The sequence below is a fragment of the Aotus nancymaae genome, unplaced genomic scaffold (genome assembly GCF_030222135.1).
Source record: "Aotus nancymaae isolate 86718 unplaced genomic scaffold, 86718_ANA_hifiasm-v0.15.2.pri h1tg000015l_1, whole genome shotgun sequence".
Lineage (NCBI taxonomy): Eukaryota > Metazoa > Chordata > Mammalia > Primates > Aotidae > Aotus > Aotus nancymaae.
In genome coordinates, this window is record NW_026988427.1 from 11,594,295 (window position 1) to 11,665,645 (window position 71,351).

The 71,351-nt window shown below is 46.4% G+C and overlaps 2 protein-coding genes across 10 annotated transcripts; both read left to right on the forward strand.

Moving 5' to 3' along the window:
- The first annotated feature begins 11,966 nt into the window (after nucleotides 1-11,966).
- Nucleotides 11,967-38,039, forward strand: MGAT1 (alpha-1,3-mannosyl-glycoprotein 2-beta-N-acetylglucosaminyltransferase). 9 transcript variants are annotated; one of them, XM_021676298.2, is made up of 4 exons: nucleotides 11,967-12,034; nucleotides 13,448-13,878; nucleotides 22,489-22,607; nucleotides 29,846-38,039. In XM_021676298.2, the coding sequence occupies exon 4, from the start codon at nucleotides 29,972-29,974 to the stop codon at nucleotides 31,307-31,309; it is 1,338 nt and encodes a 445-aa protein (XP_021531973.2). In that variant the 5' UTR covers nucleotides 11,967-12,034; nucleotides 13,448-13,878; nucleotides 22,489-22,607; nucleotides 29,846-29,971; the 3' UTR covers nucleotides 31,310-38,039. The 9 variants fall into 9 exon arrangements, with proteins under 9 accessions (XP_021531973.2, XP_021531972.2, XP_021531971.2 ...); XM_021676297.2 differs by lacking the exon at nucleotides 11,967-12,034 and adding an exon at nucleotides 12,350-12,436; XM_021676296.2 differs by lacking the exon at nucleotides 11,967-12,034 and adding an exon at nucleotides 12,672-12,789.
- A 24,965-nt stretch (nucleotides 38,040-63,004) lies between these two features.
- On the forward strand, nucleotides 63,005-63,940 carry LOC135275163 (olfactory receptor 2Y1). The gene has a single exon (XM_064376537.1). It carries the CDS (start codon nucleotides 63,005-63,007, stop codon nucleotides 63,938-63,940), a length of 936 nt encoding a protein of 311 aa, XP_064232607.1.
- The last annotated feature ends 7,411 nt before the right edge of the window (nucleotides 63,941-71,351 follow it).

Below are 71,351 nucleotides of genomic sequence, written 5' to 3' on the forward strand. Positions count from 1 at the left end.
GGAAAATGTGGTCTCCATGTTTATGAAGAGGAAACTGAGATGGGATTTGGTGAATACTGTAAGGGTTATTGCCAAGTTTAAAATGAGGAAACCGAGACCAGCACAAGAAGATCCAATGCGAATTTATTCAGCTCCCGGGCGAGGTTCCGCGGTCCGACAGGAGGGGCCAGAGAAGTCGCACGGACTCCTCTCAGACGTGGGGTTTTATAGGGAGTGGAGGCGTCTGATTGGTTGTGGGAGAGCAGGGCGTGGGCGGGGCAAGCTTGCTATTGGCAGGTAGGCAGGGTTTGAATGCTATTGGGTAGATTTACCAGACTCGACTGCTATTGGGTAGCTTTACAAGACTAAAGTGCTATTGGGTAGCTTTACAAGACTTCGTTTGCATTTCGGTGGGGTTCTCCAAGGGCTGGCTAGGTGCCGAGTGCAGAGCCTAGTGCAGAAGTGGGCGTGGAGTCATGACGTGTTTCCAGGCGCGGATGGGGCATGTCCGGGCTCCCTGAGAGGGAGCGGGTGTGGGGGTGTCCGAGCTCCCGGCCTCACATATACTAGCATTATTACCTCAGCCACACTGGGCTTTATAGAAGCCTCACAACGGCTCTGTAAATTAGGTGATCTTATTATTCCCATTTTACAGCTAAGGACATTGAGGTTCCAGGTGTTTATATGCCTTTCAAAGTCAGAGTGTTCCTGTGTATCAGGGTTCGTTTCAGATCTAGGTTTGTCTGCCTTGACAGCCTGTACTGACACCAAATTCTATGGCCAATCATTATTGTCCATTAATAAAGCATGGGAAATCCATTTCATCCACGCGGGAATGGAGATCTCCAGCATTAGCGATCAGTACAACTGGTACAGAATAATAAATATTGAGAGTTAAGTTTCATAAGCTGTTTTCTACAAAAAAGTGCAAGATTAAAATGAAGTCCCTGGACCAATAAAGACTAAAACATTACAGGACACGATGTTTCAGTGAATGGGACAGTAAAGCAGTTTTATTTATAGTTTCTGAATCAAGAGCTAATTGTTACAGGAATCTTTTAAACCTCAAAGTGAAACTGTAAACATGTTTTCTTCCTCTTCCTAAGTAAAGGCATCATATATTCAGCACATGAGAGAAGTTATAAATCTTTCAAAACCATTTGGGGTGGCTCAGATGGACTTATGTCAAGTAATCTCCAAGGATTTCAAAGTCGAAAAACATTCCCTTTAAAGGAAGAAATAAAACAAAACAAATCAAAAATCACATGGCCATTTGGACAGTGCCTCTTGCCCCACATTATCACTTACTGCCCAAGACTCCATGCAACAATGTGCCCGGCATATGCTTTTAGAAAGTGATTACAACCAACTAAAACTGGGAACTCCGAAGTAAATGAAGCATTGCCATCTGTATGCTGGGACTGTAGACCCAATGAAAAGGCAGGGTGGTTCCAGGAGGGTGATTTCCCCTTACCTCCGAGTGTGAAACTAACACCTGGCTGTTATCTCGACGTAGTTTTCACAAAGAATACCCTGCAAGTTTCATTATCCTATCAGCGGTTTCAGGCATTCTGGACTGTGACTACAGTGTAGTCAGCTGGTGTACACACACACACCCACAGAAGTTTTATGAGACTAAATTCAGGCAATACACTCTGATCCCCCAACCTACCCCACCTACCTACAGACTCTTGCCTTTCCATCAAATCCCACTGTCTGCCCCACATAGGCCAAGACCGTTCATCCCCTCGGAATCAGGACCTCTGGGCTTGGTTTGTCCTTTCATTCTTCTTTCCCCCCCCCCCCATCCTCCATCCCTCAGCAGAAAATCAATTATTGTAGGAAATTGCTCACACATCGATGTTATCATGAAGCACTGCACTCTTCCCTGCCTTCCTCCTGTCCAGGCTGTTCCTTTAACCTTTGGCTAAAGGCAAGGATGAATGTCACCTCCCAGACAAGGCTTCTCCGAGTCTTCGGCAGCTAGGCCTTGCAGGGCCTCCTTGCAAATAACTGAGTCTTTCTTCACTGGCTCTCCTTTCTCTCTGCCTCTCTCTCTCTGCCTCTCTCTGTTTCTGCCTCTCTCTCTCTCTGCCTCTCTCTGTTTCTGTCTCTCTCTCTCTCCACCTCTCTCTGTTTCTGCCTCTCTCTCTGCCTCTCTCTGTTTCTGTCTCTCTCTCTCTCTCTCTGCCTCTCTCTCTTTCTCTCTCTCTCTCTCTCTGCCTGGCCACAATTCCTTCTGAGGCCTTATCGCCCTTTGTTAACACTTACTTATCCAGACTCTTCTGCCAGGGTCATCTGGGTCTTTTATAGTTAAAATAATGTCCAATCAAACTGGCATTAAAACGAAACCTAACAAAAAACCCTAATCATTGTTAATGTGTAAATGGTTGCCATGGGTAAATATTTGAAATTTTGTATTTTAAAAAATCTAACCAGTATTGATTAAGTTCTGCTACGTGTGCCTGACACTGTTAGGAGCGCACAAAGTTAACACACAAGTTCTTGCATTCAAGAATCACACTGGAAAGCAAGATTTAGTCACATGAAAGCCATTTAAGGATGACCCAAAGAATAAAATGAGTCTGGAATGATTAATGAAATCAGATAATGACACTGTGTTTTCTCGTCTGTGGAATCACAGAGGATTTGATCAGATTATCCATAAAATTCTCACTTTTATTCCAAATAAATGAGCACTAGATATTTCAAATTTTATTATATTTTTATATATAATATAATTTTATGTTATAATGAAATAATAGAATAATAGAATATAAATTATATATTATATAATAAGATAATATATTAACAGTACTATGTGCCAGACGCCCTTCCTGAACTCTTCCAATTCATAATGCAATGAGGTGGCCATTATAAATCTTCCATGCTGCAGGTGGGGAAACTTAGGCAGAGAGAGGTTAAGAATTTGCCCACGGGCACACAGCATTGTGGTGCAGCTGGCATTTGAACCCACGGCAGATAACCGGTGTGTCGTGGCATCTCTGTGGAGGCCTGAACTCATTCTTACCCATACTCATTTTCAAATTCTACTTCCTTTCTTCTTTAATGGGAAAACAAAGTGTCCTTGTTGGGATGCCTACTTTTCTATTTTCCATTAACCCACAAACTTTGCCCTCTCAGTTCAAACTCGTACAATTTGCAACCGAGTCTCTGACATTTGCTAGGCTGCATCTTGTCTCCAGGGATTTGGTTTACTGGAATCTACAGATTTTATTCAGATTTTAGCCAAAATCCTGCCTTATTCACTGTGTCACTTATCTTTTAAATTTTCTCAAAACATGTTAGGTTAAATCTTCATCTTATAGCTCTGTTTTTCCTGCCCCTTTAAACATTTTGACTGCACAGACTGCCTGGGAGGGTTTCCTCTTAGCGCTTCACTGAAGTCTGAGTTTCCTCCGTGGCTGCCCCTGTCGGCTTCATGCCCGCAGCTGCTGCACGTCCACCCAAGTGCCATCAAGACACTGCTGCGAGACTGGAAAATAGGAAAAGGAGGAAGACCAGGGACAGCTGTGCCACAGTGAATCCCAATGCAGGGCAATGAAAACTCATGCTGACAGTGGTTTTGAGGAGAGTGGCATTTGAGCTGGTAATAAAGTCCAAGGACATCAGGGAGTGAAGGGAGACCTGTGCCCTGGGCTGAGGGAGGGAGATGAGTCTGGGGTCTCTGTGTCCCTCAGGCCAGCCGTCCCTGACCTCTACTCTGGAACAAACTGCCTGTGGTGTTCCATATAGCGCCAAAGCCCAGAAAAAGACAAATCATGATTTTTTTTTTCTCAGAACATTCTCCTCGCCTGGGTTGCAGCCAAGTAGATCTGAGCCATTTCATATATTGCATCCAGTTCCTCACTGAAATTCCAACTGTTTTTCACCCACTGGAGAAGGCGTGGCAGAATGCCAGCGAGTCAGCTTGCCGTGCCCATAGACATGACCTCAAATGGGTTTGATTTATTTAGGCAGGTCGGTCATCTGAAAAGGTCAGCCCTTAGCCGTCCCTAGGAATTAATCGGTGGTGTGACACAATGCAGCTGTGATTGGCACAAGCCAGAGACAACTGGGCGGTGGGAGGTACAATACTAAATTACTAACCCCCAGAAGCCTGTGCCCCCGCCATTTTTTTTTAAAAAAAACCTCGCCTTGAGTGCCACCTGATGAGTGCTTGCCGGGGTGCTGGATGGCCTCAAACCTACGTTCTTGCGTTGTTTCGGAAGGCGTCCTGTGCTGATACTGAGTGGGGGGCCACATACAGGCCACACTTTGTCACAAAATAAGGTAGAAAAAAATGAGTTCTACACCTGGCAAAAGATCAGAGAACTGTGCTTTGAAAGATGAATAGATGTGTTTCCCTTTTTATGATTAATGAAGATTATTACTGACAATTATTTAAAATGTTTCTAATAATTACAATGGTTGTTCTTGTTTAAAACTCATTTCACAAAAGATAAAGAATTATACAGTTCTAATTAAGGTTTGGGAGTAATATTTAAAATTGGTTTTCCCAAAGTACTTTTCACGTGTTCCTGCACAAGGAGATGAGTAAAGAATTGGCTCAGGGTCCGTGATGAGCTGGACCTTGGAATGAGGACCAGAATCCAAGCTCCTGACCCCAGACCCAGCTTAGATGATAAGGAGCATAAATACTCATACTGGAGTTCGGTTGTTCTTGAAGAGCGATTTATGATCCCCAAACCAGGAGTTCCTTTCTCCCCCGGCTGCTTTCAAGACTTTGTGGTGACCCGCCTACTCCCAGAAGGCAATCCTGATTAATTTTACTGCCCTCCACACAGGTCTTTATGTCAGCACTTCTGAACTGACTTCAGTCTTTTGCTTCTTCATTTCTTTTTCTTTTTTTCTTTTCGCTGCCTGGATATAAACTCAATTGTTATTTCTTAAGAATGAATTTCCTTTCTCCAGTGACCTGAAATATCTTGAGGGCAAAAGACACTTGTATTTATGACTGTGCTTCCCAGACCTTTGTGCCCCTCTTCCTACCTCCCTGCCGCCCCTCCCATTCCACACGAGGGGCCCAAGGCAGGAAAACTTCAGGGTTAAGGTTTCAAGCGCCCACTGGTAACGGACACCCCCCCCCGGAGGAGCTGGGCTGAAGAAATACTGACTGACCTGGACAAATGCTCCTAATTTAAATGTAAATTCAGACTTTAAAAATAGACCTGGTGATATGCAGAACTTACAATATGGTTTAAACAGACTGGCTTTCTCTGTGATGATCACTCTTTAGGAGCCCTGAAAATGAGAGGCCAGGTGGGAAATGGGAACTCCTGGCTTCCTCAGGGAGGAGAATGAGGGCTCTCCACCCAGCGCCCCCCGGAAGCTCAATGCCTAGCAGTGCCGGGCGCCTTCTGATTGCGTCTGGGAACCTAAAGCCCTCAGATGTTTGTACGGCTCGTTGCAGTTTTAAAAGGGTTCCCACACATATGGCTTCACCTGATCCTCGTGAGTGCCTTGCCAGGGCTGAAGGACAGGTTTCATTACCCCTGCTTTGTGAAGAGGAAACTGGATCCCTAGAGTCCACGGAAATGAGAGGAGCCAGGATCTGCGCCCACAGATAAATATTCATTGAACTGAGCAAATACAGAAATTGTAAGGTAGACGAGTGTTTGTCCTTAAGAAGCTCATAATCTAGTTGTGGAGAAATGTTCAAAATATTTTTTATTCTTTATTTATTTTTGAGACAGAGTCTTGCTGTCTCCCGCAGGCTGGAGTGCAGTGGCACCATCTCAGCTCACTGCAACCTCCGTCTCCCAGGTTCAAGCAATTCTCCTGCCTCAGTCTTCTGTGGGATCGCAGGCCTGCACCACCACGTTCAGCTATTTTTTGTATTTTTAGTAGAGACAGGGCTTCACCGTGTTGGTCAGGCTGATCTCAAACTCCTGACCTCAGGTGACTGGCCTGCCTTGGCCTCCCAAAGTGCTGGGATTACAGGCATGAGCCACCTCGCCTGGCTCCAAAATAAAAATAATTAAAATAACCATACAATGAAAAAATAAGGCAAAACCAGACATCCTTCATTGTGAAGTGAGGCAAGAAAGTGCTGTGATTTTTGGGGGGACTTAAGTAACTTTCATCCCATGATTGAACTGAACTGAAATTTCTGTGACCTCCACCCCCACCCCATTCCAAGTTCCTGCTGAATATTCTGGGTTTTGCTAGAATTCCTTAGGACACATAAAACATCTTCAGCTCTACATCTTAGCTATGGCGACGTCTGGGCTGGTCCCATTCTCTTCAGTCCTGTATTTGCAGTACAACCAGGGCCAAAACAAAGAATATATATATTTTTTAATTTAAAAAGTCACGGGGTACATGAAAAAGGGGAAAAGGGAAATTTGTATTCAGTGTTCCAGGAAAGTCTACCCTCTCCTTCTAGAAGTGGATCTCAGTGGATCTAATGAATCACACATGAAGAGAGACGTAAAAGAGGGAGTTTCAGGAGAGTACCGACCAGGTCAAAGGAGAGGGTCGGGGAGAAGAGCCATGAAATAATCAGGAAACAAACTTTTGGGGACTTTTGATTGACTAGCTGTGGCAACGCTGTGGAAGTCTTCTGGCCTGCCGTTTCCTGAGAATGGGACTGCTGAGAGAGGAGCTGGGAGGAGAGCTGCCAATTTCGCTTTGGACACCTGAGTCAGCGGTCTCTGTAAGGGGACCTCGTTGTTGGGAGACCCAAGCAGGCAATTGGACATGTGGGCCAGGAGCACAGAGAAGGGGCTTGAGGATTTATATTTGGGTACTGCCATGGTTCCAATGTCCCCTCCAAAACTCCTGTTGAAACTTAATCCTCAAAGCGGCAGCGTGGAAAGCTGGGGTCTTTAAGAGGTGATTGGCTCACGCAGGCGCTATTCCCATTATTGAATGGGTTAATCATGGGAGAACTGGCGGCTTTATGAGAAGAGAAAGCGACTCCTGGGCTAGCGCCCTAGCCCCTTACCGTGTCATGCCCCGAACCCCTCAGGACTCTGCAGAGAGTCCCCAGCAGCAAGAGGGCGCTCACCAAATGCAGCCCCTCAACTTTGGACTTCTCAGCCTTCAGAGCTGTCAGACATAAATTCCCTCTCTTTATAAATTACCCAGTTTCAGATATTCTTTTTAAAAATTGTATTATTATTATTATTTTTGAGATGGAGTCTCACTCTGTTGACCAGGCTGGAATGCAGTGGTGCAATCTCAGCATACTGCAACCTCCACTCCCCGGGTTCAAACAATTCTCCTGCCTCTGTTTCCTGAGTAGCTATTACAGGCGCCTGCCACTGCGCCCAGCTAATTTTTGCATTTTTAGTAGAGACGGGGTTTCACCATCTTGGCCATGCTGGTCTTGAACACCTGACCTCGTGATCCACCCTCCTTGGTGTCCCAAAGTGCTGGGACTACAGGTGTGAGCTACTGCACCTGATACCAGTTTCAGATATTCTGTTATAAGCAACAGAAACAGACTGACGATCTTTGACATGGAGCAGATACTGGAAGTCATGTGACTTCTGTGGACTCATCTTGAAAGAAAGTGTAAAATGAGAAGACACAAGGGCCCAGGAAAGAGCCCTAGGGAGCTCAGCATTTGCCCAGCAGAAGGGAGAAGAGGAAGGAGCCTGTTAGGAATCTGAGGAGGAGCAGCCGGAGGAGGGGGACTCAGGAGAGCATGCTGGTGTGGGAGTCAGGAGAAGTGTGTCAGAAGGGAGCAGCTGACAATGTCAGAAGCTGCCAAGAGGCACAATAAGATTGAGGGAGGAAGTGAGTGTGGCTGTTTCTTTATGGGCCAGAATTTTAAAACACCAGGATAAACGGGCATCTAACAAATAGCAAGTACACAAACTAACTTTTGTACCTACCAGACTTCAGGCTAAAACTAGTACAAGGGATACCTGCCGGGGTAAGGAGAAGCCCGGGAAATTACAAGAGAATGTCCAGTTTCTAAAATGACTTACAAACAATTATCATCCAAACAAATAGTATGAAAAAATATACACCTGAAAAAAGTGTGAAAATGGCCAAGAAAACACTGAAAATCAAGGTTAATGGAGGAAGATTTTACTGCCAGTTATTAAAGTTTACTATCAGCTGTGCTGACTGGAACTGCCAGAATAGTAACAAGCCAGGATGGGAAGCCCTGATACATGACTTTGGTGGGGACTGTAGGTAGCTCCTCTGGCTACCTTCTTTCCAGTTGAACAGGCTGGATATCTAACTCACTTGCAACCAGGTTCAGCTGCTCTGCTGTCCTTGAGTTAGACTTGAAAGGCAGCGAGCAGAGGCCATTTTCCTGCTGCTTCTGATGGAGATGCAAGGCTTCCATAGGAAACAGGGGTCCACCTGTATAAAGAGCCCGACAGCCATATTCTCCAGGCACTCAGTCCCTCTTCGCCACCCCAAACCAAGTGACAGTCCAAGAGACTCTGCCCATGGAGACTCCACCTGCTGGTCCTCCAGGTGGAGTAAATGATAACAAAAATCTCCAGCTTACTCCTAAGTGTTTATTCTGAAGGCAGAGTATGTGCAGCAAGACCAGATTTTTGGCCCAGCCAGCATTGACTACTGCAATGTCAAAAGAGCACATAAACAGACTTAAAAAGCAAATGACAAACTGGGAAAAATGGCTGTAACGTAGGCAGCAAAAGGCTGATATTCTATAAAGAGTTCTTGCAAATGAATAAGACAAAGATGAATCCAAGTGGGCAAAAGATTACGTGTAGGCAATCGGCAAAAGTGATGCATAAAAACAGGTTCAACATTACGAGTAATTAACAGCGTAAAGCTTAAAACAATAACACAAAACCATTGTTCCATTATATTGTCAAAGATGACAACAAATGGTGGGACAGGGAAGGATGTGGAGAAAAGTTGGTGTCAAAGCTGTGCCATCTTTCTGTACATGTTTCATATTAATCAAACGCCTTCAACAATGAGCACACCTTTTGACATCAGTTCCTAGACTTTATTCTGAATAAAATAATGACGTGCACACAGATTTAGCTACAAGTACTTCTGCAAAAGTTAAAAGTTGAAAACAACCCAAATGTACAAAAATAAGAGAGATAATTATGGTACATTTGTATAATGGTATGCCACTTGGTCATTAAAAATGCCATAGAAGGCCAGGTGGGTGGCTGACGCCTGTAATCCCAGCACTTTGGGAGGCCAAGGCAGGAGGATCACCTGAGGTCAGGAGTTTAAGACCAGCCTGACCAACATGGAGAAACCCCGTCTCTACTAAATATACAAAATTAGCCAGGCATTGTGGCACATGCCAGTAATCCCAGCTACTCAGGAGGCTGAGGCAGGAGCATCGGTTGAACCATAGAGGCAGAGGTTGCAGTGAGCCATGATCGTGCAATTGAACTCCAGTCTGGGCAACAAGAGTGAAAACTCCGTCTCAAAAAAAAAAAAAAAAAGCCATATAAGTGTATTTTTTATAGGCTTATTTCTGGCTGCTGGTTTTACAGGTGGTTTTTGTTTTTTTATTTTATTTATGGTTTACTATTTTCCTGTAATTACTGCACATTTTTTATTAAACTGGCAATTATATGGTGAAAAGGAGAGAAAGGCATTAGTAAATTCTGAAGTGACTGAAATTAAGCTGTAACTCATCATTAATAAATAAGCATCACGGCCAACATGGTGAAACTCCATCTCTACTAAAGATACAAAAAATTAGCCGGGTGTGGTGGTGTGTGCCCGTAATCCCAGATACTTGGGAGGCTGAGGCAGGAGAATCGCTTGAACCCAGGAGGCAGAGGTTGCAGTGAGCCAAGATCGTGCCTTTGCACTCCAGCCTGGGTGACAGGGAGAGACTCCGTCTCAAAAAAAAAAAAAAAAACTATATATATAAACAAACAAACAGACATCATTACATACTAACATTTACCTGAAATAAGCTAGATTTCGTTTTTCTACTATGGGAGGAAAGACCTAAAATAAAAATGGACTTGAATTATAGAAAGTAAAGTTACAATTCAGGCATATGTCTTTGAACTGAAATTTGTACCTGTTATGTGTGTATAAAAAATATATCCACTAGTTTAAAACAGTGGCTCCTTTCAGCAGGGTGGGATTAGAGGGGGGCAGGAGGCAATTTTTTGTTCACACAACTCCATTCGACTTGTTATAAGAAGCATGAAAAATCGAAGGTCACTTAAAAAGTAAAAATGGTTATAATTACGAAAATACTTAGAAATATGTAAAGTACCTACGGTATGATCATTAGAAATCCTATGTATCACAGTATACCGTGCTTATAGCTGTGTTCATATATTTCCACGTGAAAGAAGCCTGAACAGAATACTCTACAATGAAAACAGTTGTTCAAGGTAATTCATTCCTTCATTTCTTCCACAAGTGTGTGCTGAGCTGCTACTATAGGCCCGGCAACTGTTGTAGTCACCTGGGACAGAGCAGGCCATCAAAAGTCAAATGTGCCTCCACTCAGGGAACTTAAGTTCTAGTAGCAGGAGACAGACAATACTTGGTAAACACAGCGAGTATTTTAGGAGGTGTGAGTGCGTGCCATGGGAAAAGCGGAGCAGGCCAGAGACTAGCAGTGCTCTGGGTCAGGGGCAGGTTTGAACAGGTTGGTCAGGAAAGGCCTCACTGAGGTGACACGGGAGGAAAGATTTGAAAGAGCTGAACGGTCAGTCCTGGAAACGCCTGGAAGAGGAGTTTTGCAAGTGACAACAGCCCGTGCAGAGGCCAGTGCAGAAACAGAGCTGGCTAAGCAGGCCAGCGGGTCGTCCGGCTCTGCGGCCACTGTAAGGACTTTAGCGTTTTATTTCGGGCATACTAAGAAGCCACTGCGCGGTTTGGAGCAAAGAAACGACAGGATTCCCGTGGCTGCCGTGCGGGAGGGTGGGGAGGACAGGGGGACCGAGGCGCTCAGGGGAGGGACGCAGCGGGCTGCGGGTGTGCTGAGATGATGCCGCCTCGACACAGACTGAAGGCAGTCAGCAGGGTTTCTCATCAGCACGTGTCGACAGCGCGAGAGGGTGAGGCTGGCCCTTCCGCTTCTGGCTTGAGTGAATGGAGCCGCCATTAATGCTGATGGGAAAGACAGGTGGGCGGAGCAGGTTTAGAGATGGGGGAAGAAAAGGGTCTTCTTTTCTTCCTCCTTGGAATCATATATCCCAAGCAATATATAATTAAGCAATATGTATTTTTTCCCTTAAGAAAGTTCCAAATACTATGATACTGTTCCAAATAAAGAAATCATTTCGAGACTCCCGACGCAGCCACCGTTGCATTCCCAGTACTGGAAACGTTCCAGTCGCGTCAGTCCGTGCTCTGGAGAAACCCCAGGACGGAACTCAGGCCAGGAGACCAGGCCTAGATTCCGGTTTTCGAAAAGGGGGCCGAAAACGGAGGCTGCAAATGCATCCCCAGTCCTGGCGGAGAGGGCTGCACGGGAACTTCAAAAACGAGCATCGGGTCCCCTGGAGTCAGCGTGAGGGAAAAGCGCCGGGCAATTTTGCAACTTAAGAGTCCGATGTGTGAAGGAGCCGGAGGCTGCCTGCGAGGAGCCCCGGGCACGGCTGGAAGGGCCGCACCGGCCACGCCGCCCTCCTCCCGGCGGGCCCGGCCGCAGGTACCCGGCCAGCACCTGTCCGAGGGCAGCGCGGGCGCAGCCTGCAAGGTCCTGTCTCGGCAAGAGAGGCAGCGAGAAACAGCGGCAATGAACGAAACAGGATCTTCCTCCACTCCTGCTTCACAGAGCCCCCAGCCGAGGCGCAGGAACACACAGGCCGCGGCGCTTTCTGAAAACCTTCTCGCCAGGACCCGCGACGAGCGGGGGAGCACCGCTCCTTGCGAAAAGCCAGGTCCAGCGCGCCGCTGCTGGGCGACCTTCGGGCGGAGGGAGAGGGCGGGGCTGGCCCGCAGCGGCTCCGCCCCCACCTCAGCGTCCTCGCTCCGCCCCTCCCGCTCAAGCCCCACCCAGCACCCGGAGGGCTGACGCATGCGTGCTTCTTCCCGCGCGGCTCCCTCAGCCGCGCGCTCCCGCAGCCGGCCAGTCTCTTCTGCCCCGCCCCCTCCTGTACGGCCGCTACTCTGCGCCCCGACTTCGTTCTCACAACCTGGTTCTGCCCACACCTGTTCTTCAGCCCTGTGCACGGTGGCTGTAGAACAATCTCAGGCCTGGCCGAGCCACCTCCCTCGCTCCCGTGGTGGCGGCGGTGACGGGCTGGGGACGGGGTGGGGGAGGGGCGGGTAGAAAAATGGGCGGGAGGTGGGAGGTGGCGTTGCTGGCCCACTTCCGGGTGCGGGCGGAAGTGGCTGCGGTGGACAGTGGGAGGGGGAAGGCGTGCGAGGGGAGGGCCGGGCCGCCGGGGGTCGAGGGGGTGGGGCCTGGGCCGGCGCAGGGGCTCGGGCCTGGGTCCTGGATGGTTACCCCGGGCGGGCCGCGGCTCCTAGCCAAGACGGGGCGGGTGGGCACCAGGTAACGACCCAGCGCAGTTAGGGCGAGGGTCGTCCGCAGGGCGCACGGGTGGGGGTCGGAGTCCAGGGAGGGTCGCGGCGTCACCCCCTTCTCCTGTGAGCCCGGAGCTCGGGGTTCCGGGGAGACGGGTGGGAGGAGTTAAATTCTTGGAGGGGGTGGAGGTCATGTGGACGCCACGCCCCTACAGGAAGGCAGCGGGGGAGGGACGGGGGGGGAGAGAGAGACAGAGACGTGTGTGTGTGTGTGTGTGTGTGTGTGTGTGTGTGTGTGTGTGTGTGTGTGTGTGTGTGTGTGTGTGTGTGTGTGTGTGTGTCTGTCTTGGAATAAACTTGTTGGGGAAGGGGGCGACGGGGGTGAGCTTCCGGGCTGAGAAATGGGGACACCGTGGGGGTACTGCAAGCAGGACTTGGGCCTTAAACATTCCGGGAGAGTGTTCTCCAGCCCCGGGAAGGACTTTGACAGTGGTTGGGAATTGTATCTCTGGCACAGTTTTGCAAGCAGACGGGGAGCTGAGGGTTGAAGGAAAAGGAGCAAAGCATGCATGTGGAAGGGGCCAACATCTCGGTCTGGAAAGGATTTATTAACTAGTTTAGTTGAAGCGGGCTGGTGAATTAAAACAGCACCCCAAGAAGCTTGGGAGTTTCCATTATTATGTTGCGCTTTAGACGGGAGGGCAGGAGAAAGGGCGTTATTATTTCTTAGAAGACAGTCCCCGGTAATTTTTCTGTGGTGAGAATGGGTACGACCCATATTTTATCCTGAATCACGTATATGTTTGTACATATATATAATATGTTTATATGTAAACACTTGATGAGGTGACTATTCTGGCGTGTGATACCTGAGTTAAGTAGGTGTTTTGTATAATCTTGTGGAGCGTTTAACGAGGGTTTTTTGATGATAGAGCCTAGTATCGACTCTTAATGTAGGTAGGGAGTGGAAACTAGAAGGTTTTAAGACTCTGGGTATATATTAGATTAGAGAATGTTACAATGTTTAAATGTTCTGCAGGTTAACACAGAAATCTGCCTCCTGGGCCATGCCGCTTCTAAGACCTGTTTCTTCTCATGAGCCCCAGCAGAAGACATATGGGCCAGTTCTCACAGTGGATAACTTCCCCTGCCTGAGCCAGAGATGGGCTAGTATCTGGAATCTGTCTATCACCAGACTCTGAGCTTAATAAGGCAGCTGAATGAAGGGACGTGAAGAGCCCCTGAGAGTGGCACTGAAGTCTGCGGTGGGGGGGGAGGGGCCTGGACACACCCCTTCCCCCCCAGACTCCTCCCCCTCAGGGTCAGCTCAGCCATGGACTTTGGACCTGGATAAGAAGAGAGAAGCTGCACTTTGTTTGGTGGATCTGACTTGGGAATCTCAGTTGTGGAAATGGAGTGCTGGATGGGGGCGTGACGATCTCCAGGGGAGCAGCCGCGACGAGGGGAAAGGTAAGGCTCCTGTCTCATTTCCCACTTAGTGACTCGCTGCGCCTGTGCAGGTGTTGAGAGGGTGAGTTTGCCTGGACTACTGTTCAGTAAATCTTACCCGGATGGGTGCGCTGGAAGCTACACCTCTCCGTTACTCTGTCCGGATGTACGCTTGTTCCCAGCCTCTCCTTACCCAGGCCGGATTGTGAGCTGGCGATTGTGAGGTTAGGCTAAGGAGAACATGAAAATAATTCAGGCTTCTGAAGGGAGGTTGGATTAGTTTACGTTTAAGGGCCCTTCCGACAGGGAGATAATAGGATTCCAAGTCAGTCTGGGTTAAGACTGGAGTGGATTACCTAGGCAGAGGCAGCTGCTCTTGTTTTGGGGAGCTAACCGAATAGGACTGTTGGTAGCGGGGAGCGGGTGGGAATGGTCTAGATAACCTCCTAAGTTGTCTCTCTTCCTCTTTCTAAAACCGGAGCTTAGGCCGTGAAAGCTCAGCAGAAGAGCAGAGTAACAGAACGTAGGTTTGCGAGTCAGGAGTGCTTGGGCTCTAGCTTTGACTTCTTTAGTCAGTGTTCAGCCCTACACAGGCCGATTAAGCTCTGCCATGTTCTCTTCACCTACAAAACGGGGGGAAAACTAACTTTCCATGTTCACAAGTTGTTACAAGGAGCAAATGAAACAGTGAAGGATTTTGAAAAGTATCCAGGGCCGTGCACATAGGAAACAGTAACACTGATACTGCTCGATATGCCTTAAAAGCACGGAAACAACTCCAAGTTAGGAGTTCTGTTTTCTTATTGAAATAGTTTGCTGGCAAGAACCCAAGAAGATGTCCTTAATTAAAAGTCTGCCCCTGAATTTGTTTCGTCCTCTTGTTGTTAAACAATACTTGAGATTGTCAAGTTGTAGAACAGGTGAATGGATCCAAGGAGAACTTGGATTAAAGAACTCTTGCAGATACTACGTTGGCCCTTATGGCTCTACAGTCCAATTTCAGTGTGCCCCTTTGAGGTAGGCTGATTAAAGAGCGGGTGGAGGGAAGTTTAAGCCTTAAGGGCCAAGTGTCTGGCTAGGAGTTGGTACTGCATTGCTTTTTTTTTTTTTCCTGTTTGAGACAGAGTCTTGCTCTGTGGCCCAGGCTGGAGTACAGTGGTGCCATCTCGGATCACTGCGACTTCCGCCTCCCAGGATCAAGCAATTCTCTGCCTCAGCCTCGCCGGTAGCCAGGATTACAGGCGCCTGCCACCATGTCCAGCTGATTTTTTGTATTTTTAGTAGAGATGGGGTTTCACCACTTGGCCAGGCTGGTCTTGAACTCCTGACCTCGTGATCCACCTGCCTCGGCCTCCCAAAATGCTGGGATTACAAACGTGAGCCACTGCACCCAGCTTCTTTTTTTTTTTCTGGAGACAGAGTCTTGCTCTTGTCACCCAGGCTGGAGTACAATGGCTCGATCTTGGCTCACTGCAACCTCTGCCTCCCGGGTTAAAGTGATTCTCCTGCCTCAGCTTCCCAAGTAGCTGGGATTACTGGCACCTGCCACCATGCCCAGCTGATTTTTGTATTTTTAGTAGAGACAGGGTTTTGCCATGTTGGCCAGGCTGGTCTCGAACTCCTGACCTTGTGATCCACCTGCCTTGGCCTCCCAAAATGCTGGGATTATCAGCGTGAGCCGCCGCGCCCGGCCGGTACCGCATTTCTTGGAGTGAGTGCTGGGCTTTTCCTTCCTGTGCCATACCCTAGTCATATCTCCTGCTCTTTAAGATGACTTTTCTCCCAGACTGACATCTCTTCGCCCTCTGTATTTTCGCCGGCTGTATTCCCACTTAAAGCAGCCCTGTTTGTCTTTACCTTCTTACTTCCTGCCTGCCCCTCCTTCAACTCCAGTGTACCTGTAACAAGATGCCTGCTTTTCCCAGTGACAACACATAGCAGAAAGAAGAGGTGGAGCACAGTGTTGGGAATTTGAGAGACAGTAGGATGTGGTGGCCTGGGCAAAGGGCAGGAAGCCTGGCTTCTGGCGTCTCTCTGCCTCTCCCTAGCTCAGTAACACCTGGGCCTCCACACGTTCCTCGAGGATGGGTGACAGTGAGGTCATCCGCAAACTGAAAATCCTGTACTTAGGCCTTGCTTTCCTTGTTACAGTTTTTCCTTCCACACTCCCCGCCCCGCCCCCCATCTTTCTTCTTTGCCACATTGTTTTCCTGACTCCCTGCAGTGGTCTGCGAGGCGGGCAGTGGCCTGGGTGTAGTTGCTGCTGTGGGGCTGTTCTTTCTCCTCTGGTCTGATGCCTGGGGCAGCCCCTGTGAGGCCAGGCTGCTCCTTTTTAAGGTGTGTGGGTCTCAAGGCGGGTGTGCCACCTTCCCCAGCTTCACCCAGCAAATTTCTGGTGCTGGTCTTTGCTTAGGCACAGGGATCACAGTGATCTCTCGGGGATACGTGACGCCAGGGTGTCTCCTTAGCCATCTCTGGGATCCCAAGTACCAGGGAGTTGTGTATTTGCGTAGTGCTATCACATGACCCATCCAGTCTGCTGTGTGAGTTTTCCCTCACCACTTTGTTGTGAGGAGAACAGAGCAGGAATTCTTTTCCCAGTTTGAGGGGAAGCTACGGAAGCCCTGAGTGGGAAGGGGTTGCCTAAGTCTAGAGCGGTAGGCACTGAAATCGTCTCCCGGTGCTGTGCTGTTTCCACAGCATCTGACCTGACAAGGGCCATCTGGGTTCTGCTGCAAACCTCCAGGGAGAGAAGCTCTGTGCCCTGCCAGATAGCCTCAGTGGTAGAACATTTCCTCCTTAGAGTGAGCAAGAATTCCTCTCCCTGACCCTCCCACCCTCCTGCCCTCCACCTGAGCCTTCATGAGACAGTCCTCTCAAGACAACCGTTGGCTTTCTCACAGGGGCACCAGGATGCCAGCACTCAGCAGGTATCAGGCTGCTGAGCCAGGACCAGTGATGGACTTAACCAGACTGTGTGTGTGTATTTTTTTTTTTTTTTTTTTGGCACGAAGTCTCGCTTTGTTGCCCAGGCTGGAGTTCGGTGGCGGGATCTTGGCTCACTGCAACCTCCCCCTCCTGGGTTCAAGTGATTCTTCTGCCTCAGCCTCCTGAGTAGTTGGGATTACAGGCACACACCACCACGCCCAGCTAATTTTTGTATTTTTAGTAGAGACAGGGTTTCACCAGACTGGTCAGACTGGTCTCGAACTCCTGACCTTGTGATCCGCCTGGCTCAGCCTCCCAAAGTGCTGGGATTACGGGCATGAGTCACCGCGTCTGGCCAATGTGTGTATTTTAACTCAATTTATTTATTTCCTTCTTTATTCCAAATGAATTGTAGGTGGCTAACCAAAAATTACATTTCACAGACATTGTTTAGTGATTATTGTGTTAATCTTTCCTCTTTGACCTGGATGAGACGAGTTTCTGGGTCTCTACCGTGGGGTAGGGGAGAGAGGCAAGCAGATACTGGGAGGCGGGAGAAGGGAAGCAAAACACTGGTTAAAAATTTTGCTTTTACTGATGTTTTCAAGCCAACATACGTTTTAACTTCAGGGCATGAATTCTTTCCAAATTGTAAAAAATATCATGGATCTTGGGCGTGGTTTATGGGAGGGCAATTTCCTTTTCTTCTTTTCAGTTCACTTGGTGGTGGTGGAGTGGGCAGGAGAGAGTATTGTTCCTTCTAATTCTGTTTTATCCTGTGACTGGATCCTCCTGTTTTTCCCTTTTGCACATAATCCAATCCCAGGCCCACCCCCAGACTCCTGGCCCCTTGTTTCTATCCTTACCCCAGTCACTGCTCCCCATGCAACCTCTATCAAGAGCTCAGGGCCTCTTTCCCCCAGGTCAGTTTGGCACTCACTTACCCTGGTTTCTTGCTTCTCAGACCAAGTGTTTTCTTTTGCCTCCATCAAGCCCGTCCTGATTCTCTAACCAGGGCCTTTCTTTTTGGGATAGTCTCTTGTAGTCCAGGAATTTCTCCTTTTGGATTTTCCTGTGAGCTTTGGGATTTAAACAGAGGGTGGCAGAGATGGGGTGTGAGTTATGGTGCACAAACGGCCTCCCATCCTGTTCCCCTTCTGGAGAAGTATCAGGGGTTAGAGGTGGGAATCTGACATCTCATGGGCTGGTTGATCTTCGCCCGCCTTTCAGTGCCCTCTTAGTCCGTCTTTTCTCCTGGAAGGTGATGTCGGCTCGCCACGTCTCGGATCTACAAACCAGTGTTGCCCAACTTTTTCACTTTTAGGAAATACCATGTTTTCCTTTATGCCTTGACACCTAGGGTGAGTATGCAGAGCCCCCAGGGCCCCCGGCTCCCTCATTAGGCAAATACAGGGTGGAGGTGACAGACCCTGGCCTCTGACTGGCACATCTGCGTGAGCGCGAGGCTCCTGCCGCAGTGCACTCAATCAGCTAAAGTGGAGGCCACAGGCTTCCCGCACACCGCACGCCACACACCGCCACAGTGGGCCTCAGTGGGCCTGCTCTTCTCCCACTCCTCCTCCAGGTCGGGGCTCTGGCCACTTTTGCGGAGGCTTCATGGCAGTGCCTGAGAGGACACAGAGCCCTCTCAGGGCACTGGCACTGGAGGATGTGTGTGTGGGGTGGGGTGGATGGGGAGGGGTGCACAGGAGGCCTGGTCTAAAACCTGGCCGTGCTCCCCACCAGGTCTTGTGGCTTCCAGCACGTTGACACTTAACCCTGAGCCTCAAACTAGTTAACTGTAAAATGGGGATGATACCGCCCACTCTGCAGAGCTCTGGGGCTTGAAGGAGAAGCTGAGGGAGGGTTTGGCCGGTGGAGGCCCCTCACCGTACCTGGTGACCCCTTAACAGTTTTGGTTTAGGTCTTCGCCTCCACGCAGGGGCCTGTGGGGTGCGCCTGGCCGTTTGTTTCTGTAGAACCCTGCACAATCCGTGGTTTCATGTAGAAACAAGTTAGTGAGCAAAGTCAGTCGGTAACCACAGGCCGCACAGTTCCGGGCTGCTCCGTGCTCTGAAACACGGGGGAGGGGTTGATGTCAGGGGCGTGGGTCCTGATCACATGGCAGCTGCTGTTCTAGGGGAAGTCAGCCACCCAGCAGCCTGTAGTCCTCAGCTACCCACCCTCACCACTGGGGTCCCACGGTGAGAGAGGTGAGTGGGTAACTGAGCTTTCTGCAGAGGGCCGGGCTGGAGGGATCTGGGGGAGGGAGTGGGGCTGGTTCCTGGTGGAATCCAGGCCTCAGACCTGATCGCTGCCGAAACCGGCCCTGTGCACTGGAGCCCCTGGTCTTCTCCGTCTCCTCCCCTCCTGGCCAGACTTTGCTTCTGGCTCAGCCACAGGTATTTGCTACTGAAGAGCTGTTCCTCCCTCCCCTCGGTGGGTCTGGGTCCACCTCCACCTCCTCCTCAGGTCGCGCACCTTCCTGCCCTCTAAAACACCAACCAGGTGCAGACCGATTCTAGGCTTTTCCATGGTGCTACCGCCAAAGCTTGTGACCGAGTCCTTCCCGCCTAGGGCTAGTGGGCCTACCCCGTCCCTGCTGGCAGGTCTCTCTCTGCTTTCTGTACTCAGAACTAACGCTCTCATTCCCCACTTACAAAGGGAAAACAAAAGGGAAGAAGTCGCAGCTGGCCCCGGCCTGCCTTGGCACAGGTGTTTCCCCCGGCCCCGCGTCGGGCCCCCTGGTTCCTGTTCTGCCCCTGCCCCACGCGTCCCAGGGGCCCCCACGCAGGTTCCTCCGCCTCCCATGGGTTGGGGTTGGGGGACCGGCTCCGGCCCTTGGCCTGGGGTTTGGTGAACGCCTTTCGTGGGCTGCGGACCCCCTTAAGGCGCGCCCCCGGGCTGGGGCAGCGGCACTGGGGGGCCGAGGGCGGGTCGGACGTCCACCCTCAGGGGTGCGCCAGGGAGCAGGGAAGCCGCCTCCCGAAGTTGGGGGCTCCGGAAAACTTGGGCCCTCGGAACTCCGGCGTTGACGGACAAGGGGCGGCCCCGGAGGAGGGGGGCGGGCAAACGCGGCCGGTCCCGCCCCTCACTGCGCCCCGCCCCGCTCGCCGGGGAAGGGCCACGTTGCCCGCCCGGCCGTCCGGCCCCGGCGCGCCGCTGGAAGTGCCGGCGAGGCTAACGGCGAGGCCCCAGGGCGGGCCGGTTTCGGGGCGGGGACGTTGGGAGGACGTGGTGAGTCGGGGTCTGCGGGCGGAGGTCCCACCGGGGGCGGCCTCGCGGGCGCAGAGAGGGAGCCGCGGGGACGTCGGTGGCCCGGAAGCCCCGGTGCCCGTGAGTGCCGGCGAGAGCGGACGTGGCGCGGGGGCCGAGCCGGGAGGTTGGAGCTCCGCGTTCTGCTTTCGGGATCCCGGGCGGCCCCGGCTGTGGCAGGGAGGGCGGGCTCCGCGGAGCGGGGAGGACGTTGTGAGACTCGGCCCAGGGCGTTTCCGTGGGTGTGGGGCAGGGCGCGGGTGGGACTGCGGACTGGCCTCTTCCCCTAACCTCACCCCAGCGCCCCTTCCCCGAGTTATAGAGGCCGGTTCTCCTCAGCCGAAAGGAAACGTTGACTCAGTGTTGAAATACATACATAATAAATGGCAAGAAAAGTTTTTCTTCCTACCTGTTTGCTGACGTGTGACGTAGGGAGCCCTGGGACCTGCGGCGCCCGCAGCTGATAAGCTCTGGAGTAGAGGGACCGGCTGGCGGAAGCTTCGCTTCGGTTAACCCTTGCTGCCGCAGTAGGTCTGCTGTGTGTTTTAGACCATCACTGGCTGAGATGTTATCCAGCTTTATTTTCAGTCATTGATAGTATTTTCCAGGCCATGTAGACTTTGCTCTTACATGCTCACATCATCCAGGACCGCCTTCCTTCAGGAATCACGGCGTCCTGATCCTTCCCGATTCTGGGGACCATCGAGCTCACGCATCCCCCTGCTTCTGTGACTTAGTCTCACAGTTACAAGCACTGCAGTATGTCTGACCTCAGTGGCCTGTGTAACAAGGTAAACTCGTTACTGTTTGAGGCATTAGAGAAATTGTCACTATCCCATCCGGGTACTGGGACCTTGCGATGAACCAAATCAACCCTGTCACATTATAGATGAAGGAACTAAGGCACAAGTGAGTCGAGTGACTTGTCCAAAGTTGCCTGGCTGGGTGGCTGGATTGCCTGAATCCCAGGCCTCATGCCTTTTGTGGCACTTGGATTTCCCTTTGGCCCTGTCTTTTCTGGGATAAGTAACCTGCATCTCTTCCCTCCTAGGTCTTGCTCTCTAAACTCTTGAATTATTTAGTGTATCTTCTCTGACTGCCTTTCTGTTCTTCCATCCTCAAATTATGGGCCTGATACATGATACAGGAGTCCAGCCGAGGGCTAAGAATGAACAAGAAAGTAGTTCAGTTAGATTTCCATTATCTGCGACATGTCTATATTTTCTGGATTTTTTAGGTTGCGCTTTTTAGCGTTAAGCAAAGCAGAGAGAGAAGGGAAGATCCGTTACCGCTTCTCCCACTTCTATCTTAATTTTAAAGCTAAATACAACTTTTTTCTTACTGTTCATGACTGGAAGTTGACTATTTGGTGTTCACTTGCTGTTTAAGAAACAGTTTTGCCAGAGAAAGGAAATAGGCTGGAGAATACCATGGAATCAGAGTATCAGAAAGGATCTCATAGCTCCTAGGCAGTCCTTCAAATGATTCAGAAACTGAGTGAGCCCGGTACGGGTAGGTAGGACCTGCCCAGAGCCACCTGGGTTTTGGCTGAAAGTTTTTGTGCTGAAAAGACTCACTCCTCCTCTCCCACCATGGTCCAGATGTCTTCGTACTTGGTAGTGTGGATTGGCTGCGTCACTTCTCTAAAGGAGTTGTGAAAACTCCAAAAAATCAGACCCAGTTTTGAGTCTGTGCCTTGCATGCCAGTCTCATAAATGACATTATTAGGAACTCAGGTCAGGATTAAGGACAGTTCTCTTTAAAAAGGAAGGTGTAGCAGATTGTATCTTCCCCAAAGGTCCTCACCCATAAGTATCCCCCTCCACATGTAGTTCCAGTTTGACACTGTCCACTTCCCACCCAGTGGTGGGGTTTGTGATTCCCTCCCCTTGAATGTGAGTAGGGACTTGTTGTTTCCTTGACCAGTGAGTAAGACAAACCTTATCCGAGGCTGAATCAGGGAAAGGATACAGCTTCACCTGGCTTGGTTGCTTTCTTGGGACACTCACCTTTGGAGTGTAGCCACCACTTCCAGTACATTTCCAGGCCACATAGAGGGGTTCTAGTGAGCATTCCTGCCAATAATGCCAACATCATCCTACAGACACATGAGATAATGTGAGACCCTCTAGGGGAGTCTAGCCCTCAGCTTTCGAGCCTTTCAGCAAGGCCTCAGGCATGGTAAAACAGAGACAGGTCATCCCCTTGCGCCCCACTGTCCAAATTTCTGACCGATAGAAACCGTGACAGGGAGTAAGTGATAACTATTGTTTTAAGCCACTAAATATTGAGGTAATTTATTATGCAGGAGTAGATACCTAATAAGAAAGGGGATGTGAGTGGAGACAGGGCCTCAGTATTTGGACTTGGAGCTGAGCACAGAGGGCAGGGAGGACACTTGCCCTGATTGTCAGGACTATCTAGATTCTGTTTTTCTCACTGTTTCAGGTGCTGATGGCTGCATAATGAATCACCCCAGAACTTAGTGGCTTACAACAACAGACTCATTTTATTAACGTCTCGGCCGTATGGTTCTTGCTTGTGGTCTTTCACGTGGTTGCAGTCAGGTATGGTTGGGGCTGGGATAATCTGGAAGGCCATATCCTATGTCTCGTGGTTGCTGTCAGCTGGGACCTTCACTGCTGTCAGCTGGAATACCTATAGGTGTCTGTCTACGTAGCAGGGTTTTAGGAGTAGGCATCTTCAGCTGGGACCTTAGCTGGTGTCAGCTGGAATACCTATAGGTGTCTGTCCACGTAGCAGGGTTCTAGGAGTAAGCATCTTCAGCTGGGACCTTAGCTGGTGTCAGCTGGAATACCTATAGGTGTCTGTCCATGTAGCAGGGTTCTAGGAGTAAGCATCTTCAGCTGGGACCTTAGCTGGTGTCAGCTGGAATACCTATAGGTGTCCTGTCCATGTAGCAGGGTTCTAGGAGTAAGCATCTTCAGCTGGGACCTTAGCTGGTGTCAGCTGGAATACCTATAGGTGTCTGTCCATGTAGCAGGGTTCTAGGAGTAAGCATCTTCAGCTGGGACCTTAGCTGGTGTCAGCTGGAATACCTATAGGTGTCCTGTCCATGTAGCAGGGTTCTAGGAGTAGGCATCTTCAGCTGGGACCTTAGCTGGTGTCAGATGGAATACCTATAGGTGTCTGTCCATGTAGCAGGGTTCTAGGAGTAAGCATCTTCAGCTGGGACCTTAGCTGGTGTCAGCTGGAATACCTATAGGTGTCCTGTCCATGTAGCAGGGTTCTAGGAGTAAGCATCTTAAGAGGACCAGGTGGAAACTACTGCCTTGTATGAGTTAATCTTAAAAGTCACATAGTGTCACTTCTTCCCAGAACCAAAGGGAGGGAATATAGACCCTCACCTCTGGAGGCAGGAGTGTCTTCGTCACTTGTAAGAAGAGCATATGGAATGGGATATGTGCAGTCGTCTTTGGAAGATAGAACCCTTCACTCTCTTACTGCTGCTTTGGCCATCTTTCTCCCTGATTTAGGTAATAGTGCGAGCAGTCTTCCATCTAGCCACTTGAACCTCATACATGTGCCGAGCACTGTGATGGGCACAGAGGTCATAGAGTCTTTTTCCCTAAGGAGGAAGGTGGGAGTCAGGTAAGTATGGCCACAGATCCTGTTACAGAGTGGAGTATAGCCTGGCTCGATGTTACAAAAGGAGTCACCTGAAGTGGCTTGAAAGGATGTGTGGGTGGCTGGCAGGTGGTGCCATGGGTCTTGTTTGAGGATGAGGGACCAGCTGGAGCAAAGACACAGCAGTGTCCAAGTGTACTTACTGGGGAAAAGCAGCCTGCTGAGGCCAGAGTGCGGGGTTCATGGGGTTAGTGGTTAGAGGTAAGGTTGAAAAAGGATATTTGAGCCAGTCTGTATGAAGGGCTTTGTATGTCATAATAATGAGCTTGAGTTTTATTTCGTGGGCATTGCAGCCTCTGATGGTTTTTAAGGCGAGTTAGTGTCGTGACCAGGTGCGCTCGTCAGGAGGGATGCGCTGTTGCTGTTGGGAAGGTTTGTGAGAGGGAAGCAAGATTAGTGCCAGACCTGCTGGGAACCACATCAAGAGTCAGACTTAAGACAGTGTTTCATACGAAGGAATGAGTTCAGGTTAAAGGGCGGGGGGGCTCCACATGGGATGCAGTGAATGAGTAACTTTGTACTCCCATTTTCATAGTTTTGAAGTTCTTGGGCCTAGATGTGTTTCAGAATTCAGAATTTTTTGGATTTTGAAAAGATGATCTGGCGAGTTTACTCTGTAGTGGAGGATCAGAAGCAGAACAGCATAAGCCACCATGTTTATTTCTGTAGCAAAATGTATGAATAACCACAGCAGGAGAGATAAAGACTATAAATAGCCTCGCATTAGATCAGATCAGATTTTACCAGATGAGGTTGGGTGAGGTTTTACTGCCAATTGAGTTTGGAAGACTTCTGTTTTTTAGTGCTACTTGGATCTGGCAGTTGCAGTTGAGGAGCTGTGGATGTTTTCAGATCCAGGCACATCTGAATATTGAGGGCACTGGCACAGCAGCTTGGCAGTGCTGTGGAGCCGGCCCCTGCTTCGCGTAGCTTGTAGCTGAGGGATCTGATAGAAGTTGAGCACGTGGTTGCGCTTGCTGCCGTTGGCGCAAGGTGGGTGGACCTTGCCTGGTCCCAGACATCAAGGGAGATATCTTGGCAGAGACAAAAATCAGACTGTGCCAGCTGAGAAGATAGGGAAGAGCAGACCTGGCACATGGGCACATGCAAAGACCCCGGCGGTAGGGTTGGCTGTTTGGGGACCAGACGGGAACGTGGTAGAGTAGAACGAAGAGAATGGGGAGAAGGGAGTGAAGTGACTGGCGAATACTTCCGTAGTCCTGCTGGGCACTGTTCTAAACACCAACATGGCTTAGCTCATCCAGTCTTCACAGCAACCCAGTCTGAGTCTCAGCAATGTGACGGAATGTAGGGTGATGGCTCTGAGCTATCCGGCCTGCCTTTGTTGCTGCTGCACCCTCCTGATGTGGCCTGAGCAGGCCTGAGCAGGGCTTCCTGGGGGAGCAGGTCACCGCTGCTGGCCGGGGTCTGGGCTTGATTATCCTTGGGGCACAGCCAGCTGCGAGAGGGTGTACGGCTTGTGGTTCGTGTGTGTGCACACAGCACTAACTTCCAGGCAGAGCTGAGGATCCTGTCCTAAGAATTACATGAATAAACAGTAGGAAAATAGCACTGGGGCCCAGGATGAGCCTATGTGAAGAAGCAGGTGAGCTGGGAATAGGGATGTCATGTAATCTTATGGCAAGAGGGGCAGGTTTGAAGCGCAGGGTTCTGGGGTGGAGAGCGAGGGTCTGAGGACTAAGGTAGAGGCCGCGGCTGGACTGGGGCAGCTTTTCCTGTGGCCTCTCCACCCACTCTAGATGTGTGCAGACTTACCAAGTAAAAACCCAGCCAGAAGATTGCTTTTATTTGCGTGGCTTAGAAGGATGGCACAGGAGGTCTTAAGCCTCAGGTAGTGGGTGTGGGCCACCAAATTCTAATGTGTAGAGAAGAGGAAAAAGTCATCTAAAGGGTGCAGAAGTCATCTGAAGGGTCCCTGCCTTCTTTTTTTTTGAGATGGAGTCTTGCTCGTAATCCAGGCTGGAGGACAGTGGCGCCATCTCAGCTCACTGCAGCCCCCGCCTCCAGGTTCAAGGCATTCTCCTGTCGCAGCCTCCCAAGTACCTGGGATTACAGGTGCACACATGGCTAATTTTTGTATTTTTTAGTAGAGGGGGTTTTGCCATGTTGGCTGGCTCCTGACCTCGTGTGATCCGCCTACATCAGCCTCTCAAAGTTCTGGGATTACAAGCTTGAGCCACCGTGCCCAGCCTGGCCTCGCCCTTCTAAGCCATGCAGAGCAGCACTTCAGTGAATAGAGTTCAGTCCCTCTTCTCTTTCCCCGTGCAATTATATGAGTCTTTTTCTTGTACGGTCATTTAGGAGGCTGGAAGTTGAGAGGCAGGGAATTCTGGCCATGAGATTGGGGGTAAGTTCCAACATGGACAACATCCTGAGGGGACAGTGAAGAAAGAAACTGACAGTGCTGGGTGCAAAGGCTCACACCTGTAATCCCAACACTTTGGGAGGCTGAGCAGGGTAGATCACTTGAGGTCAGGAGTTCGAGACCAGCCTGGCTAACATGGTGAAACTCTGTCTCCATTAAAAATACAAAAATTAACTGGGCGTGGTGGCAGGCGCCTGTAATCCCAGCTACTCAGAAGGCTGAGGCAGGAGAGTTGCTTGAACCTGGGAGGCAGAGGTTGCAGTGACCTGAGATCATGCCACTGTACTCCAGCCTGGGCGACAGAACAAGACTGTCTCCAAAAAAGAAAAGAAAGAAAACTTAAACTCTTCTGTGCATCACTCTTTTCTTCCACATAAAATTTCTTAAAAATAAAATAGGGGAATATGGCCCACCGCTCTGAGTAGCTTCCTCCATCAGTATGTCCCCAGCTGGGCACAGCAGTAAGACTAACTGAAATGATGTTTACCCTGAAACCCTTAGTCACTTGATGACATGTATCTAATTGACATACAGCATATGAGCCCTGATAAAATGCGAATTTAATTGCACCGTTCCATGGAGATGGACTTGAGGTTTCTGAGAAGACTGATGTCCTGGAGTGCTGGGGGCGGTTGGTTTCTAGGAGGAGGACGAGTGGTGGTGGATGCTGGCGGGGGCTGGGGCAGTTTCCCCAGGAGGGAGACAGAATCCGGGCCCCTTGAGAAGCCCTTCAGGATCAGCCCTTTTATGCCAGATCTGCTGGCTTGAGAGCCCTGGGCTTCAGCTTCAGATGAGCTCTGAGGCCCAAGGTTTTGGCTAGGATTAGAGAGTGGGCTGTGAGGCAGAGGGCAACTGGCAGAGCTGTTGGTGTAAGAGGGTCCATGCCTGAAGCTTTGGGGCTTGAAGGGTAGACCAGAGGCAGGACAGTCAAGCAGTTACGGTCCGGAATGGCAGCTGGCTGGGAACTGGCGAGTGTTTCAGATCCTTTTAAGTCATGTGGTGGGGCCACGCCTTTTTCTCATTGGTTTGTGTCCTGGTTCCTTTCCAGAGCCTGGCAGAGAGCAGGTATGTGATACATGTCATCAAGTGACTGACTGAAAAATTCAGAGCAAATAGATCATTTGAATTTGCCTTGCGGATGTGGCCCCGACCCTGATGGATGAAGCTATTCAGAGCTGTGGGCAATGTCTGCATATTTGATGTGGAAGTAGCCTCAAATTTATACAGGTTGCAAGAATAAAAAATAAAATAAGGATGCTTGTACACACTCCCTACTCAGATTCACCGTTAATATTTTGCTCCGTTTGCTCTCTCTATGTAAGCAGTATATTTTTGTTCTGAACCATTTGAAAAGTCGCATCTGTCCTGGCTGTCTACCTCTAAGTACTGCACTGTGTATTACCTAAGAACTGCAGTCAGTCGGTTACCACTGATGCTTTAAACTGCTGTCTGTATTCTGACTTCACCATTTTACCCAATGTCTTTTTTTAAAAAGTTTTTTGAGGTTTCCTTGACGTGCAGTTGACATAAATATGTGCAGTAAACGGCACATGAAGTGTACAATTTGATAAGTTCTGACCTATACGTACTTGTACAAGTATCACCGCGATCAGGATAATAAACACATCCGCCCTTCCAGAAGTTTCCTAATGCCCCTTTGCAGTAACTGCCCCACTGCCTTCTCTGCCTCTTTCCCCAGGCAAAAACTCATCTGCTTTCTGTAATACAGACTAGTTTCTACTGTCTGCAGTTTTATGTCAGTAGAATCAGAGTGTATGTGCTCTTTTTGGTTTTTCCCAGAAAGACCCGTATTGTGTAATTATTTGGAAATTCAGTCGTGTATGTCTGTGGTTTATTCAGTTTTATTGCTGAATATTATTCCATTCTGTGAGTAAACCACAGTTTGTTTATCTGTATTTCCCTATTGATGGGCCTTTGGGTTAGTTCCAGTTTTGAGTAATTATGAATAAAGTTACTGGAAACTTAATTCCTGTATAGGTTTCTGTATGGACGTGGCTGAAAGTAGAAAGGAAGTGGGGCATGCATGAAGGGACGTGCAGGAGAGACTGGGCTTGGTCACAACAGCCTGTTATCCCTGGGGAGCTGGCTCGCTCACCAGAGGGCATGTTGAGGGATCTGCCCCCCACAACCCATCCAAACACCTACCACCAGGCCCCACCTCCAACACCACCACACTGGGGTTCAGATACCAACATGCGTTTTAGAGGACAAACCATGCTCAAGCTATAGCATAGCTACATATTATCATAACACTGTTAGTAAAACCGTCTCTGCCTTGGGAATTTTCAGTAGCACCTTTATCACGTCTCAGATTTCGTTGTGTAATGAGTCTGTTGCTGGAGTTTAAATTCTGTTCCGTTGGATGGTCTGTTTATTTATGTACTAGTACCACACAGTTGTAATTATGGAGGTTTTGTAGTATGCAGTGTGTGTGTGTGTGTGTGTGTGTGTGTGTGTGTAATTACTTATTTTTTTTTTTTTTTGAGACAAAGTCTCATTCTCTTGCCCAGGCTGGAGTGCAATGGCGCAGTCCAATCACAGCTCGCTATGGCTTCAGCCTCCCAGACGGGTGATCCCACCTCAGCCTCCCAAGCAGCTGGCACCACAGGTGCATGCCACCCGCCCAGCTAATTTTGTTGTTGTTGTTGTTAGTTATTACTTGTAGAGACAGAGTCTCCCTATGCTGCTAGGCTAGTCTTGAACTCCTGGGCTCAAGTGATCCTCCTGCATTGACCTCCCAAAGCGCTGGGATTGCAGGTATGAGCTACTGTACCCCGCCGGTATGCGGTATGCTAATATCTGGTTGGGCTAAGTCCCGCCTCACAGCTTATTTTTATATTTTCCTAGTTTTATTGTCAGTTTGTCTAGCTCCATAAAAGGTATTTTTACTGGGATTTTTGATTGTGCCGAGATGTCTTGACCAAGTTACAAGGGATGTTCAAATATTCTTTTGTGTCTTTCGGTAATGATAGCTTTGTTCGTATAGGTTTTGAATGTTTATTTAAGTTTATTTCTAAATATTTTCTCATTTCTGTGGCTTTTGTAAGAAGGGTTTTCTCATGAGCTATTCGTGGATATGAAGGTTATCCATTTGTGTATGTTGATTTTTATATTCCACTACCTTGCTCAGTTCATTGATAGTTTGGTTTAGTTTTTTATTGATTCTAGAGTTTTCCAGGCAAATTCTCACAAGTGAAGATAATAGAAATAGTTTGCTTCTTGTCCACATCTGCTGTTAATCGTTTTTTTCTTGGTTCATTTGCATCGGCTGCTCCCTCCAGCAGAACGTTAAATAAACCTGGAGATCACGGGCAGCTTCGTTTTGCGCCTGACATTCATAGGGTGCCTCCGATGCTTCCCTGTTGGGTAAGAGACTTAATCGTAGCACTGAGGTGTGATACTTGATTTTAAAAATCAGTAATCTTAGGGCAGTTAGGTTAGAGGAATTGTAGGCAGATGCTCTCACTCCTTGCTCCCCCCCTCCTTCCCACCTAGAGGGAAATGAAATCTGACAGGTAGAAAAGGGGAGTTGCAGTTCTTTTTCTGTCTCCTTCCACCAGTATCACCTTCTGCCTCCCCATCGTACGTATGTTGCTGAGTCAGCATATATGTTGACGACCTCTGAAGTCAACCTCCTGGCCTTCCTCCGGCCTCACTCTTGGTCTTTCCCTGCCCCCACATTCCTCTACCTGTGGGGCGCAGAGCGGCATGCCTTTGTGTGATGGTTTGTTTTCTCTTTCCTGTCTTCAGGTGCATGGCTGCTTCCTAATCCCATAGTCCAGAGGAGGCATCCCTAGGACTGCGCGCAAGGGAGCTGGGCAAGCCCAGGGCAGCCTTGAGCCCTCCCCTTGCCTGCCCTCCCCTGCGGGGGCCAGGATGCTGAAGAAGCAGTCTGCAGGGCTTGTGCTGTGGGGCGCTGTCCTCTTTGTGGCCTGGAATGCCCTCCTGCTCCTTTTCTTCTGGACACGCCCGGCACCCGGCAGGCCACCTTCAGTCAGTGCTCTCGATGACGACCCTGCCGGCCTCACCCGTGAAGTGATCCGCCTGGCCCAGGACGCCGAGGTGGAGCTGGAGCGGCAGCGTGGGCTGCTGCAGCAGATCGGGGATGCCCTGTGGAGCCAGCGGTGGAGAGTGCCCACGGTGGCGCCTCCCGCCCAGCCGCGTGTGCCCGTGACCCCAGCGCCAGCGGTGATTCCCATTCTGGTCATCGCCTGTGACCGCAGCACTGTCCGGCGCTGTCTGGACAAGCTGCTGCATTATCGGCCCTCAGCCGAGCTCTTCCCCATCATCGTCAGCCAGGACTGTGGGCACGAGGAGACGGCCCAGGCCATCGCCTCCTACGGCAGCGCGGTCACGCACATCCGGCAGCCCGACCTGAGCAGCATCGCCGTGCCGCCCGACCACCGCAAGTTCCAGGGCTACTACAAGATCGCGCGGCACTACCGCTGGGCGCTGGGCCAGGTCTTCCGCCAGTTCCACTTCCCCGCAGCCGTGGTGGTGGAGGACGACCTGGAGGTGGCACCGGACTTCTTTGAGTACTTTCAGGCCACCTATCCGCTGCTGAAGGCCGACCCCTCGCTCTGGTGCGTTTCGGCCTGGAATGACAACGGCAAGGAGCAGATGGTGGACTCCAGCAAGCCCGAGCTGCTCTACCGCACCGACTTTTTTCCTGGCCTGGGCTGGCTGCTGTTGGCCGAGCTCTGGGCCGAGCTGGAGCCCAAGTGGCCCAAGGCCTTCTGGGATGACTGGATGCGCAGGCCGGAGCAGCGGAAGGGGCGGGCCTGCATACGCCCTGAAATCTCAAGAACGATGACCTTTGGCCGCAAGGGTGTGAGCCACGGGCAGTTCTTTGACCAGCACCTCAAGTTCATCAAGCTGAACCAGCAGTTTGTGCACTTCACCCAGCTGGACCTGTCGTACCTGCGGCGGGAGGCCTATGACCGGGATTTCCTTGCCCGCGTCTACGGGGCTCCCCAGCTGCAGGTGGAAAAAGTGAGGGCCAATGATCGGAAGGAGCTTGGGGAGGTGCGGGTGCAGTACACGGGCAGGGACAGCTTCAAGGCCTTTGCCAAGGCTCTGGGTGTCATGGATGACCTCAAGTCAGGGGTTCCCAGGGCTGGCTACCGGGGTATCGTCACCTTCCAGTTCCGGGGCCGCCGTGTCCACCTGGCGCCCCCACAGACGTGGGAGGGCTATGATCCTAGCTGGAATTAGCGCCTGCCTGTCCTTCCTGGGCCCCTCCCTGTCACGTCATGAGCTGAGGTGGAGCCACAGTCCCCAGGCTGCGTCGGCCTGCCTGTGTTTCACTCTTAGCTGCTTTTATGTTTTTGAGTTTTCCGAGTGGCATCTGAGTGCACAGATGATAAGGTGAGGAGGATTCTCCCGTTCTCAAGGGAGTTGGATCAGGGGAACTACTCTGGGGTATGTTGGGGGGTATTAGGCAGGAAACCACTGTATGCTAGGGGGACGCGGGGCTCGTTTGAGCCAGAAATGTCCGTGTCCTGAGCTTTCTCCTGGAGCATGTGCAGAGTTTGACAGTGTTCGCTCTCTTGACCAGACACCTTCTCCCTGATCTGGCTCTTCTAGCCAAGGCATGAGTCCTCCTTCCTTACCTGCTCCTCTTCCCCCAGTGGGGGCTGGGTTATGGGATAAGGGGACCTATTTGTGGCCAAAATGATACTAACCAAAGGGACTTCCTTGTCAGGGCCTTGTGGAGTTGGTGGGTCATCAGGGCTCACTGCCTCCTGCCCTTCTCTCCTGTCTCTGACCCCCACTTAGCCCTTCTCTCTCTGCAGCCCAGCAGTTTATGGTTCTGAGATGGAAAGTTGAAGGAGGCAAGCACGACCTCGCCTCCGCCCATGCCCAGCTGTCGGGAGAGGTGCAGGGAGGAAGGCCTTGTGCTGGGACGGCCCCTCTCTTGCATTGCCTCAGAGAGGGACTGTGCCCTGACCCCTCCTTTCTGAAAATCAGTCCACTCCCTGTTGCTCTAGGAGGCTCCTGCTGGCTTGGTGGAGACACGGTTCAATCTGTGTGTCCTTTTTTCCCTTGGGGTTTGGCACACAGGCCCCTCCCTGCAGGCTGTGGCTCTTGTGGCCCTCTCAGCATGAGGTGGAGCAGCAGACCAGGCGAAGCAGTGACCGGGATGCTTCTGGCCAAGTGCTGCCCATCCTCCCTACCCGTTCCCAGGCGCCTCCTGTCCTCACAGACCAGGGCACCACGGCAGGGTGGAGAGGACTTGGTGTGTTTTCGTTTCTTGCCTGACCTCAGTTTCATGAAAGAAAGTGGAAGCTACAGAATTATTTTCTAAAATAAAGTAAAGGCTGAATTGTCTGAAAAATATTTATGTGTGTGTGTCCTGGAAACGGAGGTGATAGGCGGGGAAAGAAATGAAAAGGGAGAATGAAGAGTTAAGGAGAGGGCTAGACGGAGGAAGTGAAGTTCAGGAAGGAAAGCGGATGACTGGGAGAGAAGAGCCAGGGACAGCTGAGGGGATGGGGGCCAGGCGGGAAAGGAAGTCCAGGCCGGAAGGTGGAGAGGGCCCCGGGCTGTGCTCCTGCCGATCATCCCGTAGCGCCAGAAGCCGCAGCAGGAAGGCTGGTAAGTGTCTCCTGCTTCTGCGTCCTGCTGGCTGGGCAGGTCTGGTCTGGGGAAGAACCAGCCCTCTCTTCAGGGTGGTCCCTGAGTGATGCTCTGCACCTGGTACTCTGCTGGCCCAGGCAGCGCTTACTGAGCAACCTTTATGACCTGCCGGGGAGCCTCGGTGCGCAGCTGATACCAGGGTTGGTCCCACAGTGGCACTTGCACTCCCAGACGCAACCCCAGTGAGAGTGCCTGTTGTGCTAATACCCAGAACACATACATACACAGACACAACTGTGAGCTCTGCGTTTCACATGCAACATTCTGAGTTTATGTTCTCCACTAGTTCATTTAAAAGAACAAAACGCAGCTGGGCACGGTGGTTCACGCCTGTAATCCTAGCACTTGTGGAGGTCAAGGCAGGCAGATCATGAAGTCAGGAGTTCGAGACTAGCCTGGCCAACATGGTGAAACCCTGTCTCTACTAAAAGTAGAAAAATTAGCTGGGTGTGGTGGTGCACACCTGTAGTCTCAGCTACTCCAGATGCTGAGGCAAGAGAATCACTTGAATCTGGGAGGTGGAGGTTGCAGTGAGTCAAGATCACACGTCTGCAGTCCAGCCTGGGGTGGACAAGACTCTGTCTCTGAAAAACAAAAACAAAATGCTTCTTGTGACCCACCAACTTGATTTCATGAGTGGGTTTGAAAACCCTGGGCCAGGCCGGGAGGCGGAGGTTGCAGTGAGTCAAGATCACACCTCTGCAGTCCAGCCTGGGGTGGACCAGACTCTGTCTTGGAAAAACAAAATGCTCCTTGTGATCCACCAGTTTGATTTCATGAGTGGATTTGAAAACCCTGGGCCAGGCCAGGTGCGGTGGTTTATAGCTGTAATCCCAGCACTTTGGGAGGCTGATCGCCTAACGTCAGGAGTTTGAGACCTGCCTGGCTAAGGTGGTGAAACCCCATCTCTAAAAATACAAAAAGGTGTGGTGGTGCATGCCTGTAGTCCCAGCTACTCAGGAGGCTGAGGCAGAATCACTTGAACGTGGAAGGTGGGGAGGTTGCAGTGAGCTGAGATCATACCACTGCACTCTAGCCTGGGTGATGAGCGAAACTCCATCTCAAAAAAAGGAAAAAAAAACCAGGGCTAGGCAACTTTCCTGGCAGAAACTACTTTGGAGCTCCGCACCAGATGGTGGCAGAGGCGTCTGGGGAGCTTTGTTGAGGGCCGTGGCCCTGGGAGCAGCTCCAACCTCCATTCTGGGCTCAGAAACCAGTGTCAGACATTCACTTTATTTTAACCCTTGAGACTTGTGTGGAGTGGGTGTTGCTTTCCCCTGTCGTTTTGATGGATTATTTAGCCTTACTTTTTTGTTAAATAAGGGGAGATGGTCATTATTCGTGATGTGCGGATGTGGAATAGGCCAGGAGATAGCTGCATCGTGCCCTTCCCAGTGAAGCCAGGAGGAGTTTGGCTGCCAGCCTCCACGTCCTTAGCACCTACGCAGCTAACCAGGTGCGCTGTTCTGAGCGCTCCACGAGGAATACGAACTTCTTCAATCCTCAGAGCAAGCCCAGGTGCTGAGTGCTGTTTTGCCCGTCTTACCAGTGAGGAAGCCGGCACACAGAGGTTAACCCGTGGTCATACCCAGATTATTAGCATACAGATGGTTGGGGCAGAGCCAGATTGGAGTGGACTCCATGCTGTTCACTACCGTGCGATGCCGGATTGTTCCATTCCAGCCCTTACAGTAGGCCGCCTCTAGGCCTCTTCCCAGCTGCGCTTGGATTCTCAGGCCAGGCTCCAGTGGTCTCCTGTGAGGGTGGTGAGGGGGCTGGGTGACTGGGGAGGTCCGGGAGAGATGCGGGAGGAGTGGAGCTTGGTGCCCTCGGGGCCAGAGGACACCCTTACAAGACAGAGACTGAGTTTCAGGCTCCTCAGGGGTCTCCTGGTATTCACCTGTCAAGGCTTGCTCAGGCGGTGTGTGTGCGTGTGTGCATAGCTACTGCCTCTGCACCCCGAAGCTCCTGTGGCTACCAGAGCAAATGGAAGTCCCAGGTGGAAAAGCCCCATGTTATTCAATGCTGTAGAGTTCAGCCTGCCTCGAGTTCGGAGGTTTACAGAGCTGCCTTGCGCCCGGCTGCTACTGCTGCATTCCTGCTTCTGCCTCCAGCTGTGACCACCTCCTGCCACTCCTGCTCTCAATGTGGGTTCCTGCTCACTCTGTCTCCAGGAAGGACTGCCTTCCCGGCAGCCTTCCCTCCTGAAGCCTCTTGGCCTTTGAAATCCTCTTATCTGGGTCACTGGTGGGATCTCATTTGTGGATTGAGTCACCCCCAGCGTAGACAAATGTCTGGTGGCGTCTCTGGCCAGGCCCTCCTGAGCCTTCATTGGGCCCTGCATCAGAACCCTGCCAAGGCTGAGGGCCAAGGGAAACTGAGACAAGGCCCTCAGGGCAGGCTGGGAGGGTGGGAGGTAGAGGGCATTTAGAGGGTTAGATACAGAGCACCCCTTTAAAAATACCAGCTACGGTTTTTTTGTATTACATGTTCATTTTAGACGATCAAAACATCCTGCTCACGCTCCCTCACGTGTGTTCGTGCATGGGTGGCGTAGCCTTCCAGACGTCTCCCTCACCTCTATACCTCATATGCACAAATAGAGAAAACATCTACCACGAAACCCACTGAGTTATGTAAATATTTGTCTGGCTTATATAACTTTAACATAGGAATTTATGTAACATAAGCTTGCCCTCTTTCTGAAATATCTTTTAACAAAGAGAGGATTTCAGGCTCCCCGATGGGACCTTTGTAGAGGTCAGTGTTTTGCCACCCGCAGTCTTTCAACCTCCATCTGTTCTCCCACCCAGCCACATTCTGGCCCCTGGCAAGTCACAGGGAGTGTACACCAGGAAGTAAATGCCAGGGCCATATCTGCTGGAGACCAGCATGGTGGCTGATGTCATAGAGTGGGGTGGGCCTGGGCCGACCTTGCATGTCTGACTTGGGTCCAGCTGTTCTTCCTGACAGAGCCTCTTCCTGTGAGGTGGGGGTAACACAACCTTCTGGGGTGGCTGTGGGGTTAATCAGCGTGGCTGCACTGTGAGCCAAGTCTGGTGGAAATCTCTGTCTCCGCTGCTTTCCTTTTCCTGCTGTTCGCCTTGGCTCTCCTGACACTTAATCCCCCTCCACATGTGTCTGGAGCGAGCAGAGCAGGGGAGTTACAGAAAGGAGGCTGGGCAGGGCCAAGGCTGTCACTTTCCCGTGCTGCCTCCCTTGGCTAACTTGAAGTCTGGGTCTTTATACCAGAACTTTAAGACAGTGCGTCAGAATGGATTCAGCCGTAGAGAGCAGGAAGCCTGGATCCCAGTGCCTGATGGAAATGAGAGGTCAATGGTGCAGGACTGGCGTGGCGGTTCCCCGACCATCAGGGCCCAGATTCCTTCTTCTAAGGACGAGGCTTCCACGCTAGGTGTCATTTCTTGGCTGTGGGAGCTCCAGCCAGCACACATTTTAGGTAGGAAGGAGGACGGAAGAAAGTAAAGGGTGGATGGCAGAGGCCGCCTCCTCTCCCGGAAGCCCACAGGCAGCGTGGGGCCACAGCTCCCTGGGTAGAACTGGATCACACAGGCACACCTGTCAGCAAAAGAGTCTGGAAAAAGTATTTTTAAAGCTGAATCTAATAAGATTCCTGTTACTAAGGAAGAAGGGAGTGATTGTATGTACAGCTCCAGGGACCGCTGCTGTACACGGCGCCTGGAAGACTAAATTTGTGACAGTGACGAGGGACTTGAGAGGGCAGGTGATGAGGGGCTTTGGGGGAGTGCATTAGGAACCCTGACCTGGAGAGGGGCAGAATCAAACCTGCAGGTCCTAACCCTACTGGGTTGTTTGAGAAACCTGTCCCACTGTGCCAGGGGGCTGAGCCTTCTCAGGGTCACACATGAAAACTGAAATTCCTAAAGGCCACACACAGCCCCGGAAGTGCTGACTGACAAGGGCAGACGGCCAGTGACCCAGTCTTCTCTTTGGTCTGCACTTTTATTTTGTTGTTCTGCCATCTTCAACACGTGGCTCCCACCTCACAGCACATGCTGCCCTGGTTCCAGCCACCAGGAAGCAGGAGAGGGGAAGGGAGGGCAAGCCTCATTCCTTTAGAATAAAAGCAGTGTGCACTCAACGTTCCACTCGCCGGAGTGTGGTCTAGTCCTCACTGCAGAAGGTGGGACGGACCCTCAGTGCAGCAGCCCTGGACCCAGCAAATGCCTCAGCATAGCTGTAAGAAGGGGAAGGTGGCTGGAGACAGGCAGCCTTCCCTGCATGGGCAATGTGGCAAGTCTGTCAAAAGCCTCCTTTGGAAATATCGTTTGCTTACTTTTCGAAGTTTCTATTTAGGAAAAGGGCAAAACCTTTCAGGATCAAGAGTAGGTGAGTGGCGATCAGGCCTCACCCCTCACTGAGCGCCTTCCCTGAGGAGCCGCCTGCAGGACGCTGGCAGCAGAATGGGGCTGTGTGGCTGCCAGCTTAGGTCACGACAGGGAAACAGCCTCTTCCTGGTTTGCTAGAACAAGCACACTTGGGGCCCCGAGCTCCAGGGACTCGTGGAAGGTGTCTGACTGCCGTGAGCCCCTGGCTGGAGAGTCCTGGGGAGAAGCTCACAGCTAGCGTCACCCACGGGGCTGTGAAGACACCCCTGGCCAGCAGCTAACACAACCACATAGGATGCCCCAAGCAACTACTGCCCAGCTGAGGACTGCCTGAATTTCTGACTCACAAACGGTGGGCAATGTGAAATTGGTATTTTAAGCTGCTGAGTTTGGTGGGAGTTTGCTGAGCAAGAGTAGACACCAGAAATCTCGGACACTGTGTTCTGTCCTTGAAATGGTAGAAGAATTTATGTAACCAGAATGGAATGTTGGAACAAATATTTTGAGAATAGAATTTTAAAACATTTACTCATCAACACCCAAGGGTCAGCAGCAGTCTCATCTAGGAGACCGATTCTATTATTTAGGTAGATGTTGTTGAATTAAAGGATGGGAATATTTTTTCCTTCCAAAACTTTTTTCAGTTTTATATTCTAAGTGTTTTTCAAGTTTTTATTATGAAAATTTTCAAACCCAGAGGGAAGCTGACAGACTAATACAACGAAGGGCCCTGTTCCTTCCACTGAGATGATCCAACCAGTAATATTTTGCCACATGGCAAATAGATACTGTATAATGTTCTGTACTGCTTGATAGAAAGTTGCAGAATGAATGTTGTTTTTTATATAACTTTTTTCTTAAATAAGTAATATGTGCTCATTGTGTAACTACCTAAAAACATTGAAAAATAAAAGGAAAATAAAATTCATACGTAACGACAGTGCCCTGATTCACTATTATCTCAGGGTCTCGGCTTGCTGAGCAAGCTTCTGACCTGAACTTGGTCTTCACTGGGCAGGGGCGCCCTCTACTGACGGCTGGGTGAATTGTCAGTTGCTGGGCTTACTAATTTACACCTCTCAAGAGTTTTGGCTGAAGAGAGTCCTCAGCCCCTTTACTTCTGAATGAATTAAGAAAGCTTGTTTTGTTTTGTGTTTTTTGAGATGAAGTTCTCACTCTGTCACCCAGGCTGGAGTGCAGTGGCATGATCTCAGCTCACTGCAACCTCCACCTCCCAGGTTCCAAGCGATTCTTCTGCATTAGCCTCCCCAGTAGCGGGGACTACAGGCATGCGCCACCATGCCTGGCTAATTTTTTTTGTATTTTTAGTAGTCAAGGTTTCACCATATTGGCCACGGCTGGTTTTGAACTCCTGACCTCGTGATCCACCCTCCTCAGCCTCCCAAAGCGCTGGGATTACAGGTGTGAGCTACTGCGCCCGGCAGAAAGCTGTTTCTGAAGCTGCAGGACAGAGCCTGATGGCCTCAAACCTGGGCTTTTAAAAATCAAGATCTTGGGCAAGGCTTCACCTGAAACAGCAAGTGTGACTTCCCTGTCCTTGTCATATAGCTCCCTTGAATTGCAGCCTGTCCTGATGCCCGCCTGGCTCCAGTCCTAGCCCGAACAGTTCTCCACCCCAGTTAGACAGCACGCACCTGTGGTTCCAACTCCTCCTTCCCCAGCCGAACCGATGCCCCCGCTTCTCCCTGGATCCTCCTTCGTTCTTCCGTCCATCCTTCTTGGCCTTTGCTCCAATCACACAGCGTGAAGGAAAACTCTCCTCAAACCACGTTTTCCTTCTACTCTGATACGGCAACCATCATCTACACAGAAGAAAAGTTCTGTGACCAAATGTGTGGGCATCTCTCCTCACCACCAAGCAGTGGACACCAGCCAGGCGTCCTCCAGTTCAGTTCCAACACTGTCTCCTACGTGGAGATAGTGCCAGACCCCACAGGTTGAGGGCTCCGCTTCCAAGACACATCCCTGTCCCCCTACCCCACCAATCGAAAGTCGGGGTTCATCTGACCAACTGGATTCACACTGAGGTTCCAACAACTCCCTCTTTGAGTTTGATTAATTTGGGGGAGTTGCTCACAGAACTTAGAGAAACACTTATGTTTACCAGTTTACTAAGAAGGATATTTTAAAGGATACAGATAAATAGCCAGATGAAGAGGTACGTAGGGTGAGGTCTGGAAGCACAAGAGCTTGTTACCGTGGAGCCGGGGTGCACCACCCCCCCAACACGTGGATGAGTTCTTCACCCTCCTGTCAGCCTCCCTGTGTTCAGCTATCTGAAGACTCTCCAGACCCAGTCCCCTGGGTTTTCATGGAAGCTTCGTGATGTTACATTCCTTCCCCCAGGGTATAGGATGGGACCTCTCATGGGAGGGCATCAAGTCCTGCCTTGGGGCAGGGAAAGGTCAGAGTCCTGCCCCTGAGGACTCACACACCCCACATTGTAACGAAAGACTAACAAGGGCAATGGGAATTATAGCCAAGAACCCTGGATGAAAATCAATATATAAATCAATATACACACACATATTGTGAAAAGAAAGTACATCTTGGGACCCCAAAGTCACTAAGCCAAAGGGAAAAGTCAGGCTGGGAACTGGGTCACGCAAGCCTGCCTCCCATTCACAAATAAAAAAGCTACGTACCCCCCTCACGATTTACCCTTGTGGGCCCCAAGATCTTCACCCTAAGAGAGTTCTGTCGAATTTCACCCCGACAATGTAAATTGATGGTTTATCTTCACAGTGATGGGACAAAGGAAAGCTCAGTCATTTCTTTGCTTGCCTGGGACAAATGCATATCTGATTGCTTTCTCTACCCTACTTTATTTTATGTAAAAGTGCAGACTCACTGAGCTAGCTGCATGTACAAGAGACTATTCCTCTACCTCCCTTACATGTGAAGGGCCGACCAAAGGCTCAAAATAACGCAATCACTTGCCTCTTATCTACCCACACATTTTAAATATGTCTTCCTCTTTCTCCAGTATCTGCCCTTTTTCCTTTAAACATTGAAGCCCTCAAAATCGTCTTTGGAGAAAGGCACAGACCTGTTTCCTGGGTGTGTGTCCTTAACGTTGGCAAAATAAACTTCTAAATTGACTGAGATCTGTCTCAGATTCTTTTTGGTTTACAACTGGTAACCACAAAGGGATTCTGAGTGGAGCTAACCCTGACCTTTGACAAATTCCCCATTGGTACTTGGTACCAGCTTGGGCTGTCTTTATTGCTTACATCACTTGAACAATTTGCTGAGGCCTGGGAGCTCCCCTCTCCAGAGAATCCCTGATCTTCTAAAAGTCTGGTTGAGGTTTCAGATTTATTTTGCTGTGCAACTCCTTTTCTGGAGTTTTACTCAGTCTCGACAAGGAAGGAGAGTTTTCCTGCTTCCGTGATGATGGCGTGCAGGCGAGTCCTTTCTGGAATTTCAGCCCACTCCCAACAGGGAAAGCAAGCTTGAGTTTTTTCCTGCTTTCAGGATGGCAGCACACACACTCTTTAGCCCGGCCCCGTTCCTAGGTAAGTAGCTGAATGGGGGTTTTGTCTTGAAAATTCTCCTTAATGACTAAAGATAAGATGCACAACCAGCTGGCCTTAATTTCTTACCATTAGAGGGCTCATAATCATAGAAATTGTGCAATCATTTGTTTGTTTTGCTTAACTGTGTTTTAAAAATTTGTTAGTTTCTGTTTTTGTTGTTTTGATGTTTTTCCCATTAGGTTTGACCAACTCTACCCAACTTGATCAAATCCAAAGAAAAGTTCCAAATTATGGGGAACAAGGCCGCTGGATTGTCTAAATTCCCTCAGCTGAGAAAAAGAAAAAAGAAAAACTGGCCAGCAACAAGCAATATGGGAGTTATGAACCAGCAACAGTGGACGGAAACCAGCACATGCATCTATATATCACAGCACCACACACACCTCGTCCTGCTGTCTCCCCCTCCTGGGTCTCTGGTGTGTTTCATTTTACTCTTGCTCTTTTTTCAACCTAACAACTTATGCCTCATTGCAAATAGCATATTCAAGCATCCACATTTGTATAAGGAAGGCTCTATCTTTTTTTTTTTTTTTTTTTCTGAGATGGAGTCTTGCTCTGTTACCCAGGCTGGCGTGCAGGTGGAACAATCTCGGCTCGCTGCAACCTCCGCCTCCTGGGTTCAAACAATTCTCCTGCCTCAGCTTCCCAAATAGCTGGGATTACAGGAGTGTAGCACCACTTTTTGTATTTTTAATAGACACAGAGTTTCACCATGTTGGCCAGGCTGCTCTTGAACTCTTGACCTCAGGTGATCTGCCTACCTTGGCGTCCTAAAGTGCTGGGATTACAGGCATGAGCCACTGCACTGGGGCAATGAGAAAGATCCCAGCTATCTCTCTCTCTCTCTCATTTTCTTTTGTTAGACAGTGTCCTGCTCTGTCACCCAGGCTTGAGTGCAGTGGCACAAGCTCAACTTACTGTAGCCTCAACCTCCTGGGCTCAAATGATCCTCCCACCTCAGCTTCCTGAGTACCAGGTGCACACCACCATGCCTGTTTTTTTTTTTTTTTTTTTTTTTTGAGATGGAGTTTCACTCTTGTTGCCCAGCTGGAGTGCAATGGTGCGATCTTGGCTCACCACAACCTCCACCTCCTGAGTTCAAGTGATTCTCCTACCTCAGCCTCCCGAGTAGCTGGGATTACAGGCATGTGCCACCACGCCCAGCCAATTTTGTATTTTTAGTAGAGAAGAGGTTTCTCCATGTTGATCAGGCTGGTCTCGAACTCCCGACCTCAGGAGATCTTCCCGCCCTGGCTTCCCAAAGTGCTGGAATTATAGGCGTGAGCCACTGCGCCTGGCCCATGCCTGGCTAATTAAAAAAGAATTTGTAGAGATGGGATTTTGCTATGTTCTCCAGTCCGGCCCCAAACTCCTAGGCTCCAGCAATCTTCCTGTGCCAGCCTCTCATAGTGCTGGTATTACAGGCATGAGCCACCATGCCCAGCACCAGTCATATCTCTTGAGAACAATGGTTTGGGAGGAACTGGGGTGGGAGGTCAGACTCTCCTGCTAGCATATTCTGACTGCTTCCTCAGGAGGTCCAACAGGTGATCACATGGAGCTCAGATGAACTAATTTATCTGCCTCCATTCAGTGGTAGACAGGGACTGAAGTGATTTTGCACTTAAATGATTAAAGTAATGGTAATCTAAGCATGTCATGGTTTACTGTCAGACCCTTTCTGTCAGGGGAAAGTAAAAAGTTTAGCTTTGTGACAAGTGTGTGGTGAGCGGGAGAGGAGACAGTAAGATGTTCAAACACATTTCAAAAAGTGTTTCAAAAAGTGGAAGCATAGGGCCGGGCGCGGTGGCTCACGCCTGTAATTCCAGCACTTTGAGAGGCTGAGGCGGGAGGATCATGAGATCAAGAGATTGAGACCATCCTGGCCGACATGGTGAAACCCTGTTTCTACTAAAAATACAAATATTAGCTGGACGTGGTGGCACGGACCTGTAGTCCCAGCTACTTGGGAGGCTGAGGCAGGAGAATCTCTTGAACCCAGGAGGCGGTGGTTGCAGTGAGCGGAGATTGTGCCGCTGTACTCCAGCCTAGTGACAGAGCAAGAATCCATCTCAAAAAATAAATAAATAAATAAATAAATAAAGTGGAAGCATCAATCTAGATGGGGCCGAGTCCAGTGAAGACAGTAATTGGGTCACTCTCAGCTTTTTGGCCAACAGCATTTTTTTTCCTCATTTTTTTCTTACCACAGACAGCTCCTTCTCAAGAACCGCATGCTGTAGAATGTGAAACAGCTTCAAACGCTCTTCTCCTTTGACACATTCAGAGAACCATGGCGTGATCATCCCACTGACTTTCGTGATAGGATCAATTCATGCTGAAATGCAATAGTGATACTCAGCAGAATTCATTAGGATGGCAGTGGGATAGTGTTGAGTTGAATTAAGAACTCAGATGGGAGAGGAGTTCCAAGATGGCCGGTTAGATCCAGCTCAGGATTGCAGCTCCGAATGAAAGGGCAGAGGCTGCTGCAGGTGATCCCCAGGCAAGCAGGGCCTGGAGCGGACCTCAGCAGTCCTACAGCAGAGAGCCAGACAGTTAAAAGGAAAACTAAGAAACAGAAATAACTTCATCAATAACAAACAGGACGTCCACTCAGAGACCCAATCAGAAAGTCAGCAACTACAAAGCCGACAGGTGGATAAATCCACAAAGATGGGAAGAAATCAGTGCAAAAACGATGAAAACACCTGAAACCAGAATGCCTCTCCTCCTACAAGGGATCACAACTCCTCACCAGCAAGGGAACAAGACTGAATGGAGAATGAGTGTGATGAAATGACAGAATCAGCCTTCAGAAAGTGGATAATAAGAAACTTCTGTGAGCTAAAAGAACATGTTCTAACCCAATGCAAAGAAACTAAGAACCTTGAAAAAAGACTTGACGAAATGCTAACAAGAATGGACAACTTAGAGAGGAATATGAGCGAATTGATGGAGCTGAAAAACACAACACGAGAACTTCGTGAAGCATGCACAAGTTTCAACAGCCGAATTGACCAAGCAGAAGAAAGGATATCAGAGGTCAAAGATCAACTCAATGAAATAAAACGAGAAGGCAAGATTAGAGAAAACAGGGTAAAAAGGAATGAACAAAGTCAACAAGAAATATGGGACTATGTGAAAAGACCTAATCTACGTTTGATAGGTGTACCTGAATGTGACGCAGAGAATGAATCCAAGCTGGAAAATACTCTTCATGATATTATCCAGGAAAACTTCCCCAACCTAGCAAGGCAGGCCAATATTCAAGTCCAGGAAATACAGAGAACACCACAAAGATATTCCTCTAGAAGACCAACCCCAAGGCACATAATCGTCAGATTCACCAGGGTTGAAATGAAGGAGAAAATACCAAGGGCAGCCAGAGAGAAAGGTCGGGTTACCCACAAAGGGAAGCCCATCAGACTCACAGCAGATCTCTCAGCAGAAACCCTACAAGCCAGAAGAGACTGGGGGCCGATATTCAACATCCTTAAAGAAAAGAACTTTCAACCCAGAATCTCATATCCAGCCAAACTAAGCTTCATAAGTGAAGGAAAAATAAAATCCTTTGTTAACAAGCAAGTACTCAGAGATTTCATCACCACCAGACCTGCTTTACAAGAGCTCCTGAAAGAGGCACTACACATAGAAAAGAACAACCAGCACCAGCCACTCCAAAAACACACGAAATGGTAAAGAGCATCAACACAATGAAGAATCGGCATCAACCAATGGGCAAAACAGCCGGCTAGCATCCAAATGGCAGGATCAAATTCACACATAACAATATTAACCCTAAACATAAATGGACTAAATGCCCCAATCAAAAGACACAGACTGGCAAATTGGATAAAAAGCCAAACCCCATCAGTGTGCTGTATCCAGGAAACCCATCTCACATGCAAGGATACACAAAGGCTCAAAATAAAGGGATGGAGGAAGATTTACCAAGCAAACGGAGAGAAAAAAAAAAGCAGGAGTTGCAATTCTCATCTCTGATCAAATAGACTTTAAAGCAACAAAGATCAAAAGAGACAAAGAAGGACATTACATACTGGTAAAAGGATCAATGCAACAAGAAGAGCTAATGATCCTAAATATATATGCACCCAATACAGGAGCACCCAGATACATAAAGCAAGTTCTTAAAGACTTACAAAGAGACTTAGACTCCCACACAATAATAGTGGGAGACTTCAACACACCATTGTCAATATTAGACAGATCAACAAGACAGAAAATTAACAAGGATATCCAGGACTTGAACTCAGACCTGGACCAAGCAAACCTAATAGACATTTACAGAACTCTCCACCCCAAATCCACAGAATATACATTCTTCTCAGCACCACATCATACCTACTCTAAAACTGACCACATAATTGGAAGTAAATCACTCCTCAGCAAATGCAAAAGAACGGAAACCATAACAAACAGTCTCTCAGACCACAGTGCAATCAAGTAAGAACTCAGAATTCAGAAACCAACCCAGAACCACACAGCTTCATGGAAACTGAACAACTTTCTCTTAAATGTTGACTGGATAAACAATGAAATGAAGGCAGAAATAAAGATGTTCTTCGAAACCAATGAGAACGAAGACACCACATATCAGAACCTCTGGGACACATTTAAAGCAGTCTCCAGAGGAAAATATATAGCAATAAGTGCCCACATGAGAAGAAAGGAGAGATCTAAAATTGACACCCTATCATCAAAATTGAAAGAGCTAGAGGAGCAAGATCAAAAAAACTCAAAACCTAGCAGAAGACAAGAAATAACTAAGATCAAAGCAGAACTGAAGGAGACAGAGACATGAAAAACCCTTCAAAAAATCAATAAATCCAGGAGCTTGTTTTTTGAAAAGATGAACAAAATAGACCACTAGCCAGATTAATAAAAAAGAAAAGAGAGAATAACCAAATAGATGCAATAAAAAATGATAAAGGGGATATCACCACCGATTCCACAGAAATTCAAACCATCATCAGAGATTATTACAAACAACTCTATGCACATAAACTAGAAAGCCTGGAAGAAATGGAGAAATTCCTGGACAGTTGCCTCCTCCCAAGTCTAAACCAGGAAGAAGTCGAAACCCTGAATAGACCAATAACAAGGTCTGAAGTCGAGGCAGCAATTAAGAGCCTACCACCCAAAAAAAGCCCAGGTCCAGATGGGTTCACAGCCGAATTCTACCAGACATACAAAGAGGAACTGGTACCATTCCTTCTGAAAATATTCCAAATAATCCAAAAAGAGGGAATCCTTCCCAAATCATTTTATGAGACCAACATCATCCTGATACCAAAACCCGGCAGAGACTCAACAAGAAAAGAAAACTACAGGCCAATATCCATGATGAACATAGATGCAAAAATCTTCAATAAAATACTGGCAAGCCGATTACAACAGCACATCAAAAAGCTTATCCACCATGATCAAGTAGGATTCATCCCGGGGATGCAAGGCTGGTTCAACATAAGCAAGGCTATAAACGTGATTCACCACATAAACAGAACCAAAGACAAAAACCACATGATTATCTCAATTGATGCAGAGAAGACCTTCGACAAAATTCAACAGTCCTTTATGCTAAAAACCTTCAATAAACTAGGTATTGACGGAATGTATCTCAAAATAATAAAAGCTATTTACGACAAACCAACAGCCAATATCATACTGAATGGGCAAAAACTGGAAGCATTCCCTTTGAAATCTGGCACTAGACAAGGATGCCCTCTCTCACCACTCCTATTCAATATAGTATTGGAAGTTCTAGCCAGAGCAATCAGGCAAGAAAAAGAAATAAAGGGTATTCAATTAGGAAAGGAAGAAGTCAAATTGTCTCTATTTGCAGACGACATGATTGTATATCTAGAAGACCCCATCGTCTCAGCCCAAAATCTCCTGAAACTGATAAGCAACTTCAGCAAAGTCTCAGGATACAAAATCAATGTGCAAAAATCACAAGCATTCCTATACACCAATAACAGACTTAAAGAGAGCCAAATCAAGAGTGAACTGCCATTCACAATTGCTACAAAGAGAATAAAATACCTGGGAATACAATTAACAAGGAACGTAAAGGACCTCTTCAAGGAGAACTACAAACCACTGCTCAACGAAATAAGAGAGGACACAAACAGATGGAGAAACATTCCATGTTCATGGTTAGGAAGAATCAATATCGTGAAAATGGCCATACTGTCCAAAGTAATTTATAGATTCAACGCTATCCCCATCAAGCTACCAATGACCTTCTTCACAGAACTGGAAAAAAACACCTTAAACTTCATATGGAACCAAAAGAGAGCCCGCATAGCCAAGTCAATTCTAAGCAAAAAGAACAAAGCGGGAGGCATCACACTACCAGACATCAAACTGCTACAAGGCTACAGTAATCAAAACAACATGGTACTGGTACCAAAACAGAGATATAGACCAATGGAACAGAACAGAGGCATCGGAGGCAACACAAGAAATCTACAACCATCCGATCTTTGACAAACCTGATAAAAACAAGCAATGGGGAAAGGATTCCCTGTTTAATAAGTCGTATTGGGAAAACTGGCTAGCCATGTGCAGGAAGAAGAAACTGGACCCCTTCCTGACACCTTACACTAAAATTAACTCCAGATGGATTAAAGACTTAAACATAAGACCTAACACCATAAAAACCCTAGAAGAAAACCTAGGCAAAACCATTCAGGACATAGGCGTAGGCAAGGACTTCATGACCAAAACACCAAAAGCATTGGCAACAAAAGCCAAAATAGACAAATGAGACCTAATCAAACTCCACAGCTTCTGCACGGCAAAAGAAACAGTCATTAGAGTGAATCAGTAACCAACAGAATGGGAAAAAATTTTTGCAGCCTACCCATCTGACAAAGGGCTGATATCCAGAATTTACAAAGAACTAAAACAGATTTACAAGAAAAAACAAACAAGCCCATTCAAAAATGGGCGAAGGATATGAACAGATACTTTACAAAAGAAGACATACATGAGGCCAACAAGCATATGAAAAAATGCTCATCATCACTGGTCATTAGAGAAATGCAAATCAAAACTACATTGAGATACCATCTCACGCCAGTTAGAATGGCGATCATTAAAAAATCTGGAGACAACAGATGCTGGAGAGGATGTGGAGAAATGGGAACACTTTTACACTGTTGGAGGGAGTGTAAATTAGTTCAACCATTGTGGAAGACAGTGTGGTGATTCCTCAAGGACCTAGAAAGAGAAATTCCATTTGACCCAGCAATCCCATTACTGGGTGTATATCCAAAGGATTATAAATCATTCTACTATAAGGACACATGCACACGAATGTTCACTGCAGCACAGTTTACAATAGCAAAGACCTGGAACCAACCCAAATACCCATCGATGATAGACTGGACAGGGAAAATGTGGCACATATACACCATGGAATATTACGCAGTCAAAAAAAAGATGAGTTCACGTCCTTTGTAGGGACATGGATGAACCTGGAAACCATCATTCTCAGCAAACTGACACAAGAACACAAAATCAAACATCGCATGTTCTCACTCATAGGCGGGTGTTGAACAATGGGAACACATGGACACAGGGAGGGGAGCACTGTACACTGGGGTCTGTTGGGGGAGTCGGGGAGACAGCGGGGGGTGGGGAGTTGGGGAGAGATAGCATGGGGAGAAATGCCACATATAGGTGAAGGGGAGGAAGGCAGCAAATCACACTGCCACGTATGCATGTATGCAATGATCTTGCATGTTTTTCACATGTACCCCAAAACCTAAAATGCAATAAAAAAAAATGGAACAATGACAGCAAATAATAATATAGTAGCTACAAATCCAAATGTGAATAATTACATTAACTGTAGATGTTCTAAACACATGAAGTAAAAGGCAGATATTGTTAGACCAATTTAAAAAACATTAGCCAACTGTATCTAAAGAAATTCATTTTATATATATAGTTAGGTCAAAATTTAAAAATGATAAAATCAAGATACAAAAATCAGTAGCAACAGTAAACAATTAGAAAAAAATTTAAAAATGTAATCCCATTTGCAATAGCCACAGATAAAATTAAATACCTAGGAATTAACTAAATAAGTTAAAGATATCTCCAGATTTTGCCCATCAGTGATAGACTGGACAAAGAAAATGTGGTACATATACACCATGGAGTACTACGCAGCCATAAAAAAACGATGAGTTCATGTCCTTTGTAGGGACTTGGATGAATCTGGAAACCATCATTCTCAGCAAACTGACCCAAGAACAGAAAGCTAAGCACTGTATGTTCTCACTCATAGGTGGGTGTTGAACAACAAGAACACATGGACTCAGGGAGAGGAGCATCACACACAGGGGACAGTTGTGGGGGGTAAGGGAGAGACAATGGGGGGTGGGGAGTGAGGGGAGGGTGGGGAGGGATAACATGGGGAGAAATGCCAGATCTAGTACGCACCTAAAGTAAAATGAATTAAAAAATAATAATAAAGGATTGCTCAGCAAGGAAAAAGAATAATAATAAAAAAAGATGTCAATAGTGAAAACTATAAAACAATGATGAAGGAAATTGAAAAGGACACCAAAAAAGGAAAAATATTTCATGTTCATGGATCAGAAGATTTATATTGTTAAATGGTCCATAGTATCTAAAGAAACCTACAGATTCAATGCAATCTCTACCAAAATGCCAATGAAATTTCTAAATAAATAGAAAAAAATGCTAAGTCTTACATGGAACCATAAAACCAGAATAGCTAAAGCTAAAGTTATTCTGAGCAAATAGAACAAAACTGCAGGAATCACATTACCTGACTTCAAATTATACTATAGAGCTATAGTAATCAAGCCAGCATGGTACTGGCATAAAAACAGACACATAGACCAATGGAACAGACTAGAGAATAGCGAACACAGAAACAAATTCACACACCTACAGTGAACTCATTTTTGACAAATGTGTCAAGGACATACATGGGAGAAAAGGTGGTCTCTTCAATAAATGATGCTTGGTAAACTGGATCTCTACATGCAGAACAATGAAATTAGATCCCTATCTCTCAGCAGTGAGCTGAGATCGCACCACTGCACTCCAGCCTGGGTTACAGAGTGAGACTCCATCTCAAAAAAACCAAAACAAAAACAAGACACACAATTGGCCAACAGGCCTACAAAAAGGTGCTCAACATCATTGATCATCAGAGAAATGCAAATCAAAACTACAATAAGATACCATCTCACCCCAGTTAAAATGGCTTATATCCAAAAGAAAGGCAGTAACAAATGCTAGCAATGATGTGGAGAAAAGAGAACTCTTATACACTGTTGTTAAGAATGTGAATTAGTGTAACTACTATTGAAAACAGTTTGGAGACTCCTCAAAAAACTAAAAATAGAGCTACCATATGATCCAGCAACCTCACTATCGAATATGTACCCCAAAGAAAGGAAATCAGTATATCAAAAAGATACCTGCACTCCTATGTTTATTGCAACACTGTTCACAATAGCTAAGATTTGGAAGCAACTTAAGTGTCCATCAACAGATGAATGGATAACGAAAATGTGGTACATACACACAATGGGGTACTATTCAGCCATGAAAAGAATGAGATTCAGTCATTTGCAACCATGTGGATGGAACTAGAGATGATTATGTTAAGTAAAATAAGCCAGCCAAGAAAGACAAACATTGCATGTTCTCACTTATTTGTGGGATCTAAAAAATCAAAACAATTGGATGTAGAAAGTAATAGGATCGCCGGGCGTGGTGGCTCACGCCTGTAATCCCAGCACTTTGGGAGGCCGAGGCGGGTGGATCACAAGGTCAAGAGATCGAGACCATCCTGGTCAATGGTGAAACCCCGTCTCTACTAAAAATACAAAAATTAGCTGGGCACGGTGGCGCGTGCCTATAGTCCCAGCTACTCGGGAGGCTGAGGCAGGAGAATTGCCTGAACCCAGGAGGCGGAGGCTGCGGTGAGCCGAGATCGCGCCATTGCACTCCGGCCTGGGTAACAAGAGCAAAACTCCCTCTCAAAAAAAAAAAAAAAAAAAAAAAAAAGAAAGTAATAGGATGATTACCAGAGGGTGGGAAGGGTCACGGGCAGCTGAGGGGAGGTGGGAAGGTTAATAGGCATAAAAAAATAGAAAGGGTGAATAAAATCTATTATTTAATAGGGAGGCTACAGTCAATAATAACTTAATTGTACATTTAAAAATAACTAAAAGAATGTAATTGCATTGTTTGTAACACAAGAGATTAATGCTTAAAGGGATGGATATCCTATTCTCTGTGATGTGATTATTATGCATTGCATGGCTGTATCAAGACATCTCACATACCCCATAAATATATACACCTACTATGTACCCATAAAATTAAAAATAAAAAGATGAAAAATTATATACCATGTAAACACTAATAAAAGAAAAGGTGGAGTGGCTACTGTAATATCAAACAAAATAAACTTTATTTATTTATTTTTCTTTTTTCAAAAACTGTTTTTTTTTGAGACAGAGTCTCACTCTGTATTCCAGGCTGGAGTGCAGTGGCATGATCTCGGCTCACTGCAACCTCCACCTCCCAGGTTCAAGCAATTCTCCTGCCTCAAACTCCCGAGTAGCTGGGACTACAGGCACTCGCCACCATGCCTGGCTAATTTTTGGATTTTTAGTAGAGACAGGGTTTCACCGTGTTGGCCAGGATGATCTTGATCTCTTGACCTCATAATCTGCCCACCTCGACCTCCCAAAGTTCTTGGGTTACAGGCATGAGCCACCGTGCCCGGCCTCAAAAGCTTTTAAGTTAATGGGTACATGTGCAGGTTTGTTACATGGATAAACTCGTGTCATGTGGGTTTGTTGTATAGATTATTTAATCACCCAGGTATTAAGTCTAGTACCCATTAGTTATTTTTCCTGATCTTCTCCCTCCTCCCAACCTCCACTCTCAGATAGGCTGCAGTGTGTGTTGTTCCTGTCCATGTGTCCATGTGTTCTCATCATTTAGCTCCCATCCTTCATAAACGAGAACATGAAGTATTTGGTTTTCTGTTTCTGCATTAGTTTGCTAAGGATAATGGCCTCCAGCTCTATCCATGGCCCGGAAAAGGACATTATCGTGTCTTTTTTATGGCTGCATAGTATTCCACGGTATTCATGTACCACATTTTCTTTATCCAGTCTATCATTGATGGGCATTTAGGTTGATTTCATGTCTTTGTTATTGTAAATAGTGCTGCAGTGAACATACACATGCATGTGTCTTTATAATAAAACAATTTCTATTCCTTTGGGTATATACGCAGTAATATGATTGCTGGGCCGAATGGTATTGCTGTATTCAGGTCTTTGAGGAATTGCCACACTGTCTTCCACAGTGGTTGAACTAACTTACACTCCCACTAATAGTGTCAAAGCATCCCTTTTTTTTTTTACCCAGCCTCACCAGCATCTGTTATTTTTGACTTTTTAATAATAGTCATTCTGACTGGTGTGAGATGGTATCTCATTGTGGTTTTGATTTGCATTTCTCTAATGATCAGTGATGTTGAGCTTATGCTTGTTGGCCACATGTATGTTTTCTTTTAAGAAGTGTCTGTTCAAGTCCTTTGTCCACTTTTTAAAAGGGTTGTTTTCTTCTTGTAAATTTATTTAGTTCCTTATATTAATAGATGCTGGATATCAGACCTCTGTCAAATGCACAGTTTGCAAAGGCCTTCTCCCATTCGGTGGGCTGTCTGTTTACTATGTTGATAGTTTCTTTTGCTGTTCAGAACCTCTTTAGTTTCATTAGATCCCATTTGTCAATTTTCGCCTTTGTTGCAGTTGCTTTTGGTGTCTTTGTCAAGAAATCTTTGCCCATTCCTCTGTCCAGGATGGCACTGCCTAGGTTGTCTTCCAGGGTTTTTATAGTTTTGGGTTTTACATTTAAGTCTTTAATCCATATTGAGTTAACACTTGTGTATGGTGTAAGGAAGGGGTCCAGTTTCGATCTTCTGCATATGGTTAGCCATTATCCCGGCACCATTTGTTGAATAGGGAATCCTTTCCCCATTGCTTGTTTTTGTAAGATTTGTTGAACATCAGATAGTTGTAGGTGTGCAGCCTCATTTCTGGGCTCTCCATCCCCGTCCATCGGTATAGTGTCTGTTCTTGTACCAGTACCATCCTGTTGTGGTTACTGTAACACTGCAGTTTAGTTTGAAGTCAGGTAGTGTGATGCCTTCAGTTTTGTTCTTCTCGCTTAGGGTTTCCTTGGCTTTCGGGGCTCTGTTTTGGTTCCATATGAATTTTATAATAGTTTTTTCTAGTTCTGCGAAGAATGTCAATGGTAGTTTAAGGGGAATAGCACTGAATCTATGAATCACCTTGGGCAGTATGGCCATTTTAACGACATCAATTCTTCCTGTTTGTGAGCATAAGAGATCTTTCCGTTTGTTTTTGTCGTCTCTGATTTCTTTGGACAGTGGTTTGTAGTTCTCCTTGTAGAGATTTTTCACCTCCCTACTTAGTTGAATTCCTAAGTATTTTCCTCTTCTTGTGGATATTGTAAATGGGAGATCGTTAGTGATTTGGCTCTTGGCTTGACTGCTGTTAGTGTATAGGAACGCCAGCAATTTTTACAGATTGATTTTGCATCCTGAGACTTTACTGAAGTTCCTTATCAGCTTAAGAAACTTTTGGGCTGAGATGGTGGGCTTTTCTAGATATACGATCATGTCATCTGCAAACAGGGATAATTTGACTTCCTCTCTTCCTAAAATGAACTTTAGAGCAAAGAAAATTGCCTGGGATAATGAAGAATGTTATATAATCATAAAAGAGTTAATTTGTCAATAAGATTACAATTTCAAATGTGTATCCCCCTAACAAAACGCTTTAAGTTTCATGATCACTTTCCAAAAATAGAAGAGGGGGAGCTCTTCCAACTTAATATATGATGCCAGTATTACCCGATACCAAAACTGGATAGCTCAAGAAAATTAGAATGCAGACCAGTATATTTCATAAGCACAGATAATTCTCAACAAATTATTAGTAAATTAAATTCAAAAATATATTAAAATAAGAACACACCACAACTAAAGTGGGTTCATCCCAGGAATTCAAGGGTGGCTCAACATTAAAAAATTAATTAATGTAGTTCTCTGTGTCAACATCCAAAGAAGGAGAACCACATGATCATGTGCATTGATAAAGCAAAGCATGACAAAATTCAAAATGTATTTATGATAAAACTCTCAGCACACTAATAGAAGGAAACTTCCTCAAACTGATAAAGGCATCTACAGAAATCCCTTGTAGCTAACATGATATGTGATGGTGATTGAATGCCTTACCATTAAAATCAAGAAAAAGGCAAAGATGGCTAATCTCACCACTTTTGTTTAAAATCATACAAAAAATCCTATCCAGTGCAGCAATGCAAAAAAATAAATAAAAGGCATATAGATTGAGCTCAGGGAAGGAAGAGACTTGTGGTGAATATGGTAGGCTCCAAGAGAGAAGAGTCATTTAGTCTGATTGGTGAAGGGCTGGAAGGATTTGGATCAAAGCAGAAGTGTGCAGAATCCCAGGATGCAGAGTCACATTCACCAAGGGAAAAATTGTGTTCTGAGGAGACTGAATAGAGTCATTTGATTTAGGCAGAGTACGGGGAATAGAGAGAATTGAGGACTCAAGGCAAATTTTGTTTGTTCAGTCAGTTGATTTAATTGCCACATTGGGGCCCAGAGGTCTCCAAGGTCATACTTGGTAAACAATTCTCCTCTACTCCTCTTAAGGAGGCCTTGGCAATGCCCCTAGGGCAGGATTGCTGCTGAGCATAAGGGTCAGGCGATGGTTTGGTAAGATACCAGCTCCTCCAGGGCTGAGCTGGGTAGGGTGAGTAGGCAAAGGTGCCTGGGGAGGGTGCTCCTGCCTGGTAGGCAATGAGCCTTGGCATTTTCCCTGCCCAGGGACGGAGCTTATGTAACCGTCCATTCTCCAGGACAGGAGCCCTGCCTGGGTACGTACTGACTGGATGAGCTACTCTGATTTAATAGTTAAAAATCCAGAAAACTAGAAATATTTAATTAGGCAATTAGCACTGGGTTCCTTTGTGTAGGATCCCCAGTTTGAGGACATAGAGCTATTAAATTTATGCAAGAACATATTTTATCACTGATAGAGTCTTTCTCTGCCACTTACTCACTCATCCACTTGCTCAACTGCACACAGCATGTCAAAAAATTCTGTTTCTTCTCTCCAACTGAATAAACTTAGAGAAATAAATTTTTTTATGTAAAGTGTGAAGCTTAAAATCTTTTTGAAGTTTCTTCTAAAACTCAAATTCTATGATGCTGGGACTCTAATATGCAAAGTAAATTATAGGCCTCAGTGCCAGGAGACAAAGAATGTCAGAGTTGTTGAAGACACATTCAGGAAGACCTCTTGAAGAATTAGATGACAGAAGGAAATCCATAAGCTTACTGAAATCAAACCATAGTTATCTGGTCTTATACTGCAAAATACTTATTATTAAGTATTTTATGGAAGAATCTTAAAGATCACCCAAAGCCTCATGAAATAGGATGAGATAGTGTGTGATTTCTCGGGTGAGAGGAACGGGGTCAGGTGTATCTACAGAAGAGGAGGCTGTGATGGAGGATGGATGGAAGAATGCTTTGGTGCCTAGTAAGTGTTGATAGTGGGTTTAATCTTCCAAAAACTCAAAGGACAGCTACACATGCAGGTATAATAAAAAGGTGAAATTAGATTCAAATTTAAGGACAAATGTTGTACCGATGAAGGTGTTTTGGAAGGAGTTTATAGAACCTCCTTCTTCACTCAGAGAGGATGAAATTTTCTGGCGTGAATGTGGCTCTATTATAATCAGACAATATCATTGCATGAAGAATATAGTACTACATGCTGTTGAAAATAATTTAAACATGATTTCTGATTTCAAGAAGTGTACTATTTTTAGAGGTTATGCATAGACACACAGATGTACACACAGACACACACAGAGATGAGCAAAGACCAGGCATAGTGACTCATGCCTATAATCCCAGTGCTTTGGGAGGCTGAGGCAGCAGGATTGCTTGACCCCAGGAGTTCAAGACCAGTTTGGGCAAGATAGGGAGACCCAGTCTCTTAAAAAAAAAAAGCCAGGTGTGATGGTGCATGCCTATAGACCCAGCTTACTCAGGAGGCTGACGGGGGGAAGATCACTAGTGCTACTTCACTCCAGCTTGGATGACAGAGTGAGACCCTGTCTCAAAAGAAAGAAAATTCAAAAAACCCAGAGAGGTGAGTACAACCACCGATCTTTGTAATGCAGAAATTCAACAGTATCAAATATGCAAATGTAAGAATGCTTTATGTATGCCAAGGGGATGAAAGTGGGGCTAAATTTTAAAAAGATAATTTAAGATTAGAAAAATATAGAACGTCGGGGTTGGGTGGGATGCTCAAAACCAACTAGCAAATCTTCCAGTTAATGCAGGAACATTTTCACATGATCCTGAAGTTAACGTTCACCCTCTGAGTGAGCAGGAAGCTTTCAAGTGATGGGAATATCACATTTCCAGGCAGCCTATTTTTAGACTGCTTCATTTTATTCAAGTTGTTTATTATTATTATTTTTAAAATATTAAGCCACAGTCTATTCTCTTGTGAGTTTCACCGGTTTTGACCTTTGGAGAAGAATAACGCAAGTTCACCACATTCTCCACATGAGATCTTCAAACTTGCATACATGCCACCAGGCTTGCCTTTGAGACTTCTGTTTTCTAATCTAAAAACTCTATTAAAATGCCTACTTTGAGAAATATGGTATTTATAATTACCCTGAATTAAGCATTACATATTGTATACATCTAAATATGTCTGTGTACCTCATACACATATACAATTATTATGTGTCAATTAAAAATAGAATGTAAAACACCTATTGCTCATGCAGGGTGTTTCAGACGCCTTACTGGTTTTACTGTTCTTTGATACTATGATTTTGTCAAAGTCTTAATCCAAGTCTAATGCCAAGAACATGCAAAATACTCAAAACTCTGCCCGAGCATGGGAAATGTATGTATTTTTTAAAAGGTGAAGTTGTGCAGGGACCATTTATTAACACTTAGGGAAGGCCGAGATGAAAATGAATCAGTAGAGACCACTTTTATCAGCCTAATGTCATTTTCTTTCTTTGCTGAAATGACAGATTTGGGAAATAGAAAAGGGTATGGATGTGTTGAAGCTATCACCTTCACTTGAGAACTGTGGAATTCAGCAAAGCTTGCATAGCATAGTTATTTCCTTCAATATTTGGAGGACTGTCTGTGGGAAGGGGGTTTGTGTTTATTCTGGTTGGTCCCCTGATGAGACCTTCCTCACTTCTCAGTGAGGGGTAAAATTGCCCTGGGTTGAGAGTTGCACTGGGGTTCTCTACATAAGGCTGAATGCTTCCCAGTATCCAAGCTGGTTTGATCAGGACTTGCCTTATGGTCAAACTCTCTTGGGTTATGAGACATAGGACTAGGAATGCCTGAAGCCCAACATTGGTTTCATGTGAGGAGTAATTTGCATCTGCTGTTGAAAGAGAAAAAGAGCCCCCAGGGAGTCTGTAAGAAGAGTTTTTGTTCTCATGATTACCAGATATGTGAGACTTGGACCACCACCCATAGCGGTCTGGCCTGCAGACCCTGGCTCAATGATGGATGAATAAATGCACTCACACCATGACAGTGATTCAGGTGGGCTAGGGATGGTCGTTGGCTGCTTTCAGAGGGCAAACTGCAGCCACCTGGCCAAGATTCCCTGTCCATCCACACATTTATTCAGTCAGATTTTACAACACAGGTTCTAAGTTAACACACTTGCAGATAATTAACATGGTTAAAAAAACGGTTTTATGACTGATAAAAGCTTTAGGGTCCGGGCCCAGAGTAAATACTATTAAGGGGTAATTCCCCTTTGATCTCCCCATGAGAGGACCAGCCAGCACAAAATTTACGTGAGTAGACAGAGTAGAGACAAAGGGATGTGGGGTAAACAGAAGTAAACTGGGAAAGCCTTTTATCGTCTCTATCTCTTTCCTACGCTAATGTAAATAAGGCAGCTGCCTTCAGCCTGTCCCAATAAAACCTTTTGGCTTTCCACAGCATAGACCTGTGGCGAGTGCAGGGAGGGGATGCTGAGCCATGCGGAACATAGGGAGTCACTGGCCTCAGGAAGCACGAGATTTAATGCAATGTTTCATGTTGGCCTGGCGTGGATGTTATGGTTCTAGAGATCAGCCTATTCTAGCAGGACCCCGGGAGTTAGGAAGCAGGACATGTCCCCCAAAGAAGGTGCTCACAGGCAGCCAGGCACGTCCCAAGGCCTTGGTCAGGCAGAAGAAAGCCGACGTGATGGAATGGAGGTAGAAAGAGGTTTAACCTAGACATTACATACACGTTAAGACTCTCTCCTAATGCACCAGATTCCAGATAAAAGGCACCAGACCCCAGGGAAGCAGGACTACCTCCACATCCTGCTTTCCAAAGGAGACTGAAACTGCAGGAAGACGTCATGTATTTCTAAGGACCTGTCAAAGAGCTGGTGCAGGTGAGTGCCTGCATGAGCCAGGGACTTAATGATCAAGAACTTTTATGTGCTAGTCATTGTTCTAGGCGCTAAAACTGTAATTGTGACCAAGAGGGACCCAGCTCTGCTCTCTGTGAGCTCTAGGGTGGTGGGACAGGGAATTAAATCAGAATTTAAGTTGAACATGGTAAATCGTATATGGGAAAGTACAATGCACTATAGGATCATAGAGCAAGGGCTTATCTCAGACAAGAGAAGTCAAAATACCTCTTAGAGAAGACCTCCTTGACATTAGCCCAGTTAACATGTTTGGGTGTGTCGAGGTGGGAGGGCTGTCCTGTGCATCGTGGGATGTTTAGCAGCACTCCTGGCCCCAAAGCACTGGATGCCAGTTGTATCAGTGAAAATTGCCCTGGGTTGAGAGTTGCTGTTTCAGGTAGTGACCTGGAAGCTGTCACCTGAATCAAGTGGGTATAGAGGCTGATGACCAGTTTTCTGTATTGGTAAGCTGTATAGTTTGCTGGTGCCCTTCCCCTAGCACACAGACGGGGAGGCAGTTTTTTAGGGGGAAGATGATGAGTTCAGTGTTGGACATGCAGAGGTTCTGGTATCTAGGATTCGTCTGAGAGGAGATGATCAGCAAGAAGATGGAGATTTAACAGGCAGGTTTTGTTTTTAACAGGCAGGTGTGGTGAGGCCAGCAGATTGGGAGGTAAGTGCCATTTAAAAGGTGGTTTGTTACTCACAGTTCCCTAAAGGAGGGAGCATGACAGGCTGTGCAGGGCCATATGGTGAAGCGCACAGTGGGGAGGCAGAGGAGCGAGGAAGCCATGGACAAGAGCCTTTGCTGTGGTTCCCCCAGGAAGGAACTGGCGAGGCAGGGGATGCTGGCCTCTGAATAATCTGAGCACGCTCTGGGATATAAAGACCTTGCTATCTGGTTCTTCGGCCTGTGGGTGATGATTAGCACAGGTGGACAGTGGCCCACAGCGTGAGAGCCCAGTAAAGATACCGTGAATTTTTGGTTGGGGTGTGGGTCTGGTCTGGTTGATTGGTTTGCATATAAGAGCTGTACTTTCAGGCTAGCCCTACACTATCCCTAGGAATTGCTAGCCCTGGGAGAGGCATCCCTCTGGGGTCAGTAAAGCCTCAAAATATTAGAGCATCAGAAATACAGAAACTTTAAAAGGCATACAGATGAACTATAGGAAATAAAATGGTTAATACAGATGAACTATAGAAGTCTGAAATTCAGGACACAGATTAGAAGTAAAGAGACACATTTGGGTGTTTGCAACACAGTGACTCTCAGAGATTTAAGCCCTGGGGAGGATGGCATTTCCAGGAAGATTCTGTAGGATCTAAGAGAAGAGGGTCTGGAATGGAACCCAGAAAAGGAAGCTGAACATGTAACGGCTGTATGGGAAGGAGGAAGATGTCAGGGGGGGAAGGAGAAAGACGTCGAGGCGGGGGAGGAGGAAGACGTCAGGGATTTAAGGGAAGAGGTTTTCTGTAGAAAGGGGCTGCAGTCAACACATGAAATGCCAGGACAAACATGGGACTTGAAAACGTTTTCCTATAAAATGTGACAAGGACAACATGCGTATAGCAGTGGGCTGAATAGTGAGTGTGAGGGGAGGTCGCTGAAACGCCAAGCACGGGTAACTCTTTCCATACACTTATCGAGGGAGTTATCTCTGCAGGGGAGGAGAGAGAGGGGGCAGTAACTAAAAGGGGAGGAATGGGGTGAAAGGCATTTAATTGGAAAGGCTTGACCACAGATCATTTCTCTTGGGTAAGAGCCACTAGAGAGGGGAAAGTGAAAAATGCACTGGCAAAACTGAATTATTCTTTTAAGCAGAATTTATTAACCTGATTTTAGTCATAGAGACTCTAGAAAATTGTATTCTGTCTAAATTGGGTGCATGGGACGGATAGATAATGAGTTAAGGATATTAGCAAGGCAATGGTTGACATGATGGATCAGGGAATACAAGGCCCGTAGAGATGGAAGCAGGGGGCCCACAGAAATAAAGGGCACGAGGTCGTGGGTGAGGAAGTGGGGCAGGGGCTTCACTGCATGAGCTCTGGGATCGGCAGATGGTGCAAGGGGCTGTGAGGAAATGACCTTTAGGTGTCCTTGCAAACTGGAATGGTCAGGTTCTGCATTACGATTTCTGTCTAGTCTGAGCCTGCATTTGGCAAAACTCAGCAGTCAGTGTGCACTCCTCACTGGTGTTTGGTTTTTAGTCACGGCCCTTTCACATCATCCTTGTCTTCTGCTTCTTTAATGAATGGCTGTCAAGGCTGCAATTTTGGTCTCTTCCATTCTGCATTTGTTCAGCTGAGGTTTCAAAGCTAAGTTCAATTTTCCCAGTTCCATGCTATCTTGTTATCTTATCTAGGGTGGCTATTTATTGCTTTAAGGATTCTTGTGTCAGTGTAGTGAAATCCTTTTGGATTACTGTCCTGTTATTTATTATATTAATTGTATTTCTAAGCTTTTGTTCAATTGGAAATATACTAAACATATCTATTGTCACTGTAAAAATAATTGATAAAAATACAGATCAGGAATGGTTAAAAGCTTTGTGCTGCTAAACAAGAAGCATTGTCAATGTGTTAATACCTTCATGTTGCGTGGGAAACAAATATTTCTGGAACATTTATGTGCACTGGGCATGGTGCCAGCTTTAGGAATGTCTTCAGTAATTCATTCAATAATATTTGTTGAGAATGCTTTATTCGCCAGGCTCTGCACTGGAAGATGAGGACACAATGGTAAGTAAAAGACACAGTTGCATGGAACTTAAAGATTACTGATAGAGACAGACAAGCGTTAGAAGTTTATGTCGTATATTCTTTGTGGCTTACGGAATGTATCACATCCTTTAATTCCAATCCAAATCCTGGGAAATAAATTATTTTCTCTGTTTTATAGTAAGTAAACTGAGACTCACAGAAATAAAATTTCTCAGAATAGGTGTCACAGCTGGTCAGCAGTAGAGTTGATCTGTAGGGACCTGATATGAACAGTAAAGCCATTTCAGTCTACTATGGCGGTCATTTAAAAAATGGCATTGATGTATTGGTTAAGCTACATATGAATTACTTCCTTGCTATTATTAATTCACATTTTATTCATCTTTCCCACAACAGCAGCAAGGTCGGTGCCCTCGTGGAAAAGGCGGTGTCCACATGACTTACTGGAGTCATTGATCTAGCAGTGATCCATTGATGATGATCTTCAGTTCAGTAACCCTAAGACAAGGCAAACATTGTTCATATTGAACGTATTTGAGACTCCTGTTCCCTTTTTGCTTTCGGACATGCTTATAATCCTGTTTAGATTTTTTGTCAAATGAACTTTAAAGGACACCAAATTTTTATGCATATCTCACTTTCACAGTTTATCAAAGTGTGTTAGTAATCTCAGGCTTTTTAGAAGAAATGAATTTTGATGAGATTTGAAGGGATAGCCTCATGTTTCACTCAGTGAAATTTATTGAACATCTACTATGTGCCCTGAATGAAAATTGATTTAGCATCTCTTGTGTAGCCTAAAAAAAGACACTGTTTTTTTTTTTGAGATGGAGTCCCACTTTGTCGCCCAGGCTGGAGTGCAGTGGTGCAATCTCAGCTCACTGCAACCTCCAACTCCCAGGTTCCGGTGATTCTCTTGCCTCAGCCTCCCGAGAAGCCGGGATTACAGGTGCCCACCACTACTCCTGGCTATTTTTTTTTTTTTTTTTTTTTTTGGTATTTTTAGTAGAGATGGCCAACCTCAGGTGATCTGCCCGCTTCAGCCTCCCAAGTGCTGGAATTACAGGCGTGAGCCACTGTGCCAGCCAAAAGACATTAATATTTATTTCACATTCATGTGTTAGCTACCACTAAGGAGCTCACAGCTCAGAGAGGGACAAAGACATACAAAAAGAATTTCAGTGAGTGTGACTCTGAGCTAGAGAGAAACTGTACAAAGAGGATTAGGCTAGAGAGGAGAAAACAGCTCTGCTTGGGCAACTGAGGAATGGATTTATCAGTTGAAGAGAGAGAGAAAGCGTGTGTGTGTGTGTGTGTGGCATGTTTGTGTATGTGTGTGGGTATGTGCGGTATTCCAGGCATCATGATGACACATTATAGGAAACATTGGTTGCTAATTGTTTTTTTTTTTTCTTCTCCAAAAGGAGGGATCTACACTCTTTTCAGTCATTTGCTGGCCATGTGTGCGGCTTCCAGGATTGTATGGGCTGACCACAGTTGGAAAAAGCAGATGGGCACCCAGAGGTCAAACAGCGCTCTCAGTCTGCTTAGGCCTGGTGGTCAACCTACTGAAAGAGGCCACCTGCTGTGAGAGCCACACACGATAGTAACGCTGCGTGAGTTACACCTGAGTCTTCTAAAAGCAGCTTCCGCATTGCTGCATTTGACCCTAGTGCTGTGATGCATCGTCTCTACTGTCAGGCGGGGACATGTTGGATCTGAAGGACTGAGTGGCCTGGCTGAAGTCCCGGAACAAACAGGCAGCAGGACCAGGATTCAAACAAAGGCCGTATCATTCCCAAGCCAGTGATTTCCACTCTGAAGAGGAGAAGAGAAAGAACACCAGACACTACAAACGGCAGAGCAAAACAGGCAATAAAATGCAAATTTAATATTGAGGGAATCCCGCGAAATACTGTTGTAATTTGCGCTTGGTATAGGAGGCATTCCATTTCCTTCTACTGTTTAGACGACAGGCAAAAGGCTATGGGAAGTTTCAACACCAGTTTTGAAGATGGCTTCATTTTGGTGGGCTTCTCAGATTGGCCGCAACTGGAGCCCATCCTGTTTGTCTTTATTCTGATTTTCTACTCCCTAACTCTCTTTGGCAACACCATCATCATCGCTGTCTCCCGGCTGGACCTCCGGCTGCGTACACCCATGTACTTCTTTCTCTCCCACCTGTCCCTGCTGGACCTCTGCTTCACCACTAGCACCGTGCCCCAGCTCCTGGTCAACCTTTGTGGGGTTGACCGCACCATCACTCGTGGAGGGTGCGTGGCTCAACTCTTCATCTACCTGGCCCTGGGCTCCACAGAGTGTGTGCTCCTGGTGGTGATGGCCTTCGACCGCTATGCAGCTGTTTGTCGTCCACTCCACTACACGGCCGTCATGCGCCCCCGTCTCTGCCAGACCCTGGCTCTCGCCTCCTGGGGGGCAGGTTTCCTGAACTCTCTGATCCAGACAGGTCTCGCAGTGGCCATGCCTCTCTGTGGCCATCGACTGAATCACTTCTTTTGTGAGATGCCTGTATTTCTGAAGTTGGCTTGTGAGAACACAGAAGGAACAGAGGCCAAGATGTTTGTGGCCCGAGTCATAATCGTGGTTGCTCCTGTAGCACTAATTCTAGGCTCCTATGTGCACATTGCTCGTGCAGTGCTGAGGGTCAAGTCAATGGCTGGGCGCAGAAAGGCTTTTGGGACTTGTGGTTCCCACCTCCTGGTAGTTTTCCTTTTTTACGGCTCAGCCATCTACACATATCTCCAGTCCATCCACAATTATTCTGAAAGTGAGGGAAAATTTGTTGCCCTCTTTTATATGATAATTACCCCTATTCTCAATCCTCTGATTTATACACTAAGAAACAAGGACGTCAAGGGGGCTCTGTGGAAAGTACTATGGAGGGGCAGAGACTCAGGGTAGGAGATGAGAAAATGGCCAGTAAAATTTTCTGTAATAGCTCTTCCATCATAGAGCTTACCTTGTTCCTTGGAGGGCAGTTGGTCAGTAGGAAACAGCCCTAAGTTATCCTTAGAATTTTGTTCTGGGGATGGAATTTCACTCTTGTTGCCCAGACTGGAGTGCAGTGGGACGATCTCGGCTCACTGCAACCTCTGATTCCTGGGTTCAAGCTATTCTCCTGCCTCAGCCTCCTGGGTAGCTGGGATTACAGGTGCCCACCGACACACCTGGCTAATTTTTGTATTTTTAGTAGAGACGGGGTTTCCCCATGTTGGCCAGGCTGGTCTCGAACTCCTGACCTCATGATCTGCCTGTCTCGGCCTCCCAAAGTGCCGGGATTACAGGCATGAACCACCACCCCTGGCTGTCCTCAGAGTCCGTTCCTTGTTTAGAAACTGGAAGTAGGGATCTCTTGGGACTCTTTCCTTTTCAGTGTCTATGATCGCTGTGCAGTCAGGAGTAAGTGCTGGTTTGCATCACAACTTTTCAAAGGAATGAGCTTGAGAAGAGGGTGTATTGTGTCCATTTGTGGAGAGTGGGATGGGTTCTAGGCAAGACTGAGAATGACAGAAGACTAAGTCTGTAACAACAACGCCTTTCCAAGGTCAATGGCCCCCAAAGCGGTGCCGTGCATACGGACTGTGCCCGAAGGCAGACAAAATGAGTTCCCCCTGCTCTTCTAAGCAACTGTGATCCTGCCATCTACCCTCACATCTCAGGGCCCATTTCTAAGGCCTCTAACAGAGGTTATTCATGTACGACATTTGGAGCAAATAAGGAGATCATAAGCAGAGGTAATTCATGGAGCGTGTAGAGTTTCAGGTTTGGATGTCACTTACACACTTGAAGGAAAAGAAAATCATTAGGGTGGCATTGAGTAGAGGGGGCGCTGACTCTTACCAGCCGCACCAGGAGTCTCTGTCACGCTGCTTGGTGCTCTGGCTAGAACTTCCAGTACTATATTGAATAGGAGTGGTGAGAGAGGGCATCCTTGTCTAGTGCCCGATTTCAAAGGGAATGAACATACAAATAGCCAAGAGGAATTGATATAGAAAAGAAGAAAGGATAAACGGGAATGACAGCAAGGAAACAGAGATTCCCGTGGAAGGGAGTGGCGGGAGGCTAAGAGGCGTGCAGCTGAAGCGTGAAGACTGTGGGTGCTGGAAGTCCCACCACTGTCATTTCATCCCGCATACTTGGTTTCTTATCAAAGTATGGCATGCTTATTAATAAGCTTCCACAGTCTCGATAAATTTCATGTTGAGGGAATCATCTTGCTTTCCAATAACAGTAACTAGCATTTGTTTGTATCTGAAAAACATTTTCCATAAATTGTTGTTACTCCTTACGGCTGTATTTTGAGAGTGAGTTTTGTTGCAGTCCCTATTTATTCACAAAACACTGAGATTCAAAGGGTTTAAGTCACCCAAATTCACGTAGCAAATATGGGGTGAAGCTGAGATCCAGGTTTCCGAAACCCTAAATCCAGCCATTGCTACAGCACCTTCCTAATTCTCTTTTTCTGAAAGTAAATTTTTAATAGGGAAAGATTGAGGTTGAAGAGAAGGGTGGCTGGAGAGAGAATCAAGTGTGAGCTTAGTGTACTTAGAGTTACATATTCTTTGGTCAGAGAGCTTTTTTTTTCTTTGCACAAAGCTAATGTGTCCTGTAAAAATAGTTACCATCTATAAACCCTTACTATAGTTAGATTCAAGCATAGTTCAAATACTATGCTATATAATGGACTTCCCTGACACACTGAATTCTTGCAATACGGAATGCAGTTACTATTTCCCTCCTCCGTTTAGTTCTGCCCATCTCAAGACTGAAAGTTAGATAATCATTATGATTGATTAGCCTCAATTACCCAGGTTCTAAATGGTGGGTCAGGATTTGAATCTAGCCTGTTTTATTCCAAATCCTACCAACTAGCCACTACTTAAAGACCAATTAAAAAATGTTTATTAGCTCAAGGAATTAACCAAGAAGCTGCCTGGAACAAATGATTTTTCTCCTGTACCCTTGTCTATCTAAGTCCAAACAATTCAAGCATATACATTACCCTAATGAAGAAAAGGAAACTATTTGAACTAGCAGGAATTTAATAAAATTGTTTTGTGGTTAATGTGTTATTTTTTTCATTTGGAATGCAGAGACATTCCTCCTAATCGTATTAAAGGGAACATATCCCATAGCCCAGCAATTTCAAGAGGTCACTGGTACAGTTGGGTACACACGGCCATTGCTCTTGCAAGTCAGGTCTTGTGCAAGGCAAATGCCATCTCCATGGGAACCTACATCCCTTGGGCTTCCTTGGACCTTCTCATCCGTAACAGTGGCTGATTGATCTTCAGAGATTTTTGTGTCCTCATAGCCCTCCCAGAGCCAGTGAGCGGCTCCCAGAGTCCTTCAGTTGCCCATCTGAGAGAAGAAGTCAGAGGTGACTTAATGAATAAACAGATAAACACCTTGGCACCCTTGTCTTTTAGAGCCCAGCCGGCTGCCATTTGAAACCTGTTGCCATTTGTCCTTTACCTGCTAAATCACAGCTAGAAATAATGATGCAGGTAGGGCTTAAAACTGGGACATATTTATGGAAAAGACTGGGAGACATAGGAGAAAGGAGATTATGAAGATTGGTTCTCAAGAGAAAAAAATTAAATTGATGAATTCATAGAGAAGAAAATAAGAACTTGGAGACATTTCAGTGAATATCAGAAAAAGTGGTTACTGGTTACTGTGGTTTTTAAAAATATTCCTGGACTTTATAACACACACACACACACGTATATATATCTACATATACATGCATATATATCTAGATATATACATATAAGTATATGGATACATATATGATACATGCATTATATATGGAATTTGTTTTACTGGCATCACTTGTCGTTGAAGTCCCCAAGGTAAGATCAGGAATAAGACCAAGATGGCTCCTTTCACTACTTCTATTCAACATAGAATTGGAAGTCTTAGCTAGAGCAATGAAAGCAGATGAAAGAAATAAGATGCCTGAACTGGAAAGAAGATGTGAAATTATCTCTGTTCGCAGATGACACAATCTTTCATGTAAAAAATCCTAGACTCCACCAAAATACTGTCAGAGCCAGTAAATGAATTCAGTAAAGTCACAGGACAAAAAAATCAATATACAAATACCAGTTACATTTTTATGCAATAATAACAAACTATCCAAAAAGAAATCAAGAAACAAATCCCATTTATAATGTTTAAGAAATGCATACAATTAAATCAATAGCAAACAAAAAAAATTCACCAAATAACCGTTTAAAAATGGGCAAAGGGGGCTCGGTGTGGTGGCTCATGCCTGTAATCCCAACCATTTGGGAGGCAGGGGTGGGTGGATCACTTGAGATTAGGAGTTCAAGACCTACCTGGGAAACATGGAGAAACCTAGTCTCTACTAAAATTATAACAATTAGCCAGGCGCAGTGGCAGGTGCCTTTAATCCCAGCTCCTCGGGAAGCTGAGGCAGGAGAATTGCTTGAACCCAGGAGGCAGAGGTTGCAGTGAGCCGAGGTTGCACCACTGCTCTCCAGCCTGGGCAACAGAGCAAGACTCCATCAAAATAAAAAGGGGGCAAAGAATAGACATTTAGACATTTTTCCAAAAAAGTCATACAAATAGCCAAGAGATATATGAAAAATGCTCAACATCACTAATCAGGGAACTATGAATCAAAACCGTAATGAGATGTCACTTCACACCTCTTAGGATGGCTATGACCAAAAGGCCAAAAGATAGTGAGTGTTGGGGAGGATGTGGAGAAGGGACCCCGTGAACATTTTTGGTGGCACAGCCATTGTGGGAAACAGTAGGAAAGTTTCTCAAAAAATTAAACATAGAACCACCGTATTATCCAGCAATTCAACTTTCGGTTATACGTAAAGCAGTATCTGAAGGAAATTACTATCTTGAGAAGATATCTGCACTCCTATGTTTATTGCAGCACTAGTCACAATAGCGGAGGTATGGATACAATCTAAGTGTCTACCAAGGGATGAACAGATAAGGAAGACATGAGACATGAATATATTCAGACGGAAAGGGGAAAGAAATCCTGTCATTTGCAATAACATGAGTGAATCTTAGGATACTATGCTAAGTAAGTATCAGAAAGTAAGTACACAGAAAGACAGATGCCACACGATCTCATTTATATGTAGAATCTAAAAAAAAAAAAGTCAAACTCATAGTAACAGGGACGGGGTGGGGCAAAAGGGAGGTACTGGTCGAAGTGTAAAACCTTCAGCTATAAAATAGGTACTGCAGACCTATTGTATGCCATGATAACTGTAATTAATAATAATGTATTCTATACTTAAAGAGTAGGTCAAAGATATTCTGACCACAAAACTTTGACTATTTGAGGTGATGAATGTTAATTACCCAAATTATGGTGATCATTACACAATGTATATACTGCATATATCAAAATATTATGTTGTACAGCCTAAATGTATTAAATTTTTATTTGTCAAAAAATTTATGGTAAATTCCTCAAAGGGTGATTGCTTATTTAGGAGATAAATTTAAGGAGGAGGTGTTCTTTAACTGCAGAAGGGAAAGTTCAGATACACCCACCTGGCAATCAGCAACAGGAGGGAAGACCCCTATCTTCTTTATGTGGTCCATTCTTCAGCTTTCCAAAATCAAATTTGCCACCATCTGTACCTGTGGTCACCTCCACTGAAATAAGGGACATAGTTTGACACCCAAGGGTGTGCTTTGAGAAGTCTCTTTTGCCGTATCTTTCTGAGCTCTGTAGCTGCAGAGTAATCTTTCCAAGCATCCTCTTCCACTTCATCTCACACCAGAGCTCAATCCCCACCTGGATAATAGCCCTCAACATTTTTGTGGGCTGAAGTTTTAGATAATTCTCAGTCTCTCTGAAAATGGAAATTCAACTTCTGACTTTAATTCTCCTTGTGGCTTTTGAATGATTTCTGTGATAGAAAGGAGAAATGCTGATTTTATGGTATGATGTTATATTCTCTATTTATGCTTGTTGAGTTGAATTTCCAGCAATTATTTCCATTTAGTTACAAGTTCCCTATCTAACTCTTGCATACTCATGTGAGATGGTAAGCCAGAGTTGAGGGTTTACTTTGTGAACAGCAAACAAATGCTGGAAGTATTATTTGTTGAGTGTGTGTCTAACTGGATTAATGGCATTTAAGTTTTCAATTTTGTTTTCATCAGACCCATCTCTAACATGTGAAAAAGAAAGAAGTACATGAGAAAAACTTCTTTATATACAAATATCTTTACTAAAAAGTTGTTTGAGCCTTATACTTAATTCTAACCATTAACTGCATTTAATATAATCTGTTTTCCCATGATCCTTAGCAATAACCATGCTCCCACATCACTTGAGTGCATCCTATGCAAATACGTGCATATGTACAGCATGTGCAGAAATGCACATTTGTATGTATCCATTTATGACTTAGTTTATTTAAGACTGATGCCAATTTTTGCTCAGAACAAGCACTGAGGGATGAAGAAGGAGGCAGCCTGGGTGTGTGAGGGTGATGCAGTTGCAAGCCAGGCATTATCCAGGTCGAGGGAGCTAAGGTTTGCTGTCAACTGCTTTATGACCTTCTACTGAACATTATCAGATCATTATTATAATTCCTTCACCAATTTGCTAAACAAATATTTCAAGAAAGAAACACCTTAAAATTTCCTTAATTAAATGTCTATTCAATGAATGATACTATGAAGGTGCTCTTGGAAGAATAAAAAGGTAAGACAGTGGTTTTCAGAGTGTCCCTCCGAGGAGGCCATTGTCTCAGGGGTCTCCAACCAGCAGCATTACTGGCTGGCAGGAGCTCGTTAGTAAGGTGAACTCTTGGACCCCAGACTGGACCTCTTCAATCAGAGACTCTGTAGGAATGGGGACAGTAATCTATGCTTTAACAATCCCGCCTGCTGATTCCAATGCACATGTGTGAGAATCATTGATATTACCCATGATTCCTCCCCCTATCTTTTCTTTTGGTTATGTATAAAAATGAGTCACTGTTGGGATTAAATGAGCTCACTACATGAAGATTTGAAAGTATAAAGTAGCATACATTTTTAGGTATTTCATCCACCATAAAAGCAGGCAAATTGAGGTGGGAATCTCTGAGAGTTCAGCCACATCTTTTATGCAGTGTGAGTAGAAATTCATGAATTAACCTTAATATCAAAATTCACCTTCCCCCTCAAGGTGACCAGCCATGGAAATTGCTATTACTAACTTGAAACAGAGATTTTCTTCATGGGGATAGATTCATGGGAAATTCAACTCTCAATCTTTTGCTGCTTATTATTTTTTTTTTTAAAGAAAGAAAGAAAAAAAAAGAATGAAGAAGAGGAAGAAAAAGGAAAAGAAAGAGAGAGAGAGAATGGGAGTATTGCTTTCTTGCCCAGGCTAGAATGCAGTTTAGTAATGGGTATTGAAAACCTCTTTTACACCAATAATTATATTTAATGATGACAGGAAGGAATAAGGGAAGAAAATAACAAACAAGCAGCCAACCAATATTTCATTTAAACCTATGAAATGCTATGCGATTACTGAGGAGTGATTTACTTCCAATTATGTAGTCACTTATGGAACAGGTGTGAGGTGATAATGTGTGTTTTGTGTATTTGAAGTGGAGAGTTCTATAAATGTTTATTAAGTTTACTTGTTCCAGGTCTGAGTTCAAGTCCTGGATGTCCTTGTTAATTTTCTGTCTCGTTGATCTATAAAATCGTTAGCTCTTCTTGTTACATTGATCCTTTTGCCATTATGTAATGTCCTTCTTTGCCTCTTTTGCTCTTTGTTGCTTTAAAGTCTACTTTATCAGAGGCGAGAATTGCATCTCCTGCTTTTGTTTATTTGTTTATTTTTACTCTCTGGTTGGTTGATAAATCTTCCTCCTTCTCTTTGTTTTCAGTCTTTGTGTATCGTTGCATGTGAGATGGGTCTGGATGCAGCATACCAATGGGTTTTGGCTTTTTATCCGATTAGAATATATATAAGTTTAATACTGGCATTTGATGCTAGCTGGCCGTTTTGCCCATTAGTTGGTGTAAATTTTTCATTGTGTTGATGCTCTTTGCTTTTTGATATATTTTTGGAAAGGCTGATATTGGTTGTTCCTTTATATGTATAGTGCTTCTTTCAGAAGCTCTTGTAAAGCAGGCCTGGTGGTGGTGAAGTCTCTAAGTACTGGTTTGTTCGCAAAGGATTTAATTTTTCCTTTGCTTATAAAGCTTAGTTTGGCTGGATAGGAAATTCTGGGTTGAAAGTTCTTTTCTTTAAGGATGTTAAATATTGGTCCCCACTCTTTTCTGGCTTGTAGGG

Excerpts from the sequence above, each read along its gene's own strand:
- MGAT1 (XM_021676298.2), top strand. The coding sequence starts at position 29,972 with ATGCTGAAGAAGCAGTCTGCAGGGCTTGTGCTGTGGGGCGCTGTCCTC.
- LOC135275163 (XM_064376537.1), top strand. The coding sequence starts at position 63,005 with ATGGGAAGTTTCAACACCAGTTTTGAAGATGGCTTCATTTTGGTGGGC.